Raw genomic sequence first — 72,089 nt, forward strand, 5'->3', positions numbered from 1 at the left:
ACCACCACCCCCCTGCCACTTTCCCCCCTTGGTGTCCATACGTTTGTTCTCTACACCTGTGTCTCAATTTCTGCCCTGAAAACCAGTTCATCTGTACCATTTTTCTAGGTTCCACATATATGCGTTAATATACGATATTTGTTTTTCTCTTCGAACTTACTTTACTCTGTATGACAGTCTCTAGATCCATTCACATCTCTACAAATGACCCAATTTTGTTCCTTTTTATGGCTGAGTAATATTCCATTGTATATATGTACCAATCTCCTTTATCCATTCGTCTGTCGATGGGCATTTAGGTTGCTTCCATGACCTGGCTATTGTAAATAGTGCTGCAATGAACATTGGGGTGCATGTGACTTTTGGAATTATGGTTATCTCTGGGTATATGCCCAGTAATGGGATTGCTGGGTCATAGAGTAATTCTATTTTTAGTTTTTTGAGGAACCTCTGTACTGTTCTCCATAGTGGCTGTACCAATTTACATTCCCACCAACAGTGCCAGAGGGTTCCCTTTTCTCCACACCCTCTCCAGAATTGTTTGTAGATTTTCTGATGATGCCCATTCTAAGTGGTGTGAGGTGATACCTCATTGTAGTTTTGATTTGCATTTCTCTAATAATTAGTGACGTTGAGCAGCTTTTCATGTGCTCCTTGGCCATCTGTATGTCTTCTTTGGAGAAATGTCTATTTAGGTCTTTTGCCCATTTTTGGATTGAGTTGTTTGTTTTTTAATATTGAGCTGCATGAGCTGTTTATATATTTTGGAGATTAATCCTTTGTCCGTTGATTAGTTTGCAAATATTTTCTCCTATTCTGAGGATTGTCTTTTCATCTTGTTTGTAGTTTCCTTTGCTTTGGAAAAGCTTTTAAGTTTCATTAGTTCCCATTTGTTTATTTTTGCTTTTATTTCCATTACTCTAGGTGGTGGATCAAAAAAGATCTTGCTGTGATTTATGTCAACGAGTATTCTTCCTATGTTTTCCTCTAAGTGTTTTATAGTGTCTGGCCTTATATTTAAGTCTCTAATCCATTTTGAGTTTATTTTTGTGTATGGTGTTAGGGACTGTTCTACTTTCATTCTTTTACATGTAGCTGTCCAGTTTTCCCAGCACCACTTATTGAAGAGATTGTCTTTTCTCCACTGTTAATCCTTGCATCCTTTGTCATAGATTAGTTGACCATAGGTGCATGGGTTTATCTCTAGGCTTTCTATTCGGTTCCCTTGATCTATATTTCTGTTTTTGTGCCACTACCATAATATCATGATTACTGTAGCTTTGTAGTATAGTCTGAAGTCAGGGAGTCTGATTCCTCCAGCTCTGTTTTTTTCCCTCAAGACTGCTTTGGCTATTCGGGGTCTTTTGTGTCTCCATACAAATTTTCAGATTTTTTGTTCTAGTTCTGTAAAAAATGCCACTGGGAATTTGATAGGGATTGCATTTAATCTGTAGATTGCTTTGGGTAGTAGAGTCATTTTCACAATATTGATTCTTCCAATCCAAGAACATGGTATATCTCTCCATCTGTTGGTATCATCTTTAATTTCTTTCATCAGTGTCTTATAGTTTTCTGCATACAGGTCGTTTGTCTCCCTAGGTAGGCTTATTCCTAGGTATTTTATTCTTTTTGTTGCAGTGGTAAATGGGAGTGTTTCCTTAATTTCTCTTTCAGATTTTTCATCATTAGTGTATAGCAATGCAAGAGATTTCTGTGCATTAATTTGTATCCTGCAACTTTACCAAATTCATTGATTAGCTCTAGTAGTTTTCTGGTGGCATCTTTAGGATTCTCTATGTATAGTATCATGTCATCTGCAAACAGTGACAGTTTTACTTCTTGTTTCCCAATTTGTATTCCTTTTATTTCTTTTTCTCCTCTGATTTCCATGGCTAGGACTTCCAAAACTATGTTGAATAATAGTGGCTTGAGTGGACATCCTTGTCTTGTTCCTGATCTTAGAGGAAACACTTTCAGTTTTTCACCATTGAGAATGATGTTTGCTGTGGGTTTGTCGTATAAGGCCTTTATTATGTTGAGGTAAGTTCCCTCTATGCCCACTTTCTGGAGAGTTTTTATCGTAAATGGGTGTTGAATTTTGTCAAAAGATTTTTCCGCATCTATTGAGATGATCATATGATTTTTATTTTTCAATTTGTTAATATGGTGTATCACATTGATTGATTTGCGTATATTGAAGAATTGGATAAATCCCACTTGATCATGGTGTATGATCCTTTTGATGTGTTGTTGGAGTCTGTTGGCTAGTATTTTGTTGAGTATTTTTGCATCTATATTCATCAGTGAAATTGGTCTGTAATTTTCATTTTTTGTAGTATCTTTGTCTAGTTTTGGTATCAGGGTGACAGTGGCCTCATAGAACGAGTTTGGGAGTGTTCCTTCCTCTGCAAATTTTTGGAAGAGTTTGAGAAGGATGGGTGTTAGCTCTTCTCTAAATATTTGATAGAATTCACCTGTGAAGCCACCTGGTCCTGGACTTTTGTTTGTTGGAAGATTTTTTTTTTTGCGGTACATGGGGCTCTCACTGTGGTGGCCTCTCCCATTGCAGAGCACAGGCTCTGGACACACAGCCTCAGTGGCCATGGCTTATGGGCCCAGCTGCTCCACGACCTGTGGCATCTTCCTGGACCAGGGCACGAACCCGTGTCCCCTGCATTGGCAGGTGGACTCTCAACCACTGCACCACCAGGGAAGCCCTGTTGGAAGATTTTTAATCACAGTTTCAATTTCATGACTTGTGATTGGTCTGTTCATATTTTCTTCCTGGCTCAGTTTTAGAATGTTATACCTTTCTAAGAATTTGTCCATTTCTTCCAGGTTGTCCATTTCTTCCAGGTTGTCCATTTTTTTGGCAGAGTTGCTTGTAGTGGTCTCTTAGGATGCCTTGTATTTCTGCAGTGTCTGTTGTAACTTCTCCTTTTTCATTTCTAATTTTATTGATTTGAGTCATCTCCCTCTTTTTCTTGATGAGCCTGGCTAATGGTTTATCAATTTTGTTTGTGTTTGTTACGTTTTTTCCCTGTAATTGATTTCTCATCTCATAGCATTGTGGTCAGAAAAGATGCTTGATATGATTTCAATTTTCTTAAATTTACTGAGGGTTGATTTGTGACCCAAGATGTGATCTATCCTGGAGAATGTTCCATGAGCACTTGAGAAGAAAGTGTAGTCTGCTATTTTTGGATGGAATGTCCTAAAAATATCAATTAAATCTATCTGGTCTATTGTGTCATTTAAAGCTTGTGTTTCCTTATTAATTTTCTGTTTGGAAGACCTGTCCATTGGTGTAAGTGAGGTGTTAAAGTCCCCCACTATTATTGTGTTACTGTCAATTTCCTCTTTTATATCTATTAGCATGTATTGAGGTGCTCCTATGTTGGGTGCATATATATTTATAAATGTTATATCTTCTTCTTAGATTGATCCCTTGATCATTATGCAGTGTCCTTCCTTGTCTCTTGTAACATTGTTTATTTTAAAGTCTATTTTATCTGATATGAGTATTGCTACTCCAGCTTTCTTTTGATTTCCATTTGCATGGAATATCTTTTTCCATCCCCTCACTTTCAGTCTGTATGTGTCACTAGGTCTGAAGTGGGTCTCCCATAGACAGCATATGTATGGGTCTTGTTTTTGTATCCATTCGGCGAGCCTGTGTCTTTTGGTTGGAGCATTTAATCCATTCACGTTTAAGGTAATTATCGATATGTATGTTCCTATGACCATTTTCTTAATTGTTTGGGTTTGTTTTTGTAGGTCCTTTTCTTCTCTTGTGTTTCCCACTTAGAGAACTTCCTTTAGAATTTGTTGTAGAGCTGGTTTGGTGGTGTGAATTCTCTTAGCTCTTGCTTGTCTGTAAAGCTTTTGATCTCTCCATCGAATCTGAATGAGATCCTTGCTGGGTAGAGTGATCTTGGTTGTAGGTTCTTCCTTTTCATCACTTTAAATATGTCATGCCACTCCCTTCTGGCTTATAGAGTTTCTGCTGAGAAATCAGCTGTTAACCTTATGAGTATTCCTTTGTATGTTGTCATTTTTCCCTTGCTGATTTCAATAATTTTTGCTTATCTTTAATTTTTGCCAATTTGATTACTATGTGTCTTGGCTTGTTTCTCCTTGTGTTTATCCTGTATGGGACTTGCTGCACTTTCTGGACTTGGGTGGCTATTTCCTTTCCCATGTTAGGGAAGTTTTCGACTATAATCTCTTCAAATATTTTCTTGGGTCCTTTCTCTCTCTCTTATTCTTCTGGGACCCCTATAGTGTGAATGTTGTTGTGTTTAATGTTGTCCCAGAGGTCTTTTTAGCTGTCTTAATTTCTTTTCATTCTTTCTTCTGTCCTGCAGCAGTGAATTCTGCCATTCTGTCTTCCAGGTCACTTATCCGTTCTTCTGCCTCAGTTATTCTGCTATTGATTCCTTCTAGTGTATTTTTCATCTCAGTTATTGTATTGTTCATCTCTGTTTGTTCTTTAATTCTTCTAGGTCTTTGTTAAACATTTCTTGCATCTTCTCGGTCTGTGCCTCCATTGTTTTTCTGAGGCCCTGGATCATCTTCACTGTCTTTATTCTGAATTCTTTCCCTGGAAGGTTGCCTATCTCCACTTCATTTAGTTGCTTTCCTGTGGTTTTATTTTGTTCCTTCATCTGATACATAGCCCTCTGCCTTTTCATCTTGTCTCTCTGTGAATGTGGTTTTTGTTCCACAGGCTGCCGGATTGTAGTTCTTCTTGCTTCTGCTGTCTGCCCTCTAGTGGATGAGGCTATCTAATAGGCTTGTGCAAGTTTCTTGATGGAAGGGACTTGTGGTGGGTAGAGTTGGGTGTTCCTCTGGTGGGCAGAGCTCAGTAAAACTTTAATCTGCTTGCCTGCAGATGGGTGGGGCTGGGTTCCCTCCCTGTTGGTTGTTTGGCCTGAGGTGACCCAACACTGGAGCCTACCTGGGCTCTTTGGTTGGGCTAATGGCAGACTCTGGGAGGGCTCACACCAAGGAGTACTTCCCTGAACTTCTGCTGCCAGTGTCCTTGTCCTCACAGTGAGACACAGCCACCCCCTGCCTCTGCAGGAGACCCTCCAACACTAGCAGGTAGGTCTGGTTCAGTCTCCTATGGGGTCACTGCTCCTTCCCCTGGGTCCCGATGCACACACTGCTTTGTGTGTGCCCTCCAAGAGTGGAGTCTCTGTTTGCCCCAGTCCTGTTGAAGTCCTGCAATCAAATCCTGCTTGCCTTCAAAGTCTGATTCTCTAGGAATTCCTCCTCCCGTTGCCAGACCCCCAGGTTGGGATGCCTGACATGGGGCTCAGAACCTTCACTCCAGTGGGTGGACTTCTGTGGTATAAGTGTTCTCCACTTTGTGAGTCACCCACCCAGCAGTTATGGGGTTTGATTTTATTGTGATTGCGCCCCTCCTACCATCTCATTGTGGCTTCTCCTTTGTCTTTGGATGTGAGGTATCTTTTCTGGTGAGTTCCAGGGTCTTCCTTTCGATGATTGTTCAGCAGTTAGTTGTGATTCCAGTGCTCTCACAAGAGGGAGTGTCTCTGACTATCTTAAAGCAGATTATCTAGGAAGTTTTCTACCTTGATCCTCTTCTAATAGCAGGTATGTTTTTTATCCTTAGGGTAGTTTTTATCCTCCTGGTTATCAATGAGTGCCTTAGATTTTCAGCAAGTCTTGTTTTATTCAAGTCGGTAATGGCTTCTAATATTTCTTTCATAATGTTTTCATTTTGGTCCATTCCTATTATATCCTCTCTCCTGACCACTTCATTAACAGGCTTCTGTAATTTAGTTCCATGGGTGTAATGTTTTCTTGAATATCGTTGATAATATTATTTAAAACCTTTTCTAAAATGTTCTGTTTTACAGTGATCTATTTCATAGAAATATGTTTATTTACAAGATCCCCTTCTTTTCAACTGTCAAAACTTTTCATATGTCCCTGTATTTCTGTTTTCTCAGCTTTACTATAGTAGGCTTATTCTTGCATAGAATTGGGATATAAGACAGGTTTATTCATATGTTAAAGGTAGCCCTTTAGAATCTTTTAAACACAAATGAGGAACAGAGGACATCTTCAGAGTTACAGGAATTTTATATTGTCAGTTCAGAGATCCAGAAGCCTGGAGTAAGATGAAATGGTTGTAAGATGGTCAAGTGGAGTTAAAGTTGATGGAAGTCACAGAGATCTGGGCTTTAAAATTTCTTTCCAGTGTTTGCTGTGATTGTTAGGTGATAGCTAGGAGCCAAGCTCTCATTGGGAGGTAAAGGAAGAAGTGCTCCCATGCTTCAGATTAAGTCTAGGCAAGTTGGAAGTAAGCTCTTCCATATAGACTTTGTTATATCGGTAGAATTATAAAGGAAACTTCTTTTATACATGAGACCTCACAAGTATATTAGTTTTACCTTAAGTTTATCTGACAAACTAAAAAATTTTCTGGTATATGAATGGCACTTTCTCCCAGTTTCTAGGTTTAGTGTTCCATTGATCATGTTAATGTACGAATAGTGGGGGGTAGGGTAAGAGGAGTCAGATTGTGTGCTGAAGTCACCCCCCACCATTCCTATTTCCAATTTTGAATAAGATATTTGCTTAATCAGGTTTTTAATAGTGCTTATTATATTCAAATTTTATGGGTTTTTTTTCTCATTTTACATGTTAGTATATTTCTAACATAACTGAACTTGCACCCCTTTGATAAAATCTATTTGATTATAGTATATTATTATTTTTAATATACTGTTCAATTTAAATTGCTGGTATTTTATTTTTTTATAATTTTAACACATAGATTCATAAGTAAAATTGATCTACAGTAGCTTTATTTGTGGTATATTTCTTAATGTTTCATGTCAGGGTTTTGCTAGCTTCATAAAACGGATGAAATATCTTTCAATATTTTCCTGTGTTCTGGGATATTTTTCATAGACTTTGAATTAACTGCTCCTTTGACATTTTCTAAAACTAATCCATAAAGTTTGTAGGGCTCAGAGCCCCCTTTTCCTTTCTTGGTTATTGGTCTTTACACTTTTTGTATTTCTTTACTTAATCTAGGTAATTTATATTTTTACAAAATATTGTCCCTTTGAGATTTTCAAAAGTTCATATTTTATATATTGTAATTTCCCCTCTGCATCTACTATGTTGTCCTCCCTTCCAATCAATATTTGTTTTTTATTGATTACATTTGCCTGAGGTTTGTCTATTTAATTGCCTTTTTTCTAAGAACACCTTCTTGGAATTATTTATAAAATAACTATTTTTCTGTTTTCTAATTTATTTTACTTTTTATATTTATATTTTCTTATTTTTGCTTTATTGTGTTCTTTTTAAAGCCTTTGGAGTTGACTTTTACATTTTGACTTTATGTCCAAATAGAGCTTTTGCAGTATTTTATGAATTGTTTAATTTTTTTTTACATCTTTATTGGAGTATAATTGCTTTACAATGGTGTGTTAGTTTCTGCTTTATAACAAACTGAATCATTTATACATATACATATGTTCCCATATCTCTTCCCTCTTGCATCTCCCTCCCTCCCACCCTCCCTATCCCACCCCTCTAGGTGGTCACAAAGCACGGAGCTGATCTCCCTTTGCTATGCGGCTACTTCCCACTAGCTACCTAATGAGAAACTGTTTTTGTGTGTGTGTGTGTGTGTGTGTGTGTGTGTATTTGTGTGAAGGGAAAAATAAGAACCTTCTGTACTTTCTGTGCAGTTTCTCTAAAACTCCTCTAAAAACTAAAGTCTAATAAAATATTTTAAAATTAAACTAAATTAAATTATAATTTTCCCCTTCACACAAATACACACACACACACACACACAAACAGTTCCTCCTATTATTAATATTTTGTATTAGTGTGGTACATTTGTTATAATTGATGAACAAATTCTGATACATTATTATTAATAAAGTCCATAGTTTACATTAATGTTCACTCTTTGTGCTGTATACTTCTATGGATTTTGACAAATGCATAATATCATGTATCCACCATCACAGTATCATACAGAATAGTTTCACTGCCCTAAAGAAAGCCCCTGTGATCCCCAATTCATCCCTCTGCTCTCCCCTTGAACCCCTGGCAACCACTGATCTTTTTACTATCGCCATAGTTTCTCCTTTTCAAGAATGTCTTATAGCTGAAATCATACAGTATGAAGCTTTTTTCAGACTGACTTCTTTCATTGCTCCATTGTCTGGATGTACCACGGTTTATTTATCCATTCCCCTATTGAAAGACATCTTGTTTACTTCTAATTTTTGGTGATTATGAATAAAGCTGCTATAAACATTCTTGTGAAGGTTTTTATGTGGATGTAAGTTTTCAACTCATCTGGGTAAATATCAAGGATGCAACTGCTGGATCATATGATGAGAGTATGCTTAGTTTTGTAAGAAATCACCAAACTGTCTCTCAAAGTGGTGGTACAATTTTGCATTCCCAGCAGCAATGAATGAGAGTTCCTGTTGCTTTTGGAGTTGTCAGAATTTTGGATTTCAGTCATTCTAATAGGCATGTAATGATATCTCATTGACATTTTAATTTGCAATTCCCTAATGACATATTATGTTGAGCATCTTTTCATATGCTTATTTGCCATCTGTATATTTTCTTTGTTGAGGGGTCTGTTCAGATCCTTTGCTTATCTTGTAATTGAGTTTTTCTTTATTGTTGAGTTTTAAGATTTCTTTATATATTTTGAACACAAGTCCTTTATAACATATGATGTGTTTTGCAAATATTTTCTCCAGTCTGTGGCTTGTCTTTTCATTCTCTTAACAGTATCTTTCACAGAGCAGAAGTTTTTAATTTTAATGATGTCTGACATCATTTTTTCTCTTTCATGGACCATGTTTTTGGTGTTGTATCTAAAAAGTTATCATCAACCCCAAGGTCACCAAGATTTTCTCCTATGTTATCATCTAGAAGTTATATAGTTTTGCATTTTTATTTAGGACTATGATCCATTTGGGGTTAATTTTTGTGAAAGGTGTAAGTTCTGTGTAAACTTTAGAATCAGTTTGTCAGAATCCACAAAATAACCTGCTGGGATTTTGACTAGGGTTGTATTGAAGCTATAAATCAACATGGGAAGAATTGACACCTTACTAATTTTGTCTTCTTATCCATAAATATGGACTATCTCTTCATTTATTTAGATCTTTTTAATTTCTTTCATCAGAATTTTGTATTTTTCTTTTCTCCCCAGCTTTATTGAAGTATAATTGACAAATAAAAATTATATATTTTTAAGACATAACAATGTGAGGTTTTGATATATGTATACATTGTGAAATGATTACCATGATCAAGCCAATTATCATATTCATCACCTCATATAGTTACCTTTTTTGTGTATGTGATAAGAACACTTAAGATCTACCTCTTTTAGCAAATTTCAAGTATACAATACAGTATTATTAACTTTAGCCACAATAATGTACATTAGATGTCTAGAACTTTTTCATCCTGCATAACTGAAACTTTGTATATTTTGACCAACATCTACCCATTTCTCCCACCCCCAGCCTGTGGCAACAACCATTCTACTCCCTGCTTCTAAAAGTTTGACTTTTTTAGATTCCACATATAAGTGAGATCATACAGCATTTGTCTTTCTGTGTCCTTATATAGATATTGTACATATTGTGTAAGGTTTATGCCTAAACATTTCTGTTTTTATGCTAATGTAGATGATGTAGTGTTTTAAATTTCAAATTCCAATTGTTCATTTCTGGCATATAAGAATGCAGCTGAATTTTGTATATTATTAACTTGGTATCCTGAAGCCTTGGTATAATCACTTATTAGTTTCAGGAGGTGGGTTTTTTTCGGGGGGGGGGTCAATTTTTCTACATAGGAAGGCATATCATCATGTACAAACAAAGGCAGTTTTATTTCTTCCCAATATGTATACATTTTATCTCCCTTTCTTGTCTTATTGCATTAGCTATGACTTCCACTACAATGTTGAATAGGAGTAATGAGGGGGAACGTCTTTATCTTGTTCCCTATCTTGGGAGTAAAGCATGCAGTTCCTCATCATTAAGTGTGATGTGAGCTGTAGGATTTTGAAGATGTTCTTTATAAAGTTGAGAAAATTCCCCTTTATTCCTAGTTTGCTGAAAGTTCTTATCATGAATGGGTGCTGGACTTTGTCAAATGCTTTTTCTGAATTTACTGATATAATCATATAGTTTTTCTTCTTTAGCCTATTGATGATGAATATCATTGATTTTTGAATGTCAAACCAGTCTTCTATACATGGAATAAATTTCACTTGATTGTGGTGTATAATTCTTTCTATACAGTCTTGGATTGAATTTGCTAATATTTTGGGAGGATTTTTGCTAATATTTTGAGGGGATTTTTACATCTATGTTTTTACATCTATATTAGTTTATAATTTTCCTTCCTAGGGAGGAAAAGGTCTTTGTCTGGTTTTAATGTTAATACTAGCCTTATAGAATGAATTAGGAAGTGTTATCTCTATTCAATGTTTTGGAAGAGATTGTAGGAAAATGGTATCATTTCTTTAAATGTTTGGTAGAATTCACCAGTGAAATCATCTGAGACTGGTGCTTTCTGTTTTGGAAGGTTATTAACTGTTGATTCAATTTCTTTAATTAGATGTAAACCTATTCAGATAAGCTATTTCTCCTTGTGTGTTTTGGTAGATTGTGCCCTTCAAGGAATTGGTCTATTTCATTTAAGTTATCAAATTTGTGGGCTAATGTTGTTCATAATATTACTTTATTGTCCTTTTAATGTCCATGGGATCAATTGTGATGGCCCGTCTTTCACTTCTGATATTAGTAATTGCTGTTTTCTCTCTTTATTCTTGGTTAGCCTGGCTAGAGTTTTATCTAGTTTATTGATTTTTTTCAAAGAACCAGCTTTGGTTTCATTGATTTTCTCTATTAGTGTCCTGTTTTCTATGTCATTGATTTCTGCCCTATTTTTATTACTTCATTTCTTCTGCATTATTTGCATTAAATTTGCTCTTCCTTTTTTACTTTCCTAAGTTAGAAGCTTAGATTATTGATTTTACATCTTCTCTTCTAGTATATGTGTTCAATGTTGTAAATTTCCCTCTAAGCACTACTTTTGCTGTATCCCACATATTTTGATAAGTTGTATTTTCATTTTCATTTAATTCAAAATATTTTTAAAATTTCTTTTGAGACTTCATCTTACACCCATGTGTTATTTTAAAATATGTTGTTTAATCTCCAAATACCTTGAAGTTTTCTAGTTATCTTTCTGTTTAATTCCATTGTGGTTTAAAAGCATACACTGTATGGTTTTTTAATTCTTTTGAATTTGTTAAGGTGTGCTTTATGGCCCCAAATGTGGTCAGTCGTGGTGAATATTCCATATGAGACTGAGAATGTGTATTGCTGTTGCTGGATGAAGCATTCTATAAATGTCAGCTAGATCCAGTTAATTAATGGTGCTATAAGTTCAATTATTTCCTTACTGATTTTCTGCCTTCTGGATCTGTTAATTTCTGAGAGAGGAGTGTTGACATCTCCAACTATAATAATGAATTTATCTATTTCTCCTTGCAGTTCTATCAGTTTTTGCCTCGTGTATTTTGATGTTCTGTTTTTATGCACATATATATTAAGGATTGTTGTGTCTTAGAGCATTGATCCCATTATGTAATGCTCCTCTTTATCCCTGAAACTTTTTCTTTCTCTGAAATCTGCTTTGTCTGAAATTCATATAGGTACTTTTCTTTTGATTGGTTTTAGCTGGGTATATCATTCTTCATCCATTTACTTTTAATATATCTGTGTCTTTAAAGTAGATTTCTTGTAGACAACATATTGTTGGGTCTTGGTTTTTATTCACTCTGATAGTCTCTGCCTTTAATTGGAGTATTTGGACCATTTACATTTAAAGTCAGTATTAATATAGTGGATTAATATCTACCTTATTTGTAACTGTTCTCTAATCATTGTCCTTTTTCTTTGTTTCTTTTTTGGTTTTCCACCCTTGTTTTACCTTCTTTGGTTTTAATTGTGCATTTTACGATTCCATTTTCTCTCCCCTCCTAGCATATTAATTACACTTTAAAACAAAAAGTTTACATGGTTACCCTAGAGTTTTCAATATACATTCACAACTAATCTAAATCCACTTTCATATAACACTATACTGCTTCACTGGTAGTGTGAGTACCTTATAATAAAAAAATAGTTCTAATTTCTCTCTTGCATGCCTTATAACATTGCTGTCATACATTTCACTTATTCATAAGCTATAATCATCCAATATATTGTTGATATTATTATTCTGAATAAACTTTTTTGTTAGGTCATTTAAGAATAATATGAAAGATTTTATTTTACTTTCATTTATGCATTCTTGAACAATCTTCCTTTCTTTATAAAGCTCCAAGTTTCTGACCTGTATCTTTTCCCTTCTCCCTGAAGAACTTCTTTTAACATTTTTTGCAAAGCAGGTCTACCAGTGACACATTCCCTCAATTTTTGTTTTTTTGTTTATGTGAAAAATTATTTCTCTTTCACCTTTAAAGGAGAATTTCACTTGATATAGAATTCTAAGTTGGTGGGGATTTTTCTCTCGACACTTTAAAATTTCACTCCACTCTCTTCTTGTTTCCATGGTGTCTGACAAGAAATCTGTAATTTTTATCCTTGTTCTTCTAAAAGTAAGGTGTGTTTTCCTCTTGCTTCTTTCAAGATTTTCTCTTTGCCTTTGATCTTTTGCAGTTTGACTATGATATGCTCAGGTGTATTTTTTTTGGCATTTATCCTGCTTGCTGTTTACTGCACTTCCTGGGTCTGTGGTCTGATGTCTGTTAATAATTTTGGAATATTCTTAGCCTTTATTACTTCAAATATTTATTATATTCCTTTCTCTCTTTCTTCTCCTTCTGGTATTTCTGTTACATGTATGTTACACTTTTTGTAGTTGTCCCACAGTTCTTGTATTCTGCTTTCTTTTCAGTCATTTTTTCTCCTTGCTTTTTAGTTTGGGAAGTTTCTATTGCTGTAACTTTAAGCTCACTGATTTCTTTTCTCAGCTGTGTTCAGTCTACTGATGAGTCCATGAAAGACATTCTCTATTTATGTAATAGTTTTTTTAATTTCTAGCATTTCCTTTTGATTGTTTCTTAGAATTTCCACATCTCTGCTTATATTAACCATCTGTTCTTGCATGTTGTCTACTTTTTTTCATTAGAGCTTTTAGCATATTAATCATGGTTATTTTAAATTCCTGGCCTTCTCATTCCAAAATCTCTGCCATATCTGAGTCTGGTTCTGATGCTTGCCCTGTCTCTTCAGACTGTGTTTTTTTGCCTTTTAGCACGCTTAGTAATTGTTGAAAGATGAACGTGATATAGTAGATAAAAGGAGCTAAAGTAAATAGGCCTTTGATGTGAGATTTTAGTCTTATCTGTCAAGGAGTCAGGCTGTGTTTACTGTTTGATGTAGCTGTAGGCATCAGAGGCTAAAGTTTCCCCTAGTGTCCTTGTTTTTGTCTTTTTTCTTGTTTTGAGTTTTCCTAGAGATTTCTTTTTAAAGAGGGTCTGAGCCTTATAGTTCTTTTCATCTGCCATCCCCTGTTATTATACAGGAGCCAGATTGGTGTGGTGAAAAGGTAAGAATGAGGGGAAGGGTTCTGTAGTCCTATGATTATTTCTCAGTCTTTTAGTGAGTTTGTGCTTCTGGGCTGTGACCTTCACAAGTGCTATAGGCTGGAATTGGGTGTTTCTCTTCCCCCACCTGGAAGAATAGAGGAGTCTGGAGTTGGATATTTCCCTTCCCCCAAATTATTTAGGCTCTGGTAAAACTCATATTAGTTAGGCTCCAGTAGTTTCTCTTGAGGGTTGGGCTTTGTTAAGGAGAATAGAACAATCCGGGTGTATTTCAAAATAGTTACTTTTCCCCTCATCCTGCTGGAAGCATGAGAGTATTTTTCTCTGAGAACATGGTAGGGCTCTAAGAGGTAAAACTCATGCAAGTGTTGGGGCTCCCCTAAGGCTGGACCTCCAGGATTTTTTAATCTCTCCAGCTAATCCATGCTCAGGGTCAAACAACTAGCCAATTACCCTTTAAGTCTTTCTAGCCCATACTGGCTTCAGTACAGTTTCTGCCCCCACTGAGCTGTGATTCTCTATATCCACCAAATGTTCCAAATATATTTGAAGAACTGGAGGTGATAGGAACTTACAGAAGTTCACTGTGGCTGGATTGTGCAATGTGACTGGGGGTGGGGGTAGAGGGCAAAGTGGCAAAATGTGAAGCCTTTTGCTCTGAATTAAGGAGTTTGGAATTTATTCTAAGATAAATTAGGAGCCATTGAAGACATTTAAGCAGGTGAGCAACATGATATGAATTGTATTTTAGAAAAATTCTTTACCTTTAAAGTGGAGAATGAATTGGAATAGTGAAACATAGGAGTGAGTTTAACCTTATATTATTGCCACCTCTAATTTCTATTTTTAATTAAATTTGAATTATCCAAGTAATATATGAATCCATTCACCTAAAAAAAGAATGAGTAGCTAAACCTCACTGCTTATACAAAAATTAATTCAAAATAGAGCATAGACTTAAATGTAAAGTGGAAAACTGTAAAAAGTTTTAGAAGTTAACATAGGATAAAAATTTTTGAGACCTAGAGATATACAAAGTGTTTGTAGACATGACACAAAAAGTGAAATCCATAAAATAAAAAATTGATAAATTGGACCTCATCAAAAATGAAACTTTTGCACTGTGAAAATAATGTTAAGAGGATTAAAAAGCAAGGTGCAGATTAAGAGAATATATTTGCAAACCACATGTCTGATAAAGGACTTGTATGTATAATATATAAAGTGGGCTCAAAACTCAACAATAAAAATAACTAAAAAATCCAAATAGAAAATGGGCAAAAGACATGAACAGACATTTCACCAAAGAGGATGAATAATATACATATGGTTAATAAGTACATGAAAAGAGGTTCAACATCATTAGCCATTAAGGCAATGAAAATTAAAACCACAACGTGACTGTATCAATTTACATACAGCAGAAACTAACACAACATTATACTCCAATAAAGATGTAAAAAATAAATAATTAATTTAAACATTAAAAAAAATAAAGTTTTCCCTGAATCTCAAAAAAAAAAAAAACCAACCACAATGTGATATCATCACAGACCTATTAGAAAAGTGCAGATGAAAAATAGTGATAATACTAGATGTTGTTGAGGATACACAGAAACTGGATGTTTAATACATTCCTGGTGGGAATGCCAAATAGTAAAGCCAGTTTGGAAAACATTGTTGCAGTTTCTTATAAAACTAAGCATGCAATTACCATAAAACCAAGCATTTACCTTCCTGGACATTAATCCAGAGAAATGAAGACTTGTGTTCATATAAAAACCTTTGTAAGAATGTTAATAGCAACTTTATTAATAATAGAAAAATACTGGTAACAATTCAAATGCTGTTCAACAGGTGAATGGTTGACCAAACTATTTTACATCCATACCATAGAATACTACTCAGCAATGAAAAGGAATGGACTATTGATACATACAACTAGCTTGATGGACTTCAGGGTTTTTATGCTTAATGAAAAAAGCCAATCTCCAAAAGTTACATACTGTATGCTTCCATTTATATAACATCCTCAAAATGACAAAACTATAGAAATGAAGGACAGATTAGTGGTTGCCAGGAGACAGGGAAGAAGGTGGTGTGTCATAGGAGGTGAATAAGAATACACAGAGGTAACACAAGGGAGTTCCTTTATGGTGCTGGAACAGCTCTGTATCTTGATTGTGGTGAGGATTACACAAAATTATACATGGGAAAAAATTACATAGAACCAACACACACACACACACACACACACACACACACACACACACTCACACACAGATACAAACTTAAAAATGATGAAGACAATAAAGTCTGTGGTCTACTTAACAGTAATGTACCAATGTCAAATTCCTGGTTTTGATAATTGTACTACACTATATAAGACGTCATCATTGAAAGAAGCTGGAGGAAGGGTTCACAGGATTTTATAGACTATTTTTGCAACTTCTTACTTCAAAATTAAAAGATTTTTTAAAAAAAGAATTAAGACATTACAGATAAGTCTAAAATCCCTTTTGGTCACTATCCCTGACTACATTCACTTCTTCCCCACCCTAGAAGCCACTAATGCTGTGAGTTTAGTATGTATCCTTCCATAATTCTTTTTTTATGCACACATATGTGTACTCATAAAAATATATGTAAATATATAGTATTTTGTGTGCTTTTTTCTACATAAATGTTATATGGTGTGTGTGATTCTGTAACCTGTTTTTTTTCACTGAATTTTACATTTTTAAGATATTTTCTTATTGATACATATAGCTTTAATTAATTTATTGTGACTGCTTTATGACATTCTATTGAATATATAATTTTTTGTTTAACTATTTCTGTATTGTTGGACCTTCAAGCTGTTTTCAAATTTTTGCAGTGTTGTAGAAAATATTCTTGTACATGTCTCCCAATGTGTTTTCTCCAAGGAAGAAATGGAATTGGTGTGTCACAGGTTATTAACATTTTCAATTTTAATAGAACTGCCAGTTTATATATGCTGATTGGCTCTACCAATTTATACTCCCACCATTTTCCTATACTCTTGATAAAATTAGATCTTATCTTCAAAATATAACCTATATAAAATCAATCCACCTATGGCAGTCCCAGCATGGAGTCATGTCCAAATAAGCATTTGTCTAAAATCCAAAAAGAAATGTAAAAAAATTACCTTTGTGTGTTGCCTTTCAAAACACACGGCAAACTATCTTTTAAAAAATAATTTTCACCCATTTACTTCCCCAAATTCCCACTTATTATGGCATAGCAGATACTCTAATCTCTTTCTGCCTCTCTCAGAATTACCTAAAACAGTCATATCTAGCCCAGGTTAATATTTTCTTCTTTTAGTAATTGTCTACCCTTTCCAATGTAAGTCAAACAAATCCTGGCATGTTTCATTTCTCTTAACCATTATCCTGATCTTTGGAACAAAGTCCAGGAACAGAGTGTGCAAGGACAAAATTCTCTTTGGTGGATGTATGAGAAGTAGAGGTTGTAAATATTTTTATTTTAAGTCTTTTCTTATCTTACACGCTTATGTAAAATGCAAGATTAGTTTTAAGTTTGAACTTTAAGCAAGAAGAATGTATTCCCACAAGTGGAGTTTAAAAATTCCTCCCCTAGGTACACAGTACACAGAGAAAAAGAAAAAGAAAACAGCTTTCAGGGAGAAAACAGATAAGAAGTGCTCAGATCAGAACAGTTGCAGCAAGAAGTATTAATAAAACACTTTCTAGTTATGATTACTCTACTCATACAGTTTCTGTTTCAATTATTCTGAGCCCTTCAGCAGGGCTTTAAACATTCCCATGATTGGTTAACAGATATTTCTAGAGTTCCTGCTGTGTGCAAAGTCCAATATTGTCTAGTTTGTGAGAAAGGTGGAGCAAGTGAAGATTAGGAGATATGGTGTCTGCTCTTAGGGACTTTTTAATTTAGTTTCAGAGTGTCATTGTGGTTAAGACACACAAACTGAGGTCAAACTGCATGGGTGACATGACTTCACCACCTATTTGTGTGATCTTGGGTAAGTTGTTTTAGCTCTCTGAGTCTCAATTTCCTAATTTATTCAAGTAATAATCATACCTATCTCATAGATCTGTTCCTGATATATCTTACATGAAGGGAAAATAAAAACATATCTTTTCTCTGATTCTCACTCACTTCTCTATCAGGGACATGCAAGTCAAAACCACAGTGTGATACCACTTCACATCCACTTGGATGGCCATAATGAATATTTTTAATGGAAAATAACAAGTGTTGGGAGTTCCCTGGTGGTGCAGTGGTTAAGAATCCGCCTGCCAATGCAGGGGACACGGGTTCTATCCCTGGACCAGGAAGATCCCACATGTCATGGAGAAACTAAGCCCATGCACCACAACTACTGAGCCTGCGTACTGCAACTACTGAAGCCCATGCACCTAGAGCCCGTGCTCTGCAACAAGAGAAGCCACTGCAATGAGAAGCCTGCACACCACAACCAAGAGTAGCCCCTGCGCAGCAATGAAAGACCCAACGCAGCCAAAAATAAATAAGAAAAAAAAGAAAATAATAAGTGTTGGCAAGGCTATGGAGAAATTGGAACCGTTATACATTGCTGATGAGAACATAAAATGGTTCAGCTGCTGTGGAGAACAGTTTGACAATTCCTCAAAATGTTAAACATAGAATTGCCATATAGCACAGCAATTGCATTCCTAAGTATACACAAAAGAAGTGAAAACATGTTTTCAAACAAAAAGTTGTACATGAAAGTTCATAGGATTCTTTTCTAAATTTAATTAATTAACTAATTAATTTTGGCTGCGTTGGGTCTTCGTTGCTTGTACATATGTGTGTGTGTGTGTGTTTGTGTGTGTGTGTGTGTGTGTTCCATGGTAATCCTACAGTAGAAATTCCGGCTAAATGCTAAGAGTAAGTAAAAGTGTTGGAGAAACAAGAACAGCATGAACAGGTGACATCCTATGACAATATGTGTTTTTGCAAGGGCAGTCAGACACAATGCTGTCCAGAAGATCTCCTGAGGTAGTTTGTGGTTAAGCAGCAGAAAAATGTCCCCTGCTTCCTGGGGTGACTGGAGTGATGTTTCCTTGCAAAAATCCTGCCATCTATATCTCTGCAAAGTGTGCTGTTGGTTTCACTTTGGATTCCAAGGGAGAGGGGCTTTTCCTGGCAAATGCAACTTAAAATGTTTCTCTCAGTGTCATGTTATACAGAAAACACTAACCCCACAGAGAGGATTAGCCACACACACACAAACACACACACACACACAAACCAGAGGAAAAAAGTACTACATGAGCACAGGCCAGGACACTAAAGTCAAAGAGACAGAGCCACAGCCTCACACAACCATTGCTCACGTTGTACAGAGCATTACTAGAGGGAAGCAAAGTCTTCCACAGAAACCTCCTGTACCACTTTTAGGAATGGCTTCCTTTGGCTTGGCCTGGGGCCACTCTACCAGTGGATTATTTCATAGTAGCCTTTATAGGTAATACCTAGATTTTCAGACTCCCCCAATTCATTGGATTGAGTCTTAGGAGCTCTTTCTGATGTGTGTCTGATTCAAATTGTGTTTTAGGAAAACATGGAATCAAGGAAGAGTATGATGGTAAAGTACCAAGTGCAAAGCTCCTTTACAAACTTCCGATAGTGTCAGAACTCATATCTAAGGAATATAGGAACACCTTTCAATTCCTAGTCCCTTCCCACCACTCAAACATTCCTTATGGAGAACAGAGACCCAGTGCGACTTCAGTCCCAGGAGCAGCTCTAGAGAAAACTAAGCTGGAGAAATTCACCTTATCTCAGACCAACTCTAACTCCCTGAATTTTGTTTAAATCAAAGCTAGTCAATTAGAAGGGGTAAGGTAGTTAGTGTTCCATAGTGTTTAAGGTTTTCCTTGAAGCAGTAGTAAAGGTCCTTGACTTATTACTTAACTGTTTATGTCAGTAAGGGTGCATCAGAGAACCCCCTGTTGTAATTAAATTACATCACTACTAAGGAGCCCATAAGACTGTGGGCTGGTTCAAGGACCATCATGAGGTGCAGATACTGAGAGCCACTGACAACTTTTTAGAAGTGCAGCTTAAAGCAACCAGCAGTAATAACAGACAAAAACTTCTGTTGATGAGAGTCACCTGTGAGGGCAGCAGCTAAATGTTCAGGCTTGGGTGATCTTACTGTTCTACAGTACCTGGCTTTGTCTTCTAAACAAAAATCATCCTTCACATCAGGAAAGAATATTGATATCTAAATAGTCTTGTAATTGAGCAAATAGAGTAATTTGACCTTGAGCAATTTTTTTAACCTCATTGAGGATCAATTTCCCCATTTGAACATAACAGTACTTACCTCATAGGTTTGTTGTGAGACTTAATTGAGACAAAATATGTAATTAACCTTGCATAATACTTAGTACATAGTAAGCACCAATAGTTATTAATATTATTATTTTCACTAGCAAATTTAGTAGGGCTGAAGGCTCTGAAACACTGGGTAGGAACTTGAGCCAGCCATAGAGACCTTGAATTGTAACCTGGCCTTCAGATTTCTCATCAAGAGGGTGGGACCAGGAATAAGAGCTACACTTGGCACAAATCCAAACTGCATGACTGCACAAACACTGTAACTGTTCTGTATTCAGACACATTTGAAAGGATTTTTCCAGCATAAATTTCTAAATGTGCTGCTTGTTTTGTAATTCAATCTAGGGCAGCAGCAGCAGCAGCATTGCTATCATTATTTACATTTCTGCCTCTCAGTCTTGGATCCAAGATATTTGCAGCAGTATGAATTGGTGCATAGCAAAACTCTTCTCTTTTCCTAAAAAAGTATTTCACATTACTTTCATTTATACCCATACACAAATAAATATTAACAATATTTTACATTGATTTGTTCCAGGGACATTTGGTCAAAAATAATTTATAGAAATAAACTGTCTGATCCAGACACTATAAAGTAGTTTGACATTAAATTCTTCCTATTGCTTTGATTTTAAGAAATTTTTCAGTAGAGGAGAGCCTTGTTAGCAACACATTAACTTTCTAATATTATTATTTTTCTCCATCTTAATGAACAAAAGACAATACAAAGACCTTATAAACAACTGGAAAATCTCACCCTCGATTAGTTGTAAATTGGAGTAAAACAAATTTATTTATGTATTTGTTAAGTCTTAAGATGGTTCTAATAATGGCCAGTTACTTTTCACTCTTTGCTTTATCCTGGTTGTTTTTGGAGTCTTACATTCTCTAACATTAATAAATAACTGCACATCTGCATTAGTGTTTCTTCACTAGGGTACGTTCAAGTTCTGGAAGGACTAACCTGGCTGGTCTACAATGGACTGCTGCAACAACCCCGGTAAATGAATTCCTGCAGAATCTGCAACTAGCCTAGACTAAAAGCATGGGAATAAATAGTTTTTGAAAGATGAATGATTGAACAGTCAGGATTGTTCTATGTAAGAAGGCTACTGGGAGTCATTCTACATACAAGGTTTCCAGGGACTATATTTCAGTATTTCTGCCTATATTTCTAGTTACTCCTTCTTTGAATCTTTTAATGTCTCCTCTTGGCTCCAAACTGTGGATCTGGGACCATATATTTCTCCAAGTAAACTTTCAACCCTCAAGTGCCCTCAGTATTACATCATTTATGAAGGATAACAGAATTTTTTTCTAAATTAAAGGGGAATCACAAGGCCTCACACTTAATAGTTCCTGATTCAAAATTAAATTTTCTTCCTTAGATGCCTAAATTACACCAGCACACAATTACAGAATCTTGCTTTGAAAAGGACCCTAGAGCTTAATCTAATTTTCAACTCACTGCAGGATTCATTATTATAGAATCACGATAGTTTGTAAATCAGTCTCTGATTGAGTACTTACCTGATAAAGAATACTGCATTAGTTGTTAGAAAAGTATTTCTTAAAATTTTCTTTGAGTAAAGGTTCATGGGTTCCATGTAAGGAGAGATCTTTCTATTTTCATTTAAAATGTCATCCTATCAAATTATCTCTAAATAGATAAAACATAGCATATTTTAACAGGAAGTATTCCTAGTATTTCTATCTCCGTTAATCCATACTCCAATATGTTGTCCCCTCTTTCAAGCTATTGCAGCAACCTAAACATCAGTGTCAAAATCAGAACTGCATTCTCCTATTACATTAATAATAATTTTACAGTATGGTGGCAGGAAATGCACTTTCAGTTCACTGGCTGTAGCTATTACACTATGCGGAAACGACTGCCTGGAAGGCAGCCAGGTCCCTTGGCTTAAAGGCCAACCCTGAGGAAGGCAGAAGGTAATACAAGAAGGAAAACTATGCCACCTGACCAAAAGCATTATTGAAACACTCTAGAGCAGGGCTTCTCAACTCTCTATGGTGAAGGAGCATTTTTTTTTTTAAACCCAATCTGCCATTGACTTTTGTAAAATAGGAAATCATGCACTTGGATGTAGCAGCAATATCAAAATATGCTAAAAATTTTCTAAATACTTACACTTACTGTTTGTATATTTGATCAGTATACTTATACTTGTATGATTTGTATATTTATCATACTTATGTCATGAGGTTGGTAACAAACAGTTTTAAGACTGGTATTAGTCTGTGGAACACACACTGAATAAGAAAGGATGAGAATTATGTTCGGCAACCTAATCCTTTGAGTATAGTTCAAGTGATATGCTAGTTCAAGCTTCCCTGCTGCTGGTAAACACCAAATGTGTGTATGTTAAATACAAATTGATGGGCATATTTAAATAGATAGTAAACACCTGGTTATGCAGATCATATCAATGAAACCAACTGCCATTTATAAATCATGTTTAAAGTAGTTAAATAATGAAATCTTGGCTAATCAAATGCATATGGGGAAAATATGTTTGCCCAGTGGTAGATTGTATCAAATATCATTTTTTCATAGTTAGATAATTAACAGAAATTGAGTTTAAGAAGTGGCATGGCCACACAGGCAAAAGAGAGACATCACAATAAGTAATTTTGCCAGTAGAACCCTGAAATAGCCCTAGGTCAGAGGTAGCAAGGAAGGAATGGGAATGGGCCATAGGATGACAGATGGTGTATTTAATTAAAGGACTGAGGAATAATTACATGAATTCCCCCCATTCTGTCACTGGTGTTTGCACCAGGATGAAGACTTTTAAATGAAGAATTCGGACATTGAAGGCTATCAGATTGGGCTGACCAAGAGGGCAGTACCTCATGGAATGTCTGCCTGCTACATGGAATCAGTAGACTGATTAGAAGGTAACCATCCAGCATGAAGGGGCAACTTCTTGTTTTATCCCTGCTCCCATGTGCAATGAACTAGGGATGTACCAATCAGATTCTGCATTAACTGCCAAGGGAACATGAATTTTCACATTTACAGAGGATATGAATTCCAGCCACAAATACCTTTCAATCTAGGTCTTCATGTGTAAATTATACACAGGCAACCAAGAACCACCAAATATTTCGTCAAAAGTAAAAACATTAAAGAGAGTCACCAGACTCAACAAACACAATAACTAATTTCTAAGGAAATAGTAAATGATGAAAACAGAAAAGAACTATAAATATGTATAAAATAGTATTTAGAGAAAGATTCATCTTACTCATAGAATATATCATTAAATATCTCACATTCATAAAATAAAAATAAGCTCCTATTCAAAAAATAAAATAGTGTTCTTATTTGTAAACAATTTCATCCATGCAGGCTAGTCTAAGCATAAGGAAATATTTACTGAGTGGCTACTATGTGCTGGCTACTCTTTTAGACATTGGGGATACAGAAGTGAGTGAAAAACACAAAAGTCCCTGTCCTTAAGGAGATTATATTTCAGTGGGAGACTAGAGACAACAAAGAAGCACATGATTCAGGTAGTGATATCGAGTAAGGGAGACAGCAAATGACACACAGACACACATATGCATACCCCTGTCATTTGTAGATGGAGTGTTCAGAGAAGGCCTCTCTGATAAGGGTAATAGTTGATCTAGGAATTAAAGGATGTGATGAGGTGAGCCAGGAGAATAGAGGAAAAGTTTTCCAAGCAAAAGGAGTGTGTGGGTTTCTTGACTGATAGTAAGGAGATCAGTATGGCTTCAGAGGAGTGAGTAAGGAAGATTGCTAGACGTTGAAGTAAGAGCAACAAGAACAGGCCAAATTATAGATTCTGTAGACCATTGTATTTTGACTTTCACTATGAGCTATATGGAAAACCATTGTAGGGTTATGAGTAGAAGACTGACATAATCTGACTTACATTTTAGCATTTTCACTCTGGTGGCTATGTAGACAATAGCCTTCCAGGGGCAAGGGTAAAAGTAGGGAGACCAGTTTGCAGGTTATTACAGTGATGCAGGAATAAGATGACTGTGGCTTGAGGCAAGGTGTTAGCCTCAAGTGGGGATAACGCTGTATGGTCAGACTGGATACATTTAAAATGAAATATGGGTAGGATTTGCTGGTAGACTGAGTCTGGGGCATGAGAGAGATAAGACAAGCATAACTCCAAGATTTTTGCCTGAAGAACTAGAATAACTACGGTACTATTTATTAATGGAGAAAATAGCAGGAGAAGCAGTTTATTTGTTGGAGAATGAAGAGCAGAGGTTTTGGAGATGTTAAGTAGAAGATATCTATTAAACATCCAAGTGGAGTTGTTGAGTAGGCAGTGGGATATATTATTCTTGAGTTCAGGAGAGGGATCTTAGGCTATAGATATTAATTTGAGAGTCCTCTCTCTATATAAGGCATTTAAAATATTCATACTGGATGAGATCAGCTAAGGAACAAGTGTAGATAGAGAAGATAAGAAGAGCAAGGATTGAGTCTTGTGTTACTTCAACATTTTGCAGTTGGGACCTAAAATATCACCAGAGGATAGTGAGAAAAAATAACCAGTGAGACAGGAGGAGAAGAATAATGAGGTGTCCTGGAAGCCAAGTAAAGAAAGTGCTTCAAGAAGGAGAGAGTAATCGACCATGTAAATAATACTGACAGGTAAGATGAAGTAAGATCAAGTAACATGAAAACCGATAATTAACCTTTGAAATTAGCAATATGGGGTCATATTGCTAATATGCTAATATGGGTTATGAAACCGTTATAGCATTGCCAGGCAGCACTAAAGGCCCTCTGAGGTTAATGGTCATGAATTTGAAGCTAAAATGAAGATCAAACCAGTTAACATGGAAACAGAATAAGTGGAGAGTTGGATTTAAGCAGGTTTGGGTTTTTTATCAGGTGAGTATGATGAATGGAAAAAGAGACAAAGGAGTTAATGATATATACCTGGGAGTGATGGTAATGATGGACCATGAAATATAAAGTCAGGTAAGAAGGAACGTGGCAGTAAAAAGAAGCAGGGTCAATAGATTGGAAATCCCAGCAGGGTCAAGAAAATGTTGGTTTGGGGGCATTAGAAAGAGTGAGCAGACAAGATAGGAAGAAATAGTTTGAGAAGGGGATGCTGAGATTGAGATTATATGCATAGTGCAGTTATTTATTAAAAGAAGTCTTGGAAAACCAGTCTTGAGGCTCACTTTCCAGAAACAGTTGCCCAGGACAAATGCCACAGAACTGGCCTGATAAGAAAAACTGTTGCTCCTGAATTAGATGCCAAGAAATTGACTACTGCAACAGCTACTGCTGCCAGCACTGATGCTACTACTTTATTAAGAACTTAACCTTGCCATCTCTGCCATCCTTCAAAGCCGAGTTCCTTCACTACTACCTATTCCAGCAAAACAGAAACCATACAATACCACTGTATGCATGTCTTCAATTCCAAATCAAAGTCGCATATCAGGGCATCTGATTGGTAGAACCTGTCGTATTCCTACATCTTAGTTTCAACACAGACTAGAAGTTTGAGTTTTGACTTCTACATTTGAGATGTAAAAATTATAATGTAAGAATTTCCCAAATATAGAAAGGACATTCATGATATGTTGGTCAGACACAAATATGACAAATGTCTACTACAGAGGTTTTAGAAATTAAAAACATACTTGCCAAAAATTTGCTCATTACTAAAGGGGTGACTAGCAGTATGCATGCAACTAAAACCAGAATTACTTAGTTGAACACAGAGATTCTCCCAGAATACAACACAAAAACCAAAGAAAAGATAAGAAAAATGAAGAGACATACATATCTTTATGAGAATTCCAATATCTATTGAATGAGAGTTTCAGAAAGGAAAGGAAGGGAGGGGAAGAGAAGGAAGAGACAGAGAAAGAGAGATAGAAAGAAGAAAAAAGAGAGAGAAGGAGGGAGGGAGGGAAGAAGGGAGGAATGGAGGGGCAGGGAAGAGGAAGGAATCAAAGAAATACTGGATAAAAAATTCCTTAAACTGAAGAATGACTTAAGTCTTCAGATTTAGAGACCCCACCAAGTCTCAAGCCAGAATAATGGGAAGAATGACATGTGCCTAGATAGATTTTAGTAAAAAAATTAAACTCTAAAGCCAAAGAAAATATCTTCTCCCAGGCACTTTTGTGCAGTGCCTAAGTTACACATTCTTATGAGTTAGCTCTGCTGGATCGCTAACTCATCCCCACAGGAAAATAAACTCAAATGGATCAAAAATATATCAAAAAGTATAAAATCATCAAAATGTAAGATGTATTAGAAGAAAACATGAGGAGATGTGGCACAAAACCTAGATGTCATAATCCCTTAATGGAAAAGATTGATCAGTTTGACTACATAAAAATTTAAAACATTTGCCCATTTTTTTGATTGGGTTGTTTGTTTTTTTGATATTGAGCTGCATGAGCTGTTTATATATTTTGGAGATTAATCCTTTGTCAGTTGCTTTGTTTGCAAATATTTTCTCCCATTCTGAGGGTTGTCTTTTCGTTTGTTTATGGTTTCCTATGCTGTGCTTTTAAGTTTAATTAGGTCCCATTTGTTTTTTTTTTTTCCATTTGTTAATTTTTGTTTTTATTTTCACTATTCTAGGAGGTTTGAGGTATTATAAATGAAGTTAAAAGGCCAATGGCAAACTAATAAAAAATATAATATATAAAAAATATGTTTATACCAGAGATCATGCCTTAATATTTATATTAATATTGATATTTAAATGTATATATCAAATTCTTACAGATCCAGAACAAAAAAAAAACTCAATAGAAAAATGAACAAAGAACATGAAAATACTGTTCTCAAAATGAGACATATAAGTAGCCAACATTTATGTGAAAAAATGTTGAATCTCACTCATATTTTAAAAACCCAAGATTTTTACTTTTCAGGTGGAAAAAGGTTGAGAAATTTGATAATATGCTAAGAATGTGAGAAAATGAGTATCCTTTTAAACTCTTGGTGGCAGTGTAAATTGGTGCATGTTTTTTGGAGAACAATTTGGTAATACTGAATATTAAGCAAAATTAAAATACATGTATTCTTTGTCCCTGCATTTTTACTTTAGAAATTTATCTTACAGATAGACTAGCACAAATATACAAAAATATATGTAAAAGATGTTTATTGCAGCATTGTTTGTAACACGAAAAACCTGAAAACATTCTAAATGTCCATCAGTCAGAGATTAGACTTAGGCACTCTGGCAAAGTGAAAAGGTCTACATGACAGAAGTCTATTTTCATGAGGACTAAAGAGTCTCCCAAATGTATTCTTTTCAAAAAAAAAAAAACAGCTTTCTGAGATATAATTCACACACAATAAAATCCACCCATTTAAAGTGAAAAATTCAATAGTTTGTAGTCTATTCATAGAGTTTTGCAACCATCATTAACTAATACCAGAACTTTTTCATCACCCCAAAAAGAAACTCATTAGCAGTCACTTCCCATTTCCCCCTCTCCCCAGCCCCTGAATTCATTAATCTGCCTTCTGTCTTTATAGAATTTCCTATTCTGGAAATTTCATATAAATGGAATCATACAATATGTGGCCTTTTGCATGTGGCTTCTTTCACTTATTGTGATGTTTTCAAGGTTCATCCACGTGGTAGCATGAATCAGTACTTTATTCCTTTCCATGGCTGAATAATATTCTATTGTGTGGATAGACAACATTTTATTTATCCAGTCATTAGATTGATGGACATTTATGTTGTTTCTACCTTTTGGCTATTCTGGATAATGCTGCTGTGGATATTTTTATACAGGTTTTTGTGTGGAGCTATGTTTTCAGCTCTTGCCATATCAGTTGATAACTTCATGTTTAACATTTTGAGGAACTTTCAAACTGTTTTCCAGAGTGGCTGTATCATTTTTACAATATCACCAGCAGTGTGTGAGGCTTCCAATTTCTCCATATCCTTGTCAGCACTTCTTACTGTCTGTTGTTTTGACTTTAGCCATCCTAGTGGGTATGAAGTGGTATTTGTGTCTTGCTTTGCATTTTCCTAATAACTAATGATGTTGAGCCTCTTTTCATACAGACATTGACCATTGGTATGTCTTCTTTGGAGAAATATCTATTCAAATCCTTTGCCCATTTTCAAGTCAGTTATTTATTTTTGTTTCTGTTGAGTTGAAAGCTTTTTTTATCTTCTGTGGATACAAGTTCTTATCAGATATATGATTTGTGAACATTTTTCTCCCATCACGTGGGTTGTATTTTCACTTTCTTGCTGACATGTTTAGTAGCAAAAAAGATTTTGATTCTGAGGAAGTGCAGTTTATTTTTTCTTTTGTCATTTATGCTTTTGTTATTGTATCTAAGAAGGCTTTGCTTAATCCAAGGTCACAAAGATTTATTCCTATGCTTTCTTCTAAGAATTTTGTAGTTTTAGCTCATACAATGGGTCTGTGGTCCATTTTGAGTTAATTTGCATATATGGTTTGAAGTAGAGGTCCAACTTCTTTTTGCATTTAGCTCATACAATGGGTCTGTGGTCCATTTTGAGTTAACTTGCATATATGGTTTGAAGTAGAGGTCCAACTTCTTTTGCATGTAGCTATCCAGTTGTCTCAGCACCATTTGTTGAAAAGACTATTCTTTCACCCATTAAATTGTCCTGACAATGGACCATAAATATCAAAGGTTTATTTCTGGACTCTCAATTCTGTTGCATTGATATATATATATATATGGGAAAAACCCGAATGAACTTTTTGGCCAGCCCAATATATATATCCTTTTGCCAGTACCACATTATCTTGACTACTGTAGTTTTGCGGTAAGTTTTGAAATCAGAAAGATTGAGTAGTCCTATTTTGTTCTTTCTTTTCAAGACTGTTTTAGCTATTCTGTGCCCCTTGTATTTCCATATAAATTTAGGATTAGCTCATTGATTTCTGCAAAAAATCCAACTAGGGTTTTGACAGGGATTGTGTTGAGTCTGTAGATTACTTTGGGGAGTATTGCCATCTTAACAATACTAAGTCTTCTGATCCATGAGCATATGGAATGTGTTTCCATTTATTTAAGTCTTCTTTAGTTTCTTTCAACAATATTTTGTACTTTTCAGTGTACAAGTTTTGTATTCTTTTGTTAAATTTAATGCTAAGTATTTCATCTTTTATGATACTTTTGTAAATGAAATTGTTTTCTTAATTTCATTTTCAGGTTGTTCATAGCTAGTGTGAAGCAATACAATTTATTTTTTGTATATTAACCTTATACATTGCCATCTAATTGACTATGTTTGTGTGTTTGTGTGTGTGTGTGTGTGTGTGTGTGTGTGTATTTTAGACAGAGAAGTTGCTCAGGAAGTTTGTTACAAATAATAATCATGGGCTATTGGGTAACAGCAGTGGAGAAAAAGTCATTTGTATTGTTGAGTGGTAATTCATTGTATGGATATAACCACTCCACGTCTCATTCCCTGTAATGAGTGCAGAATTTGTAATATATCCGTAAAAATTGTTTGGGTCCTGATAAACTCACAGTCTAACTGGAGGGTAAAGAGATTATCAGTGCCTAAAACTCAGAATCATAATTCAAAACATGCAGAAAAATGAAAGCGAAATCCTTTCCATCTTTCATGTTTTACTCCAGTTTCTCTGAATTCCTTCACATTTTGCTTTAGAAAAGCAAAAGTTAACGAGGGTAGTCTTCTTGGTCAGCTGAAAGCTATTTTAGATGCAGTTACCCTTCCCATTGTAACTTCCCCTGTAACTGCTCCCTCGTTAGATGACATACCTACATTTACCTCTCTTGGCCTCTGTTGCCCCATACAAAACTGGGATGATTTTAGTGCCTTACTTGGAGGATTTTTATAAGGATTATATGTATAAAGTATTTAGAATTATACACTGTTAATGAGCAATAAATGCTGCCATGTCCTTAATATTACATGTCAGTCAGTTGGCACATAAGGAAAGAGACATAACTATCTTCAGCCTGTGAAGATTTAAAAATAAGCAAAGTATTTCATTTTAGACTTGGGACATCTGCATTCTCTTGACCTATCAGGGGAGGGGGTTCCTAAGAGATTTTCTTTTTAAAAATTGGAGACATCAAGAGGAAAGTGCCCAGAGGAGATAGTGAAGAATACCAAGAAAGCAGAGAAGAGAAATCGGAAAGAAAAGAAAGTTAGGAGAAGAAACCAAGGAAACCAAGGAGAAGAAAGTAGGTGGTTGGCAAGAGGGGGTATAAGAAGAATAAGGTTCATAAAGGCAGGAGAGAGAGAGAGAGAGGGAGATAGAAAGAGAGAGAGGGAGAGAGATGGAGGGAGGGGAGAGAGAGAGAGATCTTGTAATAAATACAGAGCTAAGAGCTTTATTGAAGTTTAACAGAAAAGAAATCCTTGTTTGAAAGGAAGAGACTGGCTATATTTAGTACTGGGTAGGATGTCAGTTCTGAAAATAAACTGCTCCCAGAACCAAATGTAATCCTCTGTGGTGTTGTCACCTGCAGCAGGCTGGCCACCCTGGAACGTGGACACATCACCTACTTCAGAGCTCCTGACAATCACAAGGACTTGCCCCACTTTGTCCCCTTACCCCATTCCTAAGTTTTAAGACGTCTGATTAATGTGGAGAAAAAAAGTTACATAGCTGAAGAAAGTGAAGTGTATGTTGGTATATACGTGGAGCAGTGAAGTGTCCTGCTAAGTAAATACCAGAATATATATACATATGTCAATGAAAGAGACTTTCCATAACCACCATACATAAAATAGCAACCAACCTTACCCTCAATTACGTTTGATGGATAAAGGAAAATGATGGGTGGAGTTGTCTGATAGGCTGTTGGATATATGGGTGTAGAGTTCAGCTGGGAAGTCTGGACCAGAGATGTAGAACTGAGAGTTTCCATCAAGGACCATGTGGGACTTTTTGAAAATGCAGATTCTTTGGATCTCACCCAAGATCTCTTGAATAAGAATCTCTGGAGGTGAGGCTTATTTCTATTCCTGATTCATATCCACTTTTAAGCTCAAAACCCATGTATAATATTGCCTAGATTACCATTTAGATATTACATGGGCACCTTGTTAGATATGGCACAATCAGCATGCCATATCTAATGAGTCATTAAGTCTTACTTATTCTACATTCTACCTATCATGCACTTTTCTTCATCTATACTGTCCCTACCTGGATTCAGGGCACAATCATGTCTTATCTGATTTAGTGACAGACTGTATTACAGTTTATCTGTTTACATGTCCATTTACTCTACTAGACTGTGAGTAATGAGAGGATAAGACCACTAATTTATTCATTCAACCAGTATGTAGTGAGGGCCTACTACATGGCATATTGTGTCACTTTCATCTCTGTGTCTTTCCCATCAAGTATACTGCCTAACATTAAGTAGGTGCTCAGTATGCTTGTTTTATAGGATTACATTGAAACTTACTATGTTATAGATGAGAAAATAGGACCTAGAATGAAAAATGACCTGCCAAAGCCACACAGCAGGTTAGAATACTGGAGTTTACATTTCCTTACTCTTAGTCCAGTTTTGTTTCCTCAGGACCACATTGTCTCTCCCTCCTACCTCTCCATACTCTCCCAGGTTATTTCTCTCTCTCTGACTTTTCTGTACCATTCTTTCGTGGCGATATTGCTCCTATACTTGTTTGCCAGCTTCTGTGGAAAAGAAAATAATCGTGACCATCCTATAGGCTTCTTGGTTAAGAATCTCTATTTGCTTGGCATTGCTTGATTTATTCTGGCATCATCACTGCTGAATCAGGATGAACATAGGTCAGCTTTTCATCTGGCTCCTCTTGACTCCAGTAGAGTATGGATAGAGCTGGCTTCATACAGGAACTTGTAAGCTCTCAACAGGTTTGGGCTGTATTCCGGGAAAAACAGAATGAGGAAAGACTTTCAAAATTTGTGCAGAGTAGGTGTTTTATGCAGACAAAGTAAGAGAGAATGTGTTATATGCTGAGAGAACTTATTTGATTGGGTTTATGGATGAAGACTCTGAAAACGATTATCTTAGACACTGTATTGGACTATCATACCAAGCTTTTTTTTATATATTATGTATTTCACTTGCTACAATTTAATAAAACCTAAATAAGCTCAGTACATTCTAGGAATATGAATAAAATATGTGGGTGGTACCTTCTAGAGAAAATTTCTGCTTTGAACTTCTTCAGGCTATGAGTGCAGGGGACCCTCTTAGAATAGCTTATAAACATGTTGTTTTCACATCTTTGTGTCTTTGTTCGCCCTGTTGTCTCTGCTTGCAGTGGTTTTTATTCATTCTCTTATTTATAAACTATTTTCTGAGCATCTACTCTATGCCAGACACTACGCTGAGTTCGGGAGATTCAGTGACACATGCTGTTCCCTTCGGCTGTAATGTCCTTCTCATCCTTCGAGTTCATATTTAAACATTGCCTATTTTAGGGAGCATTCCACAACCCCCTCAATACTGGATTACGTGTATTTCTTCTCTGCTCCCTTCCATAGCACTTATCATCCTTTATTACATTTGTGTATTTGATAGCTTTCCTACTAAATTACGAGCCACTTGAGAGTAGGGATTCATTTATTAATTATATATTAATTAATAATATATGATTATTATATATAACTTAATATCTATATTAATAATATATAATTGATTCATTTATTTTATATATTAATTTATTACTATATCTTTACTCTGTGGTCCTATATTAAGGTAACAATGGAAACAACTGAGATTATTCAACCTTCTCACCTCTTAAGATGATACCTGTCAAAAATAATAATCATGTTAATGATCATTCATTCGTTCAACATTGCCTGCTATGAGCCACTCACTATCTAAGTGCTGGTGATTCAACAACTAAATTTCCTTCTTTCATGGACTTGTCATTCAAGTAGTAGGGAGAGATGTTTACTCTGTGCCAGATACTGTTCTGAGCATTTTACATGTTTTAATTCACTTAATTCTCACAACAACCCTATGAGGTATATTGATAAATTGTACTGATTTTACAGTAAGAAACCGAGGCCCAAAGTGATTAAGTAACTTGGCCAAGGTTATACAACTGGTGAGTTGCAGACCTGATATTTGACTCAGGTCAACTCACTCCAGAACTTACACTCTTAACCACAGAACCCTTTTCTCATCTGCAAATCCCTTCAAGGATTTTTGCTCTAACTATTCTAAATTACTTAATATGCCCGAATATTCCATGTTGTTATATATTCCCTTGCCTTTGAATATCTTGTTCACACTTCCTGAAATGCCTCCCTAACCTATATCCTTTAGACCTTAGCCTAGAAGTCACTCGTTCTAGGAAAAACCTTGCTTAATCACTTCTCTCCCCAAAAGACCACTTTAGGTATCTGTCCTCTTCTTTATCATCCTTTATTATAATTTACTGTCTCCCATTCTAGAAAGTGATTTCTAGAAATTTTATTTGTGCTTTAGGCTGTTATGTTTCTAAAAGACTACTTGCAATTTCTTGATTTTTGATAGTATATCAGGATAGTACAATTATATACAGAAATTGATGTTGAGACATTTACAAAATTCACTATATGATACCTGACAACTTGTTTTACAAACTTGTTAGATTCAGTGTATTTCAGAAAATATGCTTTCTTAACTCTTTAGTTAATGGTGTGCTTGTTAGGAAATATATTTTGACAGATTCATTGAGTTGTCCAAGATCATACAGCTAGTTAGTGAGAGTGTTGGGCGCAGAAGTGAACACAGGTCTGCTGTTTCCCAATCCCAGGCCTTTTTTCTTTTTATAGGCACCTTGCTGACATTAATTCAATTCCAATTAAATTTGGAGATCCTGTCTCAGCACAGATCAACCCATCTCTTCTAAAAGCCAGTGATTTCCAAAAAATAAATGAGTAACCTTAAAGGACACCAGAAAAATCACTCTTCCCTCCAAATATTGTCCTTACTAGTATGTTTTAGAAATATCTAAATTATAGTTCTATAGTGAATTAACCACATCATTCTACACTTTATAGCAACTAGTTGTTCAGATTATTTGTAACATGACAGTTAACTCAAAAAAGCTTTTGAAAGAAGGGAGAGTATATGTAACAGAGTATACTGAATAAGGAGGACAGGACATAGTTGAAAATGTAGAAATAAATTAGGGGATCAGTGAAAACTATCATAGGGCTTTAGAACATAAAGGAGTCTTAGTCGGGGAAGGATTTACAGAGAAATTAGGACCTGAAGGTAGAAAATGAATAAATATATGTAATTCATGTGGAGGATACACATGGTAAGCTGGACTGGTAGCCACGTGCACTGGTATCTGAAAAGAGTGAAACATTCAACTTGTCTTATGCTGAGGAGAGAAGTGGCATGTACATAGTTGGAGAGCAACTTGATTGACAGGCAGAGTAATTTAGACTTAGTGCTCTAGGAATTAGAAATAAGTTTTTGAACAAAGGAATAAAGAGTGAAAATAAGCCACATTTAAGGAAGGTATATATTTGGCGCATATCTGTTCAAATTTAAAGCTGGACTTAAAAAAATAAAAGGATTAAAATCATCTCTTCCTTCTCCTACAGGCTACATTAGAGTGAGAACAATTTCTTAATACTCATATCTACTGTTCTTTGAGCACTTACTATATGCCAGACACATGATAAAACTTTTAAATGCAAGACCTTATTTAATGTATGAGAAATATCACAATCCTGTGAAGTAGGTACTCTTGCTACCTCCAGTTTAAAGATGAAGAAACAGGATCCCGAGAGGTGAATTGATTTTCCCAAAGTCAGATAGCTCACAGATTGAGGAGAAAAAATGTGAACCCTGATCTGTTTGACCTGAATCTAGTTAGTACAGCTATTGCACTTAGCTGACATGCAACAAATACCTGTTGAATAAATGGGTGAATGAATATATCAGTAAATCTATCCTCTTCTGCAGATGACCCTACATATTAGCTTTAATGGTTTTCATGATCTTGATGATAAGCTTAGGTCAGTGTTAAAAGTAAGGAAGAGGTTTGAGCTACAAAAGAGAAGAATTTACATAGGAAAATCTCTTGACTGGAATTTCTGATTGCATAGAGATATGGTTTTGGTTAGAAATTATGTATATATATATATATATATGTACACACAAACACACAGATATACATGTATATATGTATGTGTATGTGAGTGTGTGTGTAAACACGTACATACATACACTTCAACAGAACAGTTTGGATCACCTTTGACACACACGTACATGCACATGCAGACCCACATGCTTTCTTTTGTTTTCTTAACCCTCCTGAAAGGGTGTAAATAATAGAATGTCAGAGCTAGAAGGGACTTTAGCAATTGCCCAATCAGATGCCCTCATGTGAATGTAGAGATTGAGGCACTAGAGGGAAAGTAAATTGCAAAGGTCACACAAGGAGTTAGAGTAGATTAAGAATTTGAGTTTCCTAACTCACAGGTTTGTTTTACTTTGAACTGTCACCATTTACCATCTCAGTTTTATAGATGGGGTAACCAAAGTATCCTAAGAATGTTGATGGTCAAGCTCCTGCTACTTGTCCGTTGAAGCAGGACTTGAAATCAGATCTCTTTTATTTTAAATATGAGGCTTGTTTTCATTCAAGTGCTTCTGTCTGGATGCCCAGAAGGAAGACCTTTTCCTATTGAATTAAATAGTGGACTGAAGATAATTTCCAGAAACCTTTGTCCTTCACTTTAAGAGAAAATGGCCAAAGCTGCTTTATTTTCAGAAGGCTGGCAGTCCCAAGGAGGCTCCATGAAGGCAGGGATTTTGTCTTCCTGACTGAATCCACAATACCTAGCACAAAAGAAGGCACTCAAAAATATTTGTTGAATATATAACATACTTTCCCACGAAGGGAAAGTAATGGTCCCCCAATGGATGACGGATGGATAATCATTATTAGTGCTGAAAAAATGGGAATGACTGTGGAAAAGAGGAGGGAGAAACCGTTAAACAAAGGAGAAGCTCGGTGTCTCTTTAGCTGATTGAAGCTGCAATCACTCAGCAAGGGCTGAGTGGCTTGGTAGGACTGCGATTGGCAGAGATATTTAAATGAGGCCTCCTTAAAATTGTTACTCTCCACCCCACCCCCACTCCTCTTTAAATTCTGTTTCAGTCATTACCCAGGGACCGGATACAGAGATTCCTATGGGGAGTTCTAATGGGTCGATTCAATTTCAACGGGATGACGCCACTTAGCCAAGCATTAAGAGCTATAGCTCCAGGAAAGCAAACGAGGCGGGGGGGAGAAAGAGAGGCAGAAAGAGAGACTGTAACAAGGAGCAATAAATCCCTTCCCTCCCCTATAACCCATTCACAAGACCTCTAGAAAACGTCTACATTCACAAAACAGCTGGCTAGCTGAGCTGAACACACTGCAATCTCATCCCCCTTCCTCCCCCCACCACCGCGGCCCGCTCTCTGCAGATTATATACCAACACACCCTAAGCTATATAAATAATCACACACTAGCGGTATCTATTGCTCTGTTGAGATACCCTGTGTCTACAACTGCAGTTTCTGCTGCTTCGGTTCATCTGTCAGATTGGAGGAGGGGGGAGGAGGGAAGGGGGAGGGAAAGAGAAGGGGAAGGAAAACGCTGGAGGAGGGGAAAAAGAAGGAGGAGGAGAAGGGGGAGGAGAAACAGGCGGAGGAGGAGGGGGAGGAGAAATAGGAGAAGGAGGAGGAGAAAGAAGAGGAGGAGGAGGAGGTGAACAACTTACCCCGCTGAGCTTTCTTTGGGGAATACGTGCATCAAGGTTTAGATCTGCATGTAAAATCCATACAAAGTATCTGACACTACAAGTCTGACTCTCCTCCCTACCCCGTTTGTTTGTTTGTTTTTTTCTTTCCCTTTTCTCTGCTGTCAGAAAGACTGAAACAGAACTATCTCTGTTTCTGGCTCCACTGCCAGTGAAGGAGTTTTCATTCAGACTTTCCGAAGAGAGGTGGAGAAACCTAAAGACTCAGGAGAAGAAGAGGTCCTTTGAGCCAGATGGGGCATTAGTTCTTCTGCTTTTCTCAGCATGGATAAGCCCTTTCTTCAAGGTAAGCTTAGAGATTAGCTCCTAAAGACCTCAGAATTCTTTCTATGAAATGCACAGATTGCCATTCATTCCAGTCATCGTGTGTGTGTGTATGTGTGTGTGTGTGTGTGTGTGTCTGTGTGTGTGTGTTTGAGAGCGCGCGCGTGTCTGTGCACGCGCACAAGCGCAAGCGCATGGGTAGAATAAAATGAAAACCGTTTAACTGAGATTTAAATGAATCAGCTCTTGCAGAAAACTATCCGTATCGGAAATTTCTAAATCAAAGGAGAACTTCAAAATAACTCTTTTGTAGCCAAATGTCAATGCAATTTCTAGCCTGTTGACCTTTAAATGAATTTTGGTGCTTGCCTAAGCCCCTTATAGCGCAGCCTAACCACCCAAGCTGAGAACGTACGGAGAGCCCGTGCTGAGGCCAGTCTGGCTGCCCAGCGGGCATCCTGTCAGTGTACGGCTAGTCTGCTATTGGCTCACAAGTCTGGGCTGTGCATCGTTCAGATTTCATCACATCACCTTGCCCTGGGTAGAAATGGCGCAAGCTGACACGGCATAACCCCCTACTTACATTGAGTCAGAGCAATGATTTAGAAATCTCTGGATCCATGCCTGGGTGTGTGTGCACATGTCTCTGTGTGGCATATGGAAATTTTGTCAAAAGTGAGAACCTGTGAGCATGTCTAGTTAGCCAATAGACATCTGATAGGACCTAGGGCAGTGGTTCACAGTCCCTTCCATTCGTGTAATTATAGTTACCACTTGCCTCTGTATGCTGCAAACCATGTTGGATGAACAGAAAACAGACCTTGAACTCTTAGACAGAAAATCTATTTTGAAACGCAAACCATTGTTGCTTTTCTGGGTACATTAAAACCTCACTGTAACATAATGTGCTATCACATGAATTTGGATATACCAGGTGTTAAGTGATGTTCCCAACAAGTCAACTGCGTACATACATACAAAGAAGGCACAGGCTAGCTTTTTATCCACAAGGAAGTATTAATCTTGTTCCCTAAACCTCTAAATAAACATTTCGAAGACTTTATTTTAACATTGTATACATTTTGGCTTTTTTGTTCTGTTTTTAGGTCTCTCTAGCAGGGAAACAATCTAGTTAGTGATCTGAGTGACTTGGATTCAGAGTTGAGAAGTTGAGTTGTGAGGAAGTAAGGAACCTGAAGGGAAGGACACCAATTCTTCATGAAAGACATTTGAGGCAGAGGAACGCAACCAACAAACCCAGCATAAAAATTTAGAGCATAAGGACAAGAAGGGGATTTAAAAACCTTCCTTTCATACCCCCCTCATTTTGCAGATGAAGAAACGGGCCTGGAACAGAAGTCACTTGCCCACAGTCACACAGAACTTAAGTTTCCTGTCTCTTATAAAAGGATTTGGGGTTTAAAGAAAGATTCCTACTTCTTAAATGAACAACTAGCATTTTCTTCAGGATTAGAAGTATGTGAATTCATTTGATATTACAATTTTTCCTTGTATTGCTCATTACTAAAACACCTATATCTTTAAAAACGCAGGCTCTTAAAACTGCAAGACTCTCTGGTTTGAAATAAACTGCTGTTGAGTCTTAATGAAACTATGAAGGTAATGAATAGGACTAGGGTAACAAAGTGACAAGTTAAGAGTTAAATGTGGTGAGAACCTGGCAGCTCCAACAAGATGTATGTGGTAGGACGGAGGCCCAGTCAGTGGCTGAGAGGTTAGTAATGTAAACTATATACAACTTGGTATTTGTAAGGGGGGGAGTGCTTTGATAGAGATGCAAATGCTCTTGCACAGAGAGGGATTTTTAGCGAGCAGACTTTGGAACAGTAGAACTAAGAAAACACATAAAGCCATAGCAGAAATGCCCCCTATGTTTGCTTTCAGTTATTCTGAGAACGAGTGTATATAACAGCAGAGCACAGAAAAAAGCAACACACCCCAGAGCCGTTACACAGTAAGGTACAAAACAGCATTGAACCCATGGGACTAGGAGAAAACAGGAGCCAGGCTCTCCTTCTCTTCTCCCCTCTTCTTTGAAATCAAGATTGAGTCATGCTGTATCGGAAAGGATTTATCATAAAAATCAGAACACTCTTAAGGTGTTAGCATAGAAGGGCTTTAGATAGGAAAGTTTTCAACTTTAGTGTCAACATGGCAGATTTTAGGTTCCAGGGAGAAAATACATTTTTCTTTCATTAACAAACAGCATTTCTTGAATGGATTTACCTTTCTAGTCCCTAAGTTGGCATAAGAAAAGAAATTTCTGTTTAGGTTGAACATAGCAAATTTCAGGGCTACAGAAAAACTGTTGAGAAAGCTATGAGCACCTGGCCAGAGGGACTGAGATGGGAGTGGGTTTACAATGCATCATTCATTACTGCACAGGCACTACGTGACAGAAATCACTAGATCCCATCAACGTGCAGCCAAGACTTGTAATCACCTCGGCTCCTATTTAATAATATATGATATGTATATTCTCTCTCTCACTTAATAGAATATGGAATTCACCAGCAGCACAGTCAGTTTCTTAACTGTTGCTGCTCACAATGAATGGCCCTTTAATGAGTGGATTTCTGAATCAGAAACGTGCTTGCAGTAGTAGTTTTTCGTCTAATCTATGTGCTGCAGCAGTCTCTTGTCTATTTGTTTCTCAACTTTTTTTCCCCTCTTACCTTCCCCTACAGTATCTATTTCAGTTCATCCTGTTAGCCAGATCGGAGTCAGCACATCCGGAATGGCAAACAATTTATTGTCATTCAATCCTGTTTTATCCTACTCAACACCCTGATTTTACCCAGGTCCTACTGCCCACCGTATTGCAGATCTTCCACAGTCCATTCTAGTAAAGATTTTACAGGGCAGGAAGAAACCTTCTGAGTTCATCCTGTTAATCCCCTTACCTGTAAGCAAAACAGTAGTACTTCATCATCCCAGACTGATGCCCAAAGCCTCATTTAATCATCCAAGCATCTCAACTCTTCAGTCTTGCAGCACTCTAATCAATATCCAAATACACCTTCTCAACCTAAACACCATATACCCTTCTGCTGCCAAGACAGGATCCCCTCGTGCCTCTGAGTTATTTGTATTATGACCTAGATTCCTCCAAGCATAGCTTTCAACCTTCTGGGCAAGTCCCTGAGATATCTAGTGACATCCTTGGGATCCCATATGATTATCTCCTGTAACATTAAGACCTAGTATGCCTTCCTTTGAGTCCTTGAGCTTTTGAATTTCCAGTCTGTTTGAATCTAATTTCCTTTGGGAAATCAGTGAGTCTAAAATGCATCTAGCATGTACGTTATTGTTTTTACAGTGTAAATGACTTGAAGAGCCCCACACATTATTTATCTGATCAATGGGGAATAAATTCATTTCTTATAAAATTATCAAAAGATTCTTCCCAATCCAAAGCTCCTACATCCACATACCCTGCAAGCCAGCTGAACAATGTGTCCTTGTTTATTTGGGTGTCCAGATGAAAACTACCTGTTTCTTTCTAATGCTGGGACTATGAGTCTTAACAAAGATACAGCAAAGGTGGAGGTGTAAGGCTTCAGGGGATTGTGAGTCCAAGTAGATAAAAGAGACAAACATGTTGCTTTTGAATGCCCAAGTAAACAAGGGCATGTTGCCCAGTTTACCCTCAAGGGCTGAAGAGGTAGAAGGTATGGACGAAGAGAATTATTTTGTCAAATTGTTTAGTTATGTAATTACAGACCATAATAGGGAAGAGTCCCTCAAAATCACCTTGTCCATTCCTATAATTATATAGATACCGGAACTGAGGCCCAAACAAAGTAAGTAAGTGATTTGCCAAAGGTTACATGTTTGAGTCTTAGAATCTCCATAGTCTTTATCTGCGTTCTCTTGTGCTGCATTAAATAACACTGAAACAAGTAGCTAAAAAGTGAAATTATAGTCAAACTGGTTCTTTGATGTGATGTGCCAGAAAAGTTATTTTTAACTAAATTAAATCTTCTTTTCAAAAAATGAACAGATGTAAATTCAACTAAATAAGTTTGCATGGGGATATAGCCTCGAAAGGCAGTGAGTCTGATCATATTATTAGCCACTGAGTCCTTTATGAACTACGTCTTTTTTTTTTCTTGCTATTGAACTTCGGGCACATTTCAGTGTCATGTTTGCTTGCTTATGGAAATCTAATCAAGCACTATCCTCTTTCACTTGTTCCTTTCTATTACTCATTCAAGCTTTCCATCCCATACAGTAGTGTGAGTAATCGATCTATTTTGAGGAGGCCTGAAGTCTGATGGATTTCAAATATACACTTTATTCATGCTAGTGTTTCCTACGTCCTAGTGCCCCCATGGTGACTCTTAGATTTTTGTTTAACTTTCCTTATGCACACCTCTTTCGGCTGTTCAGTCTTCCAGGTGGTGCAATACAGTAATCTACTGCTGGAAAAATATTTTCCTGATGGTCACCGTTATCAGTACTAGGCTCAATCAAATGCTTCAGGGAATGACCACCGAGCGCTTCCTGATTGTGGTACAATGAAGGCACAAGCATATATTTTCTAGATATTCAACTTGTCTGAAATTTGGTATAAAAACTGCTGCTCTTTAAGAAAGCCAGTTTATTGTATAAGGTAAAGATAGAGAAAAGCAGTCCAAGCAGATTCTGCCTCATAAATCCCATCAATATAGACTTGACTTAGGGCGGTAAAAAGTACAATTATAGGTGATATTTGAAATAATTCAGGGCTCATCTTCTGTGGTTCCCCCATCCCCAGGTTATTCCTATGTATACAAAAGTTTGATTCTGAAGCCATGCTGCCATTTAGAAAGAATTACCTCCTCAGTAAGTTAAAGCAGCTTATAAAATGAGGAGAACAGCAAGATGATTAGTCTTGACTTTCTTACCCCCTTGGGAAGCCTTTTTTCCTATTATTCTACAGATAGCCTAATTTCTGCCATCTGTGTCTCTGCCATATCTCTGCTATTACTGCAACTTGCTTGCTTGCCTGTATTCATTGAATCAAGCTTGTCCTTTATCATCTGTTTATTTATGCTTATAAATTTCACTGAAAGGAAAATTTTGCTTGAGAATATATGTATACATATATATATACATATATATATACATATATATGTATACGTATATATGCAACTTCTCATGGAAGGCTTTTGGGGCTTTCTCTTTTACATCAGTGTTGCTTTAGGAAGTGACCTCTGCATTTGAAATTAGGTTCCATTTTTATAAGAATTTTGATGCTGAAGGCCTAGATTTCTTGGTTAGCAAAGCTCTTAATGAGCGAAGTGCTCCTGTGACCCTAGTCGTATGATGGGCTACTACAGGAATCCATAATCAGATCTTTGCTCCCAATGTGCTTTATAGTCTGGATGAGATAACCAGACTTGCCCGTAAAGCAGTAGGTGAGGTCAATTACAGAATAGAGGAGTAACATGAAGACTAAAGTGATTTAAGGTAGTGGTGGTGATGGGGCCCGAGGTTTGTTGGTTCCCTGCAAAGTACTCATGCCTGTGTGTTCTCATTCATTGTTTCTATTCCCTCTCTCCTAGGATTTTCTGATGCGCCCTAAGATCCATGTAACTACAAGGGCTCTTTATCACCACAAGTGCCACCCTGACCCAAAACCACTCAGAACTCAAGAATCAAGGCAAAATGGATGCCACAGTGACAGATGATTTCCAACAAATCCTGCCTATTGAACAGCTGCGCTCTACTCACGCGAGCAATGATTATGTGGACCGTCCTCCAGTCCCCTGTAAACAGGCCCTCTCCAGCCCTTCCCTTATCGTGCAAACCCACAAATCTGATTGGTCCCTGGCTACCATGCCTACTGCTCTCCCACGCAGTCTCAGCCAGTGCCATCAATTGCAGCCCTTGCCTCAGCATCTGAGCCAATCTAGCATTGCCAGCTCAATGTCCCATAGCACCACTGCCTCTGATCAAAGGCTCTTGGCCAGCATTACGCCCTCACCTTCAGGCCAGTCCATCATCCGAACCCAGCCTGGAACAGGAGCCCACCCAAAGGCTGATGGTGCTCTGAAGGGAGAAGCTGAGCAATCTGCAGTGCACCCCAGTGAGCACCTCTTCATCTGCGAGGAGTGTGGGCGCTGCAAATGTGTCCTCTGTACGGCAGCTCGCCCTCTCCCCTCCTTCTGGCTGTGCAACCAGCGTTGCCTTTGCTCCGCTGAGAGCCTCCTCGATTATGGCACTTGTCTCTGCTGTGTTAAGGGCCTCTTCTACCACTGTTCTACTGATGATGAAGACAACTGCGCTGATGAGCCCTGCTCCTGTGGGCCTGGCTCTTGCTTCGTCCGCTGGGCAGCCATGAGCCTCATCTCCCTCTTCTTACCCTGCCTGTGCTGCTACCTGCCTACCCGTGGATGCCTCCATCTGTGCCAGCAGGGCTATGATAGTCTTAGGCGACCAGGCTGCCGCTGTAAAAGGCACACCAACACTGTGTGCAGAAAAATCTCTTCTGGTAGCGCGCCCTTCCCCAAGGCCCAGGAGAAGTCTGTATGACCTTCCCACAAGAGGGATCCAGTGCTTTCTCCTTCTAGGCCCCATCAATAAAGCATAGGCCTCATCTTTGAAGAAGGGGAGGAGGAGAAAAGTAGCCAAGCCAAAGTTAGGGCTCACCAATTTCGTTCCTGCAGTGTCAGGGGAATGGTCAAGTACATCCTGGTGCAGGATGCCTTGCTCTTTCTCACAGTATCTATCCCACTCCTCCTCAGTCTTTTTACACCCACCATCTCAGCCCTTATGGCTGTCATGGCATATTCAGGTGATATATAAGCATGAGATTTGGACACTGAGGGCTGACAGAGCCAGCAACGTGGAGGTTTAGGGGCTCCCCAACGTAGTACCTCTCGATGCAGGCTCTGAGTGTCACTCTGCTTTCCACAGTGCCTTTGGAAGCTTTCTTCTTAGATGGTTTTCACAGGTCCACGTGGAACAGTGTTCAGTATTCCAGGGAATCTGACCCCTTCTCCGTCTACCGCCCCTCTGGTCTTTAGTCTTTTTCTCATTTTCTCCTCTTCTTGCATTACTCTGTTCTGTTCTCATTCCCACTCCATTCTCACCCTCTCTACTTTTACTTTTCCTCTCTTTTCTTTCTCCCTCTCTGCTTTCTTCTCCTTCCCTCCCTTTCTCTCAGACTAATCCTTTCTCTGCCTGTATTTCTGTCTTGTTTGATCTAATCTTTGTCTCCTTCTACCTGTCCCTCTTTCTCTCTCTAACACGTCAAAAAGTGCTGTTTTTCCGTAGGTGTTTCCTTTGACGCCAAACTTTGCTGTTATACTAGTTACTAATTTTTATTGAGGGAAATTGATTACTGTAATGAACTTATCACTAGCAATAGTGTGTGTGCACTCATAACCACACTCGCCAGTTTATGAGCATATGAGGCAAACTTATCTTACATTTCCAGGTTTAATTAGTTGAAGTTTTACTCCCTTTCCCAATAATCAACTTACAGTACTGACAGATTCCACTAGCATGCTGAGTAGGATAGTAAATCAGGATGCTCATAACTTTGTATGTCTGACCCAAGTGCCAAAGGCAGACGTGCTTTATAGCTAAATGAACAAAGCAAAGGATATTACAGAGGTCTGTTCTCTCTTAGAAGCTAACTGCCCTGAGACTGCATGGCTCAGGCCTTAATAATGGACATAAAAAGTCATAAAACTTTAGAGCTGGAAGGATCTTAACTGTTAATCTAGTTCAATGCCCTTATTTTACAGATGGGAAAACTGAGGCCTGGAAATAGGAAGGGATCTGCCCAAGGCTACACACTGAGTTAATAGAGTTGGGCCTGGCATACAGGTCTTGTGACTCTTGGTTCAGTATTCTCTATTAACAATGACAGAAAGCCATTCCCATTCAATTTTCAGGAATCATGCCAAGCTAGTGTGGTGGTCTTTATGTGGGGCACAGTGGGTAGCTAACTTTCAGGTGTCAAGGCTGCCCCCAGTGAACATCACCTTTGGCTCTGTCACCTTGTAGAAGCTCAAGTGTGCAAAAGAAAAGCTTAAGGAAGCCCTAATCAAGCTGTATCTTCGCCATTGCACCTACCCTTTGCTACACACTGTGCTTGCTCCTGGCTTTGTCTGCAGTGGCAGTTGCCTGAGAACCTAAATTTCAGCAACAGTGGAAAACTGAGATGAAAGATGTATAATGCAGAGAACTGACTTCTCTCTTATGAAATACCAAGAGTTTGTGCTGTGAATCCCCTTCAATGGGAAAAGGCTGCAGTGGTGATAGCAGGCTCCTAAGGACTGCTGCTGAAAGATGCAAGAATTAGATACAGTTTCCCTCTGTAAGTGAATCCAGAATTCACTACAGAATTCAAAGATTGAGGGCACTTGCTTGAAATCAAGGTGCTCCAACTTAGTTTAAGACTTCCAGACTCTAGCTTTATATATCATCATCTCTTTTAAAGTGTGCATGGGTATGTATTACAGGGTGGAAAGGTGGGGAGAAATGTATAGTCATACACAGGGGGAAGAAGAAGGGAACATCCACGTCCCCTTGTCGGCTATATACTATAGGAATACGTGCCACTCAGTCTTTGTTGGTTCTGAATCTCCCTGAAGTGTACTGACATTTGGGCTGCAGAGACCCTCACCTTCTCTTTCACCTCCTCTTCTAGAATTGCTTTGCTCTATTTTTGTATATATAAATATGTCATGATGATTATTAATAATGTTAATGATATCGCCGCAAATGGTGCCACATGCAAGGTTTGGCTTCTTGGAACATTTATAACCCGAACCAGTACCTGCCACCTCTCATGTTGCTTTCAAGTCCTTCCATTTAAGTAACTTCTTTTTACCTTACAAGTCTGCCTGATTGACCTTTGAACTTAGCCACCCCTAAAAGCTGTGCCCGGTTTTCTGGGTCAAGCTGGATGGTGATGAGTAGCAACACACACTTCTCTTCGCTTCTGCCTGAAATTTGCTTAAAGCTGAGATAAGTAAGGATTCTGACACTAGTGCATTGTTCCTGGAGCTAAAGTTATTCTATGGATGTTTGCTGATTAGTTTCAGGACCCAAAACAACACAAGTCCCTCCTCCTTGATAGCTCCTTCATATCTCAATCCTGCAGTCCTTACTCAGGCAAATTGTGCACTGCCAGAGGCTCTGGGCTCTGCCACACACCCAAAGGAGCTCTTCTCAGTGTATTTCTAAATGGCCTTACACTTGGTAGAAGAAACTGAACGGTTACGCCAATGCAGTTGCAGTCTGCAATCTGCTGAGTCAGGGCTCTCATTTGTGTCCAAGTTGGCCTGATATGGACTGCATCTGGTTTATGTATAGATGGGTCCTGTTGGGGTATGCGCACAGACATGTGAGTGTGCATATATATCCCCTCTGTGAGATATATATATATATATATATATATATATATATATATATATTTACATATATATATGTAAATATATATCCACACATCTCTATATATTTTAATGTATTGCACATGTATATTTAAAATATATATGAAAGAACTCTAAATCCTGCAGAGAGGCTCTGTTTTCATTATTTTTCTACTTTGTGTCATGTACTGTATAAACAGGAATATCTAGAGGATGTTTCCTGCTTAGCATTTTTTTGCAGTTAAATCATCTGTTACCCCCTAAATCTACTGCTTTCCACATATTGGTCCCTTGATACATTTCATATGGCTTTAGCCAAAAGTTTGTTGTTGTTGTTGTTCCAGCCCATCTTTCCTCATCACAACAGCTATAATAAATGTAGTGAGCACTTACATAGTGCTTACTATGTGCTAAGCACTATTTTAAGCACATCACCTATATTAGCTCATTTAATCCTCACGGCAACTCTGCAATGTATGCACTATTATGATTGCCATGTTACAAATGAGAAAACTGAAGTACAGAGGGGCTAAGTGACTTGTCAAAGGTAACAAAGCTTGTAAATGCTGGAACTAAGATTTGAACCTAGGCTGTCTGACTCCAGAGTCCATGGTCCAGAGTCAGGTATAGAAGTCCAGAGCATAATATAAACCCCTGTGGTATAACAAGCCTCAAACGGTGAATGCTTCTGTCCCTAACTCCAGTCCACCTGCAGCCTGAGAGTTGAAACAAACATGCTACTATGTTAGGAGTGAAGCAATAGTTACAGACATCATATTATTAGCTGTCTTGCTTCCCAAGATGGTGGCATTACACACTTCTCCACTTTTCCCTTTGAAAACATGTTTGCAGCCAGTTACCGTTTCTCAATCAGCTTATGGTATGGAGCCAGTAGAGAAATTTTTTTACTTTGCCAGAGAGGGTAAGAGTTTACTTGGCCTTCTCTTTAAGGGCCCAGGAAATCTAATTCAATTTCTTTCTGAAGAAAGTAGAACTAAATCTATGTTTGGCACTTGAGATTGGTTGGAGCTGTTAACATTCAAGCTCATTGATTATACTGAGTGCATTTTGCTGATTCAAATGTAAGTAATCCACTGATGTCCATTGGTCAGTATACCACCTTACCTCTTCCCATCACCTACTTCACACAGACATTATTTCAGAGCCAGAAAGACCCTTAAAGAACATCTATTCCAACATCAACATTTTATAGTTGGAGGAAAAGATGCACAAAGAGAGAAAATAACCTGCCAAAGTCACACAGTTATAAGTTAGGGTGGAATTATGACAATTCCAGATTTCCTAGTTGCCAGATTCCCTGGTCTGAGTTTCTTAGAAAATAGAGCTTGAAGCAAGAGCTTATGTGAAATCCCAAGGAAGTAGGAGCAAGGAAAAAGAGGTAGGGAAGGAGGGAGAATAACCTGTTTCATGACAAGCTAACTTCTCAATCTCTTATGATAGGCCATACTGTATCTCAGCCCATCTGCGTGAGGAAAGGGGAAGAATTCAACTCCTATCTCCCATCTCATTAGTCAAATACCTTCCCTGTGGAAAATTAGCTCCCCTGCACTTTTGGGTAATGCATGTGTGGGTGCCCAAGCATGTACCTTGGCATCTTAAGCCTCAGCAGCAATGGGGTAGCATTACAGACAGCAAGGCAAGTGTGCGTATAAAGGGAGACATATGAACTTAAACTGGTACACTAGGCTGGTGCTTTTCCCTTACATCTTTATTCACTTTCATTCAAAGTGAGTTAGAGATAGCCTACAATTTTTAAAGTATATAAGGCTTTATTGTGGTGCTCAGAAACATACTAAATTTGCCTTCCTAAACCTATATATTCCCCGACTTGTTTTTAAGGACTTCTTTCTGCATGGAAATGAAGTTCCTAGTTCAACTAGAGAAGTAACAATCTAGGCCCATATCCTTATCTTGACCCTTAAAGCAGTGTTGCTGCTTTCAAAGGCCAGAATGAACAAGACACACAGCTTTCAAGGAAAGACATCTTGCGAGTGACGCTGCTCATTGTTGTTTAGGGATCTTTCTGTCATTACAATCAAAGTGATGTATGTTGCTCCCACATATACTTGCTGGCCAGTTCCCTGTAAAAGAAGGGGGTAATCCTGACACACAAGTTGTCATTCTCCAACTATTAAAGCAATCCTTTTGGCTGTACTAGATAATGGTCATGTCTCTGATAATAAAAGACACAGATGACAAGGATTAGGAAACCCCCAAGTCCTTGAAGAACTGACCAACACTGCTGTTGCCAGTCACTAAGGAAAGAAAACAGAGATAATCCTTCAGGTGAACACCCTAGTTTTATTAATACAGGGCTTTAACCTCAAGTCACCTGTATGTTCTATTGTGATAAGATGAGGTGACCCGTAAATGCATCCTAAGGGCTCATTTTGAACCTATGTCCTAAGGCCTAAACTAAGGGAGACTGAATGACGCCCTTGGCCCCTTTCTCCTAGGTCCACACTTTAATCTTAGCCTTCAAAGTCTTACCACTCTGGTGACAAAAAGAAACACTAAAAGGGAAAGGAACACTAATTTTTATAATATCAGAAATTAGTTGGCTTAATTTTACTCTGTAAAAGTTTTAAAGGATCCCCTTCCAATGGGTGTTAAGGCCTCCCAATAAGGAGAAGGCTCCAGGCCCATCGTAATACATAAGGTATACTGAAGGAAAAAGAGAAAAAAGTAGTGTGAAGTAATACTGTATGTAGGTCCAGAAAGAAAAACAAATGTTAAGAAAAAGCTATGTGAAAGAAAAAAGCTCTGTAATCAGTTTGTTTCTCTCATCCAAAACTCCATTTTATTAACCTCTTGGCTCTGTTGTATATTTAAACTCCTTTTTGTCCTTGACTTGTAGCAGCATTCGTTTTTTTTTCAAACTCCTACAACACTTCCACTGGAATGATTGTGTGTGTGTGTGTGTGTGTGTGTGTGTGAGAGAGAGAGAGAGAGAGAGAGAGAGAGAGAGAGAGAGAGAGATGGATAGAGCCTTGAGCTCTCCCCTAGAGGTTCAGAGTTAGGGTATGTACTCTAAAACTTTCAGCCTTTCAAACTCCCTTCCAGGACATGTCCCCATAGTACTTGGATCTTATACTAAATGACAAAGTTTCTCTCCTTTAGAGAGAAATACCAGACTGGATTTGTGGCTTTACCTGGATTGGCTTCTTGGTGGTGTGGAAATTACAGTAACCTGAAACCAATTAAATCAGGATCTTTGGAGGTGAGGCTGAGGAATGGATTTTTTTAAAAAGCTTCCAGGTGTTTATAATACACAAACAGGGTTGAGAAAGCTCAGTCACCTCGTTCTATAAATTCAGATACTGAGGTTCAGAGAGGGGAAACGACTCACTCATAAATACACAGTGAGTTAGGGACAAAGTTAGGAATGTGAGAATCCAGGTCTGCTGACTCCTAGGCCAAAGTTTTTGTCTTTATATTATGCTGCTTTTCTCTACCCTGTGCCCTCTCTGGATCTTTGCTTTCCTCATCTGTAAAATGAAGATAATAAAGCCTAGAGATTTTGTGAGAGTCATTAAAGTAGAAGCATCTTTTAATGTACAAGGTTCTGCACAAATGCAAAGGAATTTTATACTTGAGGGAATTAATGTACAACACATACGTGAGGCTGAATGTCTAAAACAACATAATGAAAGTTTTAAAAAAAGTTTAATCCATCAATCATTTGGGTGTTGTGACTACCTGATAACGTGTATGAAGACTGAACACTTGTGTAGGTTTTCTGTACCTTTAAACTAAACTTGGCCTCAGTGACAATCAAAGAAATTAGGAGCTGAGGACAGAGGTCATTCTTTTATTTCTCTTTCCCTCACTGGGATAGGGATTAAAAGAAATATAAAAGCAAAGGGATATTTGGACTTCTCATACTTGGTCAATTACAATGTGACCTTAGAACTGAACTAGCCTAGGGTTTCTATGGGACTTGTAGATCCCATTCCTGGGGTCTTTCAGGGGTTGGAGGGAAGGGGGGTCAAAAAAAGGACATCTCTTCTGAAAGGCAGTATGCATAAAAAGCCAGCAGGGAGGGCTGCCCATTAGGAGGAGCTACTGCTATAGAAGCCAGAAAGGAGGGAAGTGGCTTTCTGATTTGGCTCATTTGAGGAAGTAGATTATTTGGGGATCTAGTATCCCCAGAATGATCTATAACCGCAAGGAACATGTTTCCTGAACTCCAGGGCCCCGGAACAGAGTATCCAGACCCATTCCTGTCCTTTCCATTCCAGATATTAGGAATTTCCAGAGGGGGCCACTTCTGTTCTCCTAGGAGTCATATATCTGGCTACTTGTTTATTTGGTAAAAATGGAATTCTGTACCATTTATAGAATGGACTTCTTGTGTCTTCCTTATTTTGAAAGTATAATACACATTCTTAATTCATCATTAATTTTTGCCAACGCCTTTTAAGTATTTATTTGAAAGTTATTTTAAAATACGAAAATATATTTATTTAACAAAGCACTCCTTTATCCTTAGTTGAGCCATGCTAACAAATTAAAAACAAGACATGATCAAACTGTTTCTATGTGTCACATTACAAGCTAAATTTAAAAACCTATTTAGTAAATATATCCTCATTTCATCTTGAAATGCCTCCTTTTTAAGCGGGAGGTAGACATGGAATTAGTGGGAAGCAAGAGGCCTTAAAAGTATAGTGATGGGCACTTATAATCTAGACCTGCCTTAGGCAGGGGTTACCTTTCAGGTAGTTAAGAGGTGATGAGCTATACTCAATCAGGAAAAACTGAGTCGTTAGAGGCCATGTTTCAGTAGTCTATGATTTCCTGGAAAATATAATCCAAAAAACTCCTTGCTAATAACTACACTGCCAATAAAGTGCTTGTACTTTGCCTGATAACAATGAACACAAGAGCCTAAGATGAGCTGCATAAAATAGCATGTGGACCAAATGAGAAAGCAGACTGTAGTTCTAAAGGAAGGATCAAATTTGGTTGTGGTGTCAGCCATAGGCATTAATTGTAGGGACATTGAGATCTATTTCAACAGAACTTCAAATAAACATAATGGAGACTGGACCTGAGAAGGTGAAAAAGGGTAATTACTGCATAAGAGGTTAGAGCACAGCCTGAAGTTCAGAAGCAACACTGAATTTAGAATCAGAAGATAAATGTAATAACACACAAGACAGTATGAGATGGAGGAGCCAGTCTTGATGAGTTTCATCCAAAAGATTTATAGACGGCTCCACCATGTGCTAGGCGTCTTTAGTAAGTTACTTAGGCTTTCTGTGCCTGGTTTGAAACTCAGGAAACATGACTCTGAAAACTGTGCTCTTAACTACTACGATCTACTTCTTATAGTATAAAAATGGCTATATGAGTAGAGTCATACTATGTCCCAATTTGCCCAGGACAGTCTCAGTTAATACCTGTGTCTCAGAATATTTAATAGTGTCCTCTTACATTCTGAGAACTTATCTTGGCATGACTTGTGTATAATACATAATGGTATATTTAATTTGCTAACTTTGATAAAATCATTGCATGAAAAGAGATGAGGATAATTTTAGTGTTGGCCCTTCTCTCATACTATCCTCAAGCACCATCCGAAATTGAGCCCTCCCACAATTTTTAAATTTGTCACCACCCACCTCAAGTCCTTTTTGCCCAGCTTACATTCCCTGGTCTTTCACAACAACACCGCTGACCCTCTCTCCCCCTAGCACACCCCTAGCCTAACAAAATCTGAATCTTAGTTAAATATAACCACCTATTCCACATTTTAATCTAAACAGATGAATGTAGTTGGAGAAAAACACACAATCACAAATTTCAAGTGGGCCCTCAGTACCACCAGACAATTTCTACTTTGTTTCTCCCTTCAGTTTATTTTCCAACTCTTAAAAAAGGCTATCTCACCCTTCTCTTTCATCATACCTCCAATACCTCCACCTCCTCCATACTTCCACTCCCAGCTTGTGACCTTGCCACATATCATTGAGAAAATAGGGTATTCCCTCTTGAACCCACTCCAGCCAGCCTTTTGAACCCACCTTGCACTGAAATAACTCTTGTCAATGTCACCAATGATTCTACCTTGCTAAATCCAATGGTCAATTCTCAGTCTTCATCTTATTCACCCAATCAGCAGCATTTGTCCCACCTGATCATGCACTCTGACTTAGCTCCTCCTCCCCCAAATCCTAGCAGAGCCTGAGGCAAGGACTTACATGTAGTTTATTGGGGGAGGTGATTCAGGAAACAAGAGAAGAGGACTAAGAATGAACCAAGTAGGGATGGGTATGTTCAAGGGTATGTTATTAATGTGTTTACTACTGAAGGCAACTGTGGATTATTCCCACTGAGGACTCTCTTTGGTGCTGTGTGGAATGTGCCTCAGAATTTTCCACCAGACACAGAAGAGTGTTTATCCATCAGATTTCATCTCCCATTGACCAAGGGTAATCCTAGAGGGTGTTAACTCACTGGCACTTGCAGGTTTGCTCATGACCTAGAATCACTGAGCAGGCTCCTGCAGATGTCCGTCCCATCTGGTGGTAGCAGAGAAGCCCCAAGGCAGAAAGCAATAGTGTGAGATACAGCTGAATGAGGTAGCGTCAAGCTACCCCCGCACACAGCAGCTGCAATACTGTCCTGAACAAAAGGTGGTCCAGGAGAATGTGAAATGAGGCACAAAAGATGTTTGACACACTCTCTTTTTTGGGGGGGGTGGGGTACGCGGGCCTCTCACCATTGTGGCCCCTTCCGTTGCGGAGCACAGGCTCCAGACGTGCGGGCTCAGCGGCCATGGCTCACGGGCCCGGTTGCTCCGCGGCACGTGGGATCCTCCCGGACCGGGGCACGAACCCGCGTCCCCTGCATGGGCAGGTGGACTCTCAACCACTGCGCCACCAGGGAAGCCCCACGCGCTCTCTTTCTTGAAACACATTCTTTACTGGCATCCAGCACACCACACTCTCCTAATTCTCTTCTTACCGCATTGATCTCTCCTTCTCCAAGTTCTTTAATGGTTCTTTCTCAACTCCCTGAACTCTAAATATTAGAGTGCCTAAGGTTTCAGTTCTTAGTCCTCTTCTCTTCTCTATCTAGACTCACTCTCTTGGTGATCTCATCTACTCTCCTGGATTTAAACACCACTTATATACTCATATGTATCTTTTTAGTTAGTGATTTCATTTCCTTCGGATAAAAACCCAGGAGTGGTATTGCTGGATCATATGGTAGTTCTATGTTTAATTTTTTGAGGAACCTCCATACTGTTTTCCATAATGGCTGTGCCAACTTACATAGCCACCAACAATATACAAGGATTCCCATACTGCACATCCTTGCAACACTTGTTATCTTTTGTGATTTTGATAATAGGCATTCTAACAGGTGTGAGATGATATTTCATTGTGGTTTTATTTGTGTTTCCCTTATTGTTAGTGATGTTAAGTACCTGTTCATATACCTGTTGGCCATTTGTATGTCTTCTTTTGAGAAATGTCTATTCAGGTTCTTGGCCCATTTTTTAATTGGGTTATTGGGGTGTTTTTGCTATTGACTAGTGAGCGCCTTATATTTTTTGGATTTTAACTGCTTATCAGATGTATGTTTTGCAAATATTTTCTCCCATTCCACTTCTCCCCTCTCTTCACTCTGTTGATTGATTCCTTTGCTGTGCAGAAGATTTTTGGTCTGATGCAATCCCACTTGTCTGTTTTTGCTTTTGTTGCCTGTGCTTTTGATGTCATATTCCCAAAAAATCATATTAAATTTCTGGCTGCTTTGCTTGCCACAGCCAGTATCAAGATCTCAAGCTAGCTGTTATATTGGACTTCCCTGATAGTTTTCCATGTTCAGTTCTAAATCAGGACTACTTCCTCCAGCAGTGAAGCTGCTGTTCCTTATGACCTGCCTCATCTCTGGAGAATTACCATGGCATGGAGCTGGAGGTGGGTATGGGAGTATCCCCAGCCTGAAATGCCTCAGGCTCCCATTGTTCTTACTGAGGTTTAGCGATTTTTCTTGAATAGACTCTTCCCAATTTGTTTTATGCCTTTGGCTAATTTACAGAGTTCTGTAATGGTAGTTTTTGAAAATTTTGTCCAATTTTATTTTTTTAGGGGAATTGTCAAGGTCCTCACTCAGAATTTCCAGAAGTCCCGCCCCAAATCATTGATTTTTTACCTTTCTTCTTTTTTAATATAATCATTGAAGTTTTAAATTTCCAAATAAGTACTGCTGTAGCTGTAGACCTATGAATTTTGATGTGTTGCATTTATCAATCAGTTCTAAATATTTTATAATATCTTCTTTGACTCATGGGTCATTTAGAAGTGTGTTGATTCATATCCAAGTAACTGAGGTTTTTCTAGATATCTTTAAATTATTGTTTTGTAATTTAATGTTGTTTTGGTCAAAGAATGATCTCTATGCTTTCAATTTCTTTCCATTTATTGAGACTTACTTATTTTATGGCCCACCATATGGACTTATTTTATGGCCCACCATATGGTTCTTCTTTATGAATACTTTCACATGTAGTTGAAATAATGTGTATTTTGCTGTTTTGGGATGGAATGTTCTATAAATATAAATATAAATTGGATCAAACTGGCAATTAGTGTTGTTCAGGTGTTTCATATACTTCCTAATTTTCTGTCTGTATGTTCTATCAATTACTGAAAGAAGTATGTTGACATTTCTAACACTAATTATAACTTAACTATTTCTCCTTTCATTTATGTCAGATTTTGCTTTATGTATATTCAGTCTCTGTTTTTAGGTGCATATACATTTAGGATTGTTATGTCTTCTTGGAGAATTGACCCCTTTAACATTATGTAGTATCATGTTCAACCTGAAAATGTACCTTGTTATGAAGTCTACATCATCTGATGTTAGTATAGCTACTTGATCTTTCTTTTGTATAGTATTTTACTTTTAACCAATGTCTTTATATTTAAGGTTGTTTTCTTTTGTGCACATATAGTTTCTTATATATGCATATTTTTATTCTACCTGACAATTTCTTTTTGTTGTAATTTTTAGGCCATTTACATTTAATGTAATAATTAAGGCTGTTGATGTAATTCTACTTTCTTGCTGTTTGTTTTCAATTTGTTGCATCAATTATTTGTTCCTTTTTGTCTCTCTCTCTTTTTTGCCTTTGGTGATGAGGATTTTTTAAAAATTTGCAATACATCTCCTTTATTGGCTTATTAACTTTACCTCTTAATTTATTAATATTATTATTTTTTACCATTTTCCCTAGGGTTGACAATATACATCTTTGACTAATCAGTGTCTGCCTTCAAGTACATTAAACTTTCAGGTTCAGCATAAGAGTCTTACCACAGTATACTTCCATTTTCGTCCTTCCATCCTTTGTGTTATTGTTGTTATAGGTTATAATTTCAAAATACATTGCTATTGTTTCAATTATCTTTTAAAATTTATTTTTAATCTACACAAGTAAAATTTATACTTTTTGATGTATAATTCTTTGAGTTGTGACAAATGCATAAAATCATATAACCACCAGAGTTCCAACTGCTCTAAATCCTTATTAACTTGGTATTGTTACTTATTAACTTGGTATTGTTACTTAAAAATGTTTTTAGCCACTCAAACAGGTATATTAATGGTATCTCATTGTGGTTTTCATTGTGTCCATGTTTTACTTTAAATTATTGAGCATATTTTAATATTTATAATACTTGTTTAAGGTATTTGTCTACTGATTACATCATCTCTATCATCTCTATCATTTCTGCATCTATTTCTATTCCACCATTTTCCTCCTTGCATGAGTAACATTTGCATGCCTGGTAATTTTTCATTGTACGTTATACTATGTGCATTAATATTTTTGGACAATGGACTTTGTTGTCTTTTTTAGAGTGCTAAAGTTTGGTGAACAGTTATTATTTTTGTATCAAGGTGATTTCTTTGAGATTTATTAAATTCTTCTAGGGAAGGTTTTCTGATTTTCTTTATGACTAATTTAGTAAGGTGTGACACTTGGGGTCTCTACAGAATGTCCCAACATTTATCTGAGGTGTCGTTACTCTGGCTTGACAGAACTCAAATAGCTCTCAGCTTTGTGTGAGTTCTGGGTAGTTGTTATTGAATTTGCTTAATGGGGTTTCATCGTATATGTGCATGGATTAATATCCAGCCAAAGGCTTAAGAAAACCCCTATGCAGATTTTTGGGGATCTTTTTCTGACTAGTTCTCCCCTCTTCAGTTATCCAACCCCAAAATTCCAGCATCCCAAGTATCCTCAAACTCAATTCTCTGTCTTAACTCAGAAAGACAGATGTGCTCTGCTTGGGATTCTTCTCTCAGCACCATGGTCCAGAAGGTGTCTCCAAACACAAAACAATCATAGGGCCTACCTCATTTGTTTTCCTTCCCTCAGGGGTCACAATCTTTGCTCCTCCTTTCTAATGTCTGAAAAATGTCATTGCATATATGTTGTCCACCTATTTTTTTAACATCTTTATTGGAGTATAATTGCTTTACAATGGTGTGTTAGTTTCTGCTTTATAACAAAGTGAATCAGTTATACATATACATATGTTCCCATATCTCTTCCCTCTTGCAGCTCCCTCCCTCCCACCCTCCCTATCCCACCCCTCTAGGTGGTCACAAAGCACCGAGCTGATCTCCCTGTGCTATGCGGCTGCTTCCCACTAGCTATCTATTTTACGTTTGGTAGTGTATATATGTCCATGCCACTCTCTCACTTTGTCATAGCTTACCCTTCCCCCTCCCTATATCCTCAAGTCCATTCTCTAGTAGGTCTGTGTCTTTATTCCCTTCTTACCCCTAGGTTCTTCATGATTTTTAAAATTTTTTTTCTTAAATTCCATATATATGTGTTAGCATACAGTATTTGTTTTTCTCTTTCTTACTTACTTCACTCTGTATGACAGACTCTAGGTCCATCCACCTCACTACAAATAACTCAATTTTGTTTCTTTTTATGGCTGAGTAATATTCCATTGTACATATGTGCCACATCTTCTTTATCCATTCATCCGATGATGGACACTTAGGTTGCTTCCATCTCCTGGCTATTGTAAATAGAGCTGCAATGAACATTTTGGTACATGACTCTTTTTGAATTATGGTTTTCTCAGGGTATATGCCCAGTAGTGGGATTGCTGGGTCTTATGGTAGTTCTATTTGTAGTTTTTTTTTTTTTTTTTTTTGCGGTACGCGGGCCTCTCACCGTTGTGCCCTCTCCCGTTGCGGAGCACAGGCTCCGGATGCGCAGGCTCAGCAGCCATGGCTCACGGGCCCGGCTGCTCCGCGGCATGTGGGATCTTCCCGGACCGAGGCACGAACCCGCGTCCCCTGCATCGGCAGGCAGACTCTCAACCACTGTGCCACCAGGGAAGCCCTATTTGTAGTTTTTTAAGGAACCTCCATACTGTTCTCCATAGTGGCTGTATCAACTTACATTCCCACCAGCAGTGCAAGAGGGTTCCGTTTTCTCCACACTCTCTCCAGCATTCATTGTTTCTAGATTTTTTGATGATGGCCATTCTGACCGGTGTGAGATGATATCTCCTTGTAGTTTTTTTTTTTTTTCGGTACGCAGGACTCTCACCATTGCAGCCTCTCCCGTTGTGGCCTCTCCCATTGCGGAACACAGGCTTCGGACACACAGGCTCAGCGGCCATGGCTCACGGGCCCAGCTGCTCTGCGGCATGTGGGATCTTCCCGGACCGGGGCACGAACCCGTGTCCCCTGCATCGGCACGTGGACTCTCAACCACTGCGCCACCAGGGAAGCCCTCTCCTTGTAGTTTTGATTTGCATTTCTCTAATGATTAATGATGTTGAGCATTCTTTCATGTGTTTGTTGGCAGTCTGTAAATCTTCTTTGGAGAAATGTCTATTTAGGTCTTCTGCCCATTTTTGGATTGTGTTGTTTGTTTTTTTGTTATTGAGCTGCATTTTTCCACCTTTTAAATTGTTTATGGTGGAAAGACAATTTCAAAATTAAGGTTAGAGTTTAGACCTCAGACATTTTCTTTTTTCCATGCTTGCACCCTAGGTGATCTTATTTAATCCCATTATTTTAAATATTTGCATCTTGACATCTCCAAAATTTATTTCTCCAGCCTGGAACTCTCTCCTCAACTCCAGATGTATACAGTCAAGTGCCATATTCACTTGGATGTTTAATGGATATCTGAAGCTTCACATATTTAAAACCAAAGTCTTCATTTCTTCCTTCCAAACCTTCTACCCAATGTTCTCCATTTAGGTAAGTGACAACTCCATTTTTCTAGTTGTTCAGTCCATCCGTGACTCTTTCTCTAACACCTCACATCTAATCTATCAAAAAATTCTTTTGGCTATACCACTCAAATTATATATAAAATCTAACCCTCTTTTACTACCTCCACTGCTACTATCCTATCGAAGCTCACATTATCTCTTACCTATATTACCTTAATAGCCTCCTAACAGATCTTCCTGCTTCTATAACTGTATCCCATAGAGAGTTCTATCTCCTCAGAAAGGCCAGAGTGATTCTGTTAAACTATAAGTCAAATAATGTCATATCTGTTCTCAAAATCTGCCATGGCCTAGGTACTTCATGTTTGATGTACCCACTACTTTGAACACTCTTCTCCCTGGTACCTGCGTATTTTGTTCATGTTCTTCATTCAGGTTGTTACTAAGTCCAAGCTCATTCTGCTCACTGCACGACAGGCCAATAAATCAAAGACGAGATGTTGAGGCAAGGAATACGACTTTATTCAGAAAGCTGGCAGACCGGGCAGACTGAGAAGATGACAGACTAGGGCCTCAAAATAACCATCTTATTGGGGTTTGGATGCCAGTTTCTTTTACAGCACAGAGAGGGGGAGGAGATGAGGAAGTAAAGTAAAAAGGCCATAAGTTTTGCAAATATCACCTGGAATGTCCAGCCTCAGGGAGGGGATGTGTTAATTTCTTCTTTCTTGCGGCCATTCACAGGTGGGCGGGGTCAGGATGCTTCCCTGAACAAAGGTACTTTGGTTTAACATTCGGGCAGAGGGGCAGGGTTCCCTGAGGCAGGCCATCAGGTATAGACAGTATACATTTAGTGAACAAATCAGCGGAAAGCAAAGGTTAAAGCAAAAGAAACAGATCCAACATGTAGTCACATTTGGCTCTTCCCTGTTACAAGGTTTCTGTGGAAATGTCACCTTATCAATGAGGCTTTCCCTCAAACTCTCACTCTGTCATTCTGTCCCTTTACCCTGATCTAATTTTCTTCTTAGCTTTTACCACCACCTAATATACTATGTATTTGTTTGTTTGTTACCTACATCAACTATGAGAATGTAAGCAGAAATTTTGTTTTAATTTGTACTGTGTCCCCAGTAACTGGAATAGTGCCTGGCCCATAGTAAGCATTCCATAAATTATTTGTTCAATGAATGAACACACACAGTCTCTTATTGTCTACTTATTTTTATTTTACTTCTTTCTTGGAAAAAGCATATGCTTAATTTATTTTTTACCAATTTCATACGATCTATCTTTTAAAGAGATAATTGAGATCATCCACATTTTGTATGTTTCATACGCTTTATTTAATTTCTTACATGTTATTTAATACACATTATTTAATAAACATATTATTTATTTTACATTGTTGTTCCCTATTTTCCTTTTCCCAAGTGTGCTGATTTTATCAAGTATTCAGTTTTCCTTTTGTTAACTTGTGAGCTCTAATATGCTTTACCATTTCATTAATGGTTAACTCAACTTTCAGACACATGTGCCTCCACTGTTATTTGAAAACATGCCTTTTTTCCCCCTCTTAGGATTCACTGCTCCTCCGATATTTTTATTTAGAATATTTTCTTATTTATTTAGTATAGTTTCACTTTTCTCCCTCTTCTAAATTCATGCCTTCCCAGATAAGACCTTTAGAATGTGTTTATTTCTCTGTACTCATTCCTATGCTATCCATAAGTCTGATTTTTCATAGATGACGTGATACTTTTAGTTCTAGACGTTAGAGTTTCTCTAGAAATATGGACCTTCTGTTTTTAAGAATCCTTATTTAAGTTATGTTACCCATTCCCGGACAGTCTATTATCACTCACTTACATTTAACTGTTGTATTTCACATGCAGACTTTTTTTTTTTCAACTCAAGGATTGTTCTTCTATTGTTTGATTAATTTTGTCATTTTCCACATGTTTTATTTTCTCTGTTTGGAGCTGAAATTATTTAAATATTTGGCCTCCTGTATCTATATATCAGTGAAGATCCATACCATTAGAGCTCTTAGATATCAGTCTCTAGGTACTTGCTTAGCTCATCGTGTAAAAAGCCCAGCGCCAATTGTTTTTATTATAATTATCACAGTATCAAAAAGTTCATTTGTCTCCAGGCTACAGGTGCCATTTGACCCAGGTGAGGTAGATAGTTTGGAGTTCTTACTGGAGGGAATGGTGAGCCTTGTTCAGATATTCATCTTTCCAGAGGATAAGAACTCAGGAATGTTTTCTTACTCCTAAAAGTGTGGAGAGGTAACTTATTTTTCTTCTGTTTCCCTACATCTTCTTCATGTTTGTTTGAAATGGTAACAGTACTTTCACCTGGGTGTGCTCAGAAACTCTGGCCTTCTTTCCTGCTACTTCTTTTGTAGGCTCTTACTCCCAAGATCATGAAAAAATAAAGTGTGGCTTGAGGTATGCTCTTCTTTAGAAGAAGCTTAGCTAGTTATACTTCTTTTTTCACGTAACCATCCGTTCACTCAAAAATATTGAGTACCTACTCTGTGCCAAGTGCTGTTCTAAGTGACTAAGGCAGATACTGTCCTTACCCTCATGAAGCTTACATTCTATTGGGAAGAAAGAATCAAAACTTAATTTTACACAGCTATAAATGATATAAGAAAACTGTGGGATGACTGTAGGGAGTGCTGAGATAAAAGTGTGAGTCAATAAAATCTTAGGAGACTGAGGATGTGAGTAGGAAGACTGGGGAAAATCAAGGGAAAGCTCTTGATAGTAGAAAACTTTGTCTACCACTACACAAATGCAGCAAAAACAAACACAGGGCTTGCTATTTTGCCGAACTCCATGTCAAATTGTAGAATAACTAAAGATATTTAATTAAGGAAAAGTTATGCTCCTGACCAGGTGGAGTAAACTCTCATACCAACATTTAACAAATTTCAGAATAAAGAACACAATTGCTCCAACTAAGGCTGTGCATAAATCTTAGCTGAGCTTTCTACTTGTACCCTCTGCCCAAACTTAGAAATGAAAGTTCATGGGCCCCTCCTCAGAATTATTGAATTGGAATCTTGGGATGAGTCCCAGGAATTTGTATTTTAACTAAAAGCCCTCTCTCCAGGTGACTCATATGGAAGTTAAAGCTTGACAACCACTAATTTAGAACATGATATTGTGTATAGGTGGAGAGATCTTTAAGTTGCCAACATTATATTAGTGAAAAAAGGTCTAAAATAGGTAGAATAGTCTATGTTTAAACAAGCAAGGTAAAAAGAAGTAGCACAGCAAATATTCAAACACACTGGAGGGGGAAAGTAGTCATAAAAACTAAATGTGGAAGAAAATAAGTGATGAATACTGAAAGTCATCTCCTCATTTCCCTTGAATAATTAATAAAAATCCTATGCATATGGTTGCACAGTTAGAAAACTACATTTATTGGCCTTTGTTACAGCTAGACATGGTCATATTATTAAGTTCTGGCCAAGGGGATATGAGCAGAAGTGATATGGTTCACTTTAAGGTCATCCTCTTGGAAGGAATAAATGTGTGCCCCGTATCCATTCTGCCTTCTCACTGGCTATAGATAGTAGTAACTGGAGAAGCCAGTTGAGACACATACGTGGAAGCTACACAATTTGTCCTACCAACCCCACACTACCCTCCCTCTGGACTGCAACGCAAAATAGTATAAACTTCTATTTTGTTTAAGCTAATGTATGTTGAGGTCTCTTTGTGACAGCAGTTTTAGTATACACCCTAATGAATACATTGAATGAATCCAATAAAACAAGGACTCAAAGACAAATGATAAAACAACAGAATTAGATGAAAAGGCAGACTGCAGAACTCAGGAAGGGTCGAAACGATATTACTGCAGAATTAATTACTAGGAAGCTGAAAAGAATAGAAAAAAGATGGGTTAAAATATAATTATTAATATAGAGAAAGACCTGAGATATATTCACTCAACAAATACTTGTCTAGCAGCCACTTTCTTCCAGACACTGTTCTAGGTACAGGTAATTGAGGGAAAGAGATTACAGGTTGTATTTCAGACAAAGGAAACAGTATGAGTGAAAAGCTTGAGGCAGAAAAGAAGTGGGCGTTTTTATTCACAATAGAAGTTAATTTGGTGTAGCTAAAGCTGCATGAGCAAGGCTGGAAGAATTTTATGGGATTAGGTTGGAAAATTTGGGAGGGACCAGATTATGCAGGGTCTCTATGGACCATGGTAAGAACTTTGATTTTATTCTAGGATAATTGGGAAGCTACTGGGATGTTTTAGGTGGGAAAGAAGCATGATCTAATTTTGCATTTTATTTTAAGAGATCATTTTAGCTGTTACATGAAGGATAGATTACAAAGGGACAAGAGTGGAAGCAGGGAAACCTACTGCTCACTTTCCCTCCACTAACAACCCCAAAGCAAGTAATCATGATGACCTAAACTGATAGAGAGAACCATATGGTTTTCAGAGATATTTTCATGGTGCAATGGATAATATTTAGTGAAAGTGTATGAAGGGAGTAAAAGAGAAAGAAGTCAAGGATGATTCTCAGGTATATGACCTAAGCAGACTGATAAGTGCTGTTTATTGAAATGGGGGAAGACTGGAAGAGGAACATTTTGGGAAGGGGGAGAATACCAATATTTCAATTGTGTATATGTAAAGTTTGAAATGCCTATAAAGAAATATCTAAGTGATGTCTCACAAAAATTGTGTATGTAGATATGAAGCTCAGAGGAAAGGTTTGATCTGAAGATATAAAATTGGGAGTCCTCAGCACGTATTTGGTAGTTGAAGGCATAGGACCAAATGAGATCAGCTGGGGTGGAAATGTGGCATGAGAAGATAAAAGAATTCAAGACCAAGCTCTGTTGAGGTCTCAACATTTACAGTGTACAGAAGGGGATACACTTCCAAACAAGGTTGAAAGGAGGGGGATCCACAGAAGTAGGAGGAAAGCTAGAGGAGTGTCATGTTATGGAAGGTGGAAGAAGAGAGTTTGCTTCACTAAGTAAAATGCTGCATGGAGAAGTCAAATGAGATGAGGACTGGACAGTGTTCATTGAATTTAGCTATAAAGAAGTCTTTGCTGGGAGCTGTTTTAGATTGTAGATGGCTACAGACTAGGAGACAGGTATATAAGTACTTTTAATGGTAAGATGGCTCAGAGCCTGCACCCCTTAGGAGAAGACCTAGCTCTTTCTCTCCTGTCCACTTTCTCATTTTATACATGATACCTGGCCCTAGGGAAAGCAGTCTAGGTCAGCTTAACTCTAGGTACTGAACAATGTTTTTCTTCCTTGATCCATTTCTCTGGCATTAGAAGATGTGGCCTTAACGTTACTGGAAGGTAATATCAGATGTTCAGGTTTGGGCTTTGAAGAAAGTCACTTAAGCCTTTAGATTAAAAGGAGAGAATTTTTCCATGTGACTCAAACCAGCCTACTAGACTCTTTATTTAAGATTAGGATCCAAGTTATCAGCTGACAAGTAAGTATTTTTTGTTTTTTCTTTGTCTTTGTGGCTGTATCTACCTCAGAGACCTCATAGAAAGGAAGGATAGTTGGGGGATACGTCAGGATTCATATATTCCTGGGACTTCCTATCAAAATACCTCCTTAATAGACCTTCTTAACAAATCCACATTTCAGCTCCTTACATAACCAAGCTACCAATTGAATTACAGATCTCTTGAAAGTCCCTGTCTTGTTCAAACCTGTGCTTATAGTCTTATATTGAAAACCTTCCTTGTATTCATATACCTCTCCTCTACAGTAGTACAGTCATACATTAAACTTCAACCTTTTTTATTGAGATATATTTGAGGTACAATATTATATAAGTTTCAGGTGTACAACACAGTGATTCACAATTTTAAAAGGTTATTCTCCATTTATAGTCATAAAATATTGGCTATATTCCCTATGTTGTACAATATATCTTTGTAGCTTATTTATTTTATACGTAGTAGTTTGTACCTCTTAATCCCCTACCCCTATCTTGTCCCTCCCCCAATTTTCTCTCCCCACACGTAACCAGTAGTTTGTTCTCTAGATCTGTATGTTTCTTTTTCTTATTATATTCCCTAGTTTGTTTTATGTTTTAGATTCCACATGTATCATATCATACAGTATTTGTCATTTCTATCTGACTTAAGTCCATCCCTGTTGTTGCAAATGGCAAAGTTTCATTCCTTTTTAAGGCTGAGTAGTATTCCATTATATATAATATATACCTCATCTTCGTTATCCATTCATCTGTTGACAGACAGTTAGGTTGCTTCTGTACCTTGGCAATTGTAAATAGTGCTGCTATGAACATTGGGGTCCATATATCTTTTCAAATTAGTGTTTTTGTTTCTTTACAATATATACCCAGGAGTGGGATTGCTGAGTCATATAGTAGTTCTATTTTTATTTTTTTGAGGAAACTCCATACTGTTTTCCATAGTGGCTACACCAATTTACATTCCCACCAACGGTGTACAAAGGGTTGTTTTTCTTCACATCCCCACCAACATTTGTTATTTGTGGTCTTTTTGATGATAGCCATGCTGAAAGGTGTGAGGTGATATCTCATTGTTTTAACTTGCTTTTCTCTGATGATTAAAGATGTTGAGCATCTTTTCATGTACCTCTCGGCCATCTGTATGTCTTCTTTGTAAAAATGTCTATTCAGGTCTTCTGCCCAATTTTTAATCAGGTTTTTCACTTTTTGTTGTTGAATTGTATTAGCTATTAATATATTTTTGATATTAGCCTTATTGGTCATATCATTTGCAAATATTTTCTCCCATTCACTAGGCTGTCTTTTCATTTTGTTGATGGTTTCCTTTGCTGTGTAAAAACTTTTAAGTTTAATTAGGTACCACTTGTTTATTTTTGCTTTTATTTCCTTTGCTTTAGGGGAAGGATCCCAAAAAATATTGCTTTGATTTAAGTCAAAGAGTGTTTTGCCTATGTTTTTTCTAGGAGTTTTACGGTTTCCAGGCTTACATTTAGGTCTTTAATCCATTTTGACTTTAGTTTTGCATATGGTATTATAGCATGTTCTAATTTTATTCTATTACATGCAGCTGTCCAGTTTTCCCAGCAGCACTTACTGGAGAGACTGTCTTTTCTCCATTGTATATTCTTGCCTCCTTTGTCATAGATTGATTGACCATACATGCATGGGTTTATTTCCGGGCTCTCTATTCTCTTCCATGGATCTATTTGTCTGTTTTTGAGACAGTACCATACTGTTTTGATTATTATAGCTTCATAGTATAGTTTGAAAACAGGGAGTGTGATCCAGCGTTGTTCTTCTTTCTCAAGATTGTTTCGGCTACTTGGGGTCTTTTGTGTCTCCATACAAATTTTAGAATTATTTGTTCCAGTTCTGTAAGAAATGTCATTGATATTTTGGTAGGGATTGCATTGAATCTGTAAATTGCCTTGGGTAGTATGCTCATTTTAACAATACTGATTCTTCTAATCCATGAACATGGTATATCGTTTCATCTGTTTGTGTTGTCTTCAATTTCTTTCACCAGTTCATTATTGTTTTCCAAGTAAAGATCTTTTACCTCCCTAGGTAGGGTTATTCCTAGTTATTTCATTCAGGATGCAATGGTAAATGGAACTGTTTCCTTAATTGCTCTCTTAAAAAAAACAATATAGATTTATTATTGTACAGTCAGAAGTCAGATACAGGTCTCACTGGGCTGAAATCAAGGTTGGCAAGCCTGTGTTCCTTTCTGAGGCTGTAGAGGATAATCTGTTTCCTTGCGTTTTCTAACTCTGACAGGCTCCCAGCATTCCTTGGCTCATGGCACCCTTTCTCCATCTTCAAAATCAGAAACTCTGACTCTTTTTTTTTTTTTTTTGGGCTATGCCACACAGCTTGTGGGATCTTAGTTCCCTGACCAGGACCCTCAGCAATGAAAGCACAGAGTCCTAACCACTGGACCACCAGGGAATTCCCCTTAATTTCTCTTTTAAATAGTTCATTGTTAAGGAATAGGAATGCAACAGATTTCTGTATATTAATTTTATATCCTGTAACTTTACTGAATTCATTCATGAGCACTAGTATTTTTTTTTGTGGTGTCTTTAGGATTTTCTTGGATTGGAAGAATCAATATTGTGAAAATGACTATACTACCCAAAGCAATCTACAGATTCAATACAATCCCTTTCAAATTACCAATGGCATTTTTCACAGAATTAGAACAAAAAAATGTACAATTTGTATGGAAACACAAAAGACCCTGAATAGCCAAAACACTTTGAGAAAGAAAAACGGACCTGGAGGAATCAGGCTCCCTGACTTCAGGCTATACTACAAAGCTACAGTAATCAAGACAGTATGGTACTGGCACAAAAACAGAAATATAGATAGCATCATGTCATCTGCAAACAGTAACAGTTTTACTTCTTCCTTTTGAATTTGGATTCCTTTTATTTCTTTTTTTCTCTGATTGCTGTGACCAGGAATTCCAATACAATTTTGTCTTTTTTTAAATTGGAGTATATTTGCTTTACAATGTTGTGTGTGTCTGCTGTACAGTGAAGTGAATCAGCTTTATGTATAAATACATCCCCTCCCTCTTGGACCTCCCTCCCACACCCCCCACATCCCACCTATCTAGGCCATCAGAGACCACCAAGCTAAGCTCCCTGTACAATAGAGCACGTTCCCACTAGCTATCTATTTTACACAGGGTAGTGTATATATGTCAATCCTAATCTTCCAAATCATACCACCCTCCCCTTCACCCACTGTGTCCACCCATCTGTTCTCTATGTCTGGATCACTATTCCTGTCCTGAAGATAGGTTCATCAGTACCATTTTTCTAGATTCCACATATACGTGTTAATATATGGCATTTGTTTTTCTCTTTCCGACTTACTCACTCTGTATGACACACACTAGGTCCAACCACATCTCTACAAATGACCCAATTTCATTCCATTTTATGGCTGAGTAACATTCCACTGTATACATGTACCACATCTTTATCCATCATCTGTCAATGGACATTTAGGTTGCTTCCATGTCCTGGCTATTGTAAATGGTGCTGCAATGTACATTGGGGTACATGTGTCTTTTTGAATTATGGTTTCCTCGGGGTATATGCCCAGTAGTGGGGTTGCTGGGTCATATGGTAGTTTTATTCTTAGTTTTTTAAGGAACCTCCATACTGTTCTCCATTGTGGCTATATCAACTTATGTTCCCACCAACAGTGCAAGAGGGTTCCCTTTTCTCCACACCCTCTCCAGTATTTATTGTTTGTAGATTTTTTGATGATGGCCATTCTGACTGGTATGAGGTGATACCTCACTGTAGCTTTGATTTGCATTTCTCTAATAATTAGTGATGTTGAGCATCTTTTCATGTGCCTCTTGGCCATCTGTATGTCTTCTTTGGAGAAATGTCTATTTAGGTTTTCTGCCCCTTTTTGATTGGGTATTTTTTTTAACATCTTTATTGGAGTATAATTGCTTTACAATGGTGTGTTAGTTTCTGCTTTATAACAAAGTGAATCAGTTATACATATACATATGTTCCCATATCTCTTCCCTCTTGCATGTCCCTCCCTCCCACCCTCCCTATCCCACCCCTCTAGGTGGTCACAAAGCACTGAGCTGATCTCCCTGTGCTATGCGGCTGCTTCCCACTAGCTATCTATTTTATGTTTGGTAGTGTATATATGTCCATGCCACTCTCTCACTTTGTCCCAGCTTACCCTTCCCCCTCCCCATATCCTCAAGTCCATTCTCTAGTAGGTCTGTGTCTTTATTCCCGTCTTACCCCTAGGTTCTTCATTACCCTTTTTTTCCCCTTAGATTCCACATACATGTGTTAGCATATGGTATTTGTTTTTCTCTTTCTGACTTACTTCACTCTGTATGACAGACTCTAGGTCCATTCACCTCATTACAAATAGCTCAATTTCGTTTCTTTTTCTGGCTGAGTAATATTCCATTGTATATATGTGCCACATCTTCTTTATCCATTCATCCAATGATGGACACTTAGGTTGCTTCCATCTCCTGGCTATTGTAAATAGAGCTGCAATGAACATTTTGGTACATGACTCTTTTTGAATTGTGGTTTTCTCAGGGCATATGCCCAGTAGTGGGATTTCTGGGTCATATGGTAGTTCTATTTTTAGTTTTTTAAGGAACCTCCATAATGTTCTCCATAGTGGCTGTATCAATTTACATTCCCACCAACAGTGCAAGAGGGTTCCCTTTCCTCCACACCCTCTCCAGCATTTATTGTTTGTAGATATTTTGATGATGGCCATTCTGACTGGTGTGAAATGATATCTCATTGTAGTTTTGATTTGCATTTCTCTAATGATTAATGATGTTGAGCATTCTTTCATGTGTTTGATGGCAATCTGTATATCTTCTTTGGAGAAATGTCTATTTATGGTCTTCTGCCCATTTTTGGATTGGGTTTTTTGTTTTTTTGTTATTGAGCTGCATGAGCTGCTTATAAATTTTGGAGATTAATCCTTTGTCACTTGCTTCATTGGCAAATATTTTCTCCCATTCTGAGGGATGTCTTTTGGTCTTGTTTATGGTTTCCTTTTCTGTGCAAAAGCTTTTAAGTTTCATTAGGTCCCATTTGTTTATTTTTGTTTTTATTTCCATTTCTCTAGGAGGTAGGTCAAAAAGGATCTTCCTGTGATTTATGTCATAGAGTGTTCTGCCTATATTTTCCTCTAAGAGTGTGACAGTGTCTGGCCTTACATTTAGGTCTTTAATCCATTTTGAGTTTATTTTTGTGTATGGTGTTAGGGAGTGTTCTAATTTCATACTTTTACATGTAGCTGTCCCGTTTTCCCAGCACCACGTATTGAAGAGGCTGTCTTTTCTCCACTGTATATTCTTGCCTCTTTTATCAAAGATAAGGTGACCATATGTGCGTGGGTTTATCTCTGGGCTTTCTATCCTGTTCCATTGATCTATATTTCTGTTTTTGTGCCAGTACCATACTGTCTTGATTACTGTAGCTTTGTACTATAGTCGGAAGTCAGGGAGCCTGATTCCTCCAGCTCCATTTTTCGTTCTCAAGATTGCTTTGGCTATTCGGGGTCTTTTGTGTTTCCATACAAATTGTGAAAATTTTTGTTCTAGTTCAGTGAAAAATGCCAGTGGTAGTTTGATAGGGGATTGCATTGAATGTGTAGATTGCTTTGGGTAGTAGAGTCATTTTCACAATGTTGATTCTTCCAATCCAAGAGCATGGTATATCTCTCCATCTATTTGCATCATGTGTAATTTCTTTCATCAGTGGCTTATAGTTTTATGCATACAGGTCTTTTGTCTCCTTAGGTAGGTTTATTCCTAGATATTTTATTCTTTATGTTGCAGTGGTAAATGGGTGTGTTTTCTTAATTTCACTTTCAGATTTTTCATCACTTTTGTATAAGAATGCCAGAGATTCCTATGCATTAATTTTGTATCCTGCTACTTTACCAAATTCATTGATTAGCTCTAGTTGTTTTCTGGTAGCATCTTTAGGATTCTCTATGTATAGTATCATGTCATCTGCAAACAGTGACAGCTTTACTTTCTCTTTTCCGATTTGGATTCCATTTATTTCTTTTTCTTCTCTGATGGCACTGGCCAAAATTTCCAAAACTATGTTGAATAAAAGTGGTGAGAGTGGGCAACCTTGTCTTGTTCCTGATCTTAGTGGGAATGGTTTCAGTTTTTCACCATTGAGAATGATGTTGCCTGTGGGTTTGTCATATACGGCCTTTATTATGTTGAGGAAAGTTCCCTCTATGCCTACTTTCTGAAGAGTTTTTATCATAAATGGGTGTTGAATTTTCACGAAAGCTTTCTCTGCATCTATTGAGATGATCATATGGTTTTTTTCCTTCAATTTTTTAATATGGTGTATCACGTTGATTGATTTGCGTATATTGAAGAATCCTTGCATTCCTGGGATAAGCCCCACTTGATCATGGTGTATGATCCTTTCAATGTGCTGTTGGATTCTGTTTGCTAGTATTTTGTTGAGGATTTTTGCAGCTATGTTCATCAGTGATATTGGCCTGTAGTTTTCTTTCCTTGTGACATCTTTGTCTGGTTTTGGTATCAGGGTGATGGTGGCCTTGTAGAATGAGTTTGGGAGTGTTCCTCCATCTGCTATATTTTGGAAGAGTTTGAGAAGTATAGGTGTTAGCTCTTCTCTAAGTGTTTGATAGAATTCGCCTCTGAAGCCATCTGGTCCTGGACTTCTAGGGCTAGTGCTGTGTTAATGGTGGGTGGAGTCAGGGTCCAAAAGACCATGGGCCTGTTACTCATCCAATGGTGGGCGATGCCAGGGGATAGTGCCAGCCTACTGGCAGTCAGAGCTGAATCCTGGGGTCTTGTTGCAGGGCCCAGGGGTATCAGAGCTGGTGTCAGATCACTGGTGGGTGGAACCAGTTCCTAACACTGTTGTCTGTGGGGCCTGGGTGTCTTTAAGCTTGTGTTGGTTTACTAGTGAGAGGCCCATGGCCCAGCTGGTCCCAGGGCAGAATTTGGCCTCTTTGTGGGCAAGTTGGGTCCACACACTATGGGGCTGCAGTTTTCTTGTAGTTGGTGTCTGCCTGCTGGTAGGCGGACCTGGGTCCTGGGGTCTCTGGTGGGCTAGGCCCTGTCCAGGGGCAGCTGGGGGCTCAAGAGGTTTTAAGGCAGCCTGTCTGCTGGTAGTGGAGCTGTGTCCATGCCCAGTTAGTTGCTTGGACTGAGTCATCCCAGCACTGGCTCCTGGGGCTGGGTCCTGGAGCTAATAAGCTGGAGGGAGGATTCTACAATGGCATTTGCCAGCACCAGTGTCCATGTAGCTGAACCACCTCCCCCAAATGGCTGCCACCAGTGTCTATGTCCCCAAGGTGAGCTGAAGTTGCCTCCTTCCTTTCCAGGAGACTCTCTAAGAGCAGCAGGTAAGTCCGACCCAGGCTCCTGAAGTTACTGCTTCTACTGTGGATCCTGGAGCATGTGAGATTTTGTGTGCGCCCTTTAAGAGTAAAGTGTCTATTTCTCCCAGTCCTCTGGGACTCCCAAAAGTAAGCCCCACTGTCCTTCAAAGCTAAATGCTCTGGGGACTCATATTCCCAGTGCAAGACCCACAGGCGCAAAGCCCAATATGGAGCTTGGACCTCTCACTCCTTGGGGAGAAACTCTACAATTCTAATTATTTTCCCATTTGTGGTCACCCACTGGGGGGTATGGGACTTAAGTATGTTATGACTCCACCCCTCCTATGCATCTTGTCCTTCTTTATATCTTAAGTTGTAGAAGATCTTTTCTGGTAGGTTCTGATCTTTTCCAT

At 37.8% G+C, this 72,089-nt stretch overlaps 1 protein-coding gene across 1 annotated transcript; it reads left to right on the forward strand.

Moving 5' to 3' along the window:
- Positions 1-36,724: 36,724 nt before the first annotated feature.
- On the forward strand, positions 36,725-49,412 carry SPRY3 (sprouty RTK signaling antagonist 3). The gene is made up of 2 exons (XM_004285938.3): positions 36,725-37,119; positions 42,668-49,412. Exon 2 carries the CDS (start codon positions 42,771-42,773, stop codon positions 43,635-43,637), a length of 867 nt encoding a protein of 288 aa, XP_004285986.1. The 5' UTR covers positions 36,725-37,119; positions 42,668-42,770; the 3' UTR covers positions 43,638-49,412.
- Positions 49,413-72,089: the final 22,677 nt, after the last annotated feature.

The sequence above is a fragment of the Orcinus orca genome, chromosome X, assembly GCF_937001465.1.
Source record: "Orcinus orca chromosome X, mOrcOrc1.1, whole genome shotgun sequence".
Classification (NCBI taxonomy): domain Eukaryota; kingdom Metazoa; phylum Chordata; class Mammalia; order Artiodactyla; family Delphinidae; genus Orcinus; species Orcinus orca.

What these genes read in the sequence shown, in the direction of transcription:
- SPRY3 (XM_004285938.3), top strand. Translation starts at nt 42,771, where the DNA reads ATGGATGCCACAGTGACAGATGATTTCCAACAAATCCTGCCTATTGAA.